Here is a 65,849-nt window from a genome sequence, read left to right on the forward strand (position 1 = left end):
GGGTTAATGGGCTTCCTTGCGCTCGTGGCAAAGAATGAGCCTGCAGTGCAGGAGACGCGGGAGACTGGGGTTTGATCCCTGGGTCGGGAAGATCCACTGGAGAAGGAAATGGCGATCTGTTCTGGCAGTCTTGCCTGGAAAATCCCAGGGACAGAGGAACCTGGTGGGCAATGTCCATGGGGTCACAGAGAGTCGGACACGACTGAGTGACTCAGCAGCAGAGCAGCTTATAAAATCAGGAGTGCTGATAAAAGAAGGAAAGCCTGGGGCTTCCCTGCTGGTCCAGTGGTTAAGAGTCTGCCTTCCAACACAGGGGAAGGATTGTTCCATAGCTCATGCTGCAGAGCAAAGCTCTGGAACCACAGCTAGAAAAGCCCGAGGGAACCGCACAACAGAGCCCGCGAGAGCCTGAGCTTAGCAGCAGCCCGTGCGCTGCGCTGCGCGAAGGTCAAGTGCAGCCGAAGAAAGAGAAAGAGGGAAAAAAGTGAAATAAAGGCTTGAGAGCTTCCAGGCCTGCGTCTGCTCACGGTCATCACTAACCAGCTTCACTTAAGTGGGACGTCAGTCTGGCTGGGTTGTGGGAACGCGGGACGTGGTGTTGACTCACAGCACTGCTGCTGCCCTAGGGCGCGATTAAATGCACCTGTGACTCACACACACACACACACACACACACAGACACACAGACACACAGACACACACACAGACACACACACACAGACACACACACACACAGACACACACACACACAGACACACACACACACAGACACACACACAGACACACACACAGACACACACACACAGACACAGACACACACACAGACACACACACAGACACACACACACACAGACACACACACACAGACACACACACACAGACACACACACACACAGACACACACACACAGACACACACACACACAGACACACACACACACAGACACACACACAGACACACACACAGACACACACACAGACACACACACACAGACACAGACACACACACAGACACACACACACACAGACACACACACACACAGACACACACACAGACACACACACAGACACACACACAGACACACACACACACAGACACAGACACACACACACAGACACACACACACAGACACACACACACACACACACAAAGATGCCGCCGGGACTGGACCCCTGAGTCGGGTGCATCAGAGTCTGTGGTCAGGACAGAGGAATGCTGGAGTGCCGCCTCTGGCCTCCAGTGGGAGAGAGGTCCTGTCCATCCAGGGGGAGGAGGGGGAGCCTCCAGCTGCACCACCAGGCCTTGGGGCTCAACCGGAGCCCAACCTGGTTCCCCATGTGGAGGGAACTGATTCCCCTCCTCCCTGACTCCAACCCAGGGGCTCTAGCAAGGGCTGTCAATCACACATACAGCCCCTCCTTGGCCTTGGTCCATTGGCTGAGAGGGAGTCACGTGACTCAAGCAGGACCCCGCCCCCCTCAGGGTTTTCCTGGAGGATTTTGACCAAATCAGTCACCGGGGTGAACCGATCTCTGAAAGTTGAGTCTCTTGCAGACACTTCCGTCAGGAGGACGCTGACAGGCAGGTGGAGCTTTTGTGCTGTGTCCAGACTCCTGGCCTGCAGCCAGTCAAGGGCCTGCCTCCAGACCAGGCCTGGGGAGCTGGGGCTGGCCCCTGGGACTCTGTCCTCGACCTGGGGGAGCCCGAGGGCCCTCGCCAGCACGGCTGCAGACCCCCACGGTGCCATCTTGCTTGCCCTCACGCTGATTTCCGTCACACACCATGTCCAGATGGTTCTTCTGCCCGCCGCCCCCGCAAGATCCTCCTGTCCCTGTCCTCACTGACTTTCCAAACCCTAACTTTCTGGCAAGTCCGTCTTCCCAACAGGTGTCCCAGGTGGCGCAGCGGTAAAGAATCTGCCTGCCAATGCAGGACACACAAAAGATGCAGGTTTGATCCCTCCGGGAAGATCCCCTGGAGGAGGAAATGGCAACCCGCTCCAGCATGCTTGCTGGAAAATTCCATGGACAGAGGAGCCTGGTGGGCTATGTCCATGGAATTGCAGAGTCAGACACGACTGAGCGACTGAGCGTGCAGGGCACGCATCTTCCCAACATTGCAATGTCCCCGCAGGCCCCACTGTAGGGGGACTTTCGTATTTATTCACCCACAGACATCTGCTGGGCTCCCGGGGCCCGGCAGGCACTGCTCTACGGTACTGGAGTCCAGCAGCGGGAAAGTGAGATTCCTGACCTAGCACACGGCAAGCAGATAAGGATCTCAGACCGTTTCCCGCAGTGTCCCATGCTCCGAGGAGAAGGAGAGAGGAGGGGAGGACAGAGCTCGATGGGGCCGTGGGGGGGTTTCCGCACCCCTGCGACGTCTTCGACGTGCTCCCCTTCAGAGGGTGCCCAGTCTCTCTCTTTGTATGTGGTGGGACTGGCAGACTGCTTCCGAGAGGGGTGTGGCAGAGGGACACGTGTGGCTCTCAAGGCGAGGTCCGAGGAACAGCTGTGCTCCGGTGCCATCCTTCCGGGGTCACCTGCTCCGAGGGAGGCCCGTGTGGACAGGCGCCCCTGCCAGTGTCCCCCTGCCAGTGGCCAGCACCAACTCGCCAGCTGCGGGCGTGAACCCCTTTGGACACTCCAGGCGCCCTCCGGACTCACCCGGCCTTCGAGTGTGGCCCACGTCTTGGGTGTCACCTCGTGAGGGACCTGGGGCCGGAGCCATTCTGCACACTACTGCAGAATTCCTGACGGAAACTGTGAGACATAATGCGTGTTTATTGTTAATGGATGGTTAAATAATCAATGCAGGTTGATTTTTTTCTGAATGAAATGAGAGAGCAAGCCGTGCAAATATCTGAGGAAAGAGTGTTCCAGGGACGGGGATGCCAGAGCTTGGAGCAGGGGAGGCAGGAAAGAGGCCGTGGAGGTGGGGAGCCCTCATGGGGCCCGGGTTAATTCTATGTGAGATCGGAAGAATTAGACCAGGAGAGGGACATGGTTCAGTTTAACTTTTAGAGAGAACCATCCAGCTGCTATGTGGATAATGAGAGCAGAAGGGGGTGGCCACCCAGGAAGTTACCGGGGTAATTCGTATTCCAGTGTAGAGATTCAGATGCGGCAAGATAGGGGACTAGAAGGTCAGGAGCCAAGAATAACTCCGGAGTTTCTGTCCTGAGCAGCTGAGAGAATGGTGGTACCGCCGTGAGGAAGAGACAGATGCAGGTCTAGGAGGTGTTTTGAAGCAAGAATCAGGACTTTTTATTTTCCTGTAAAGCTCCCACTAGGCCACAAATCCTGCATGCTTTGACAGGCTGTGTGTTTTGTTTTCATTAAGTTGCACAGTTTTCCTAATTTCTCCTGTGATTTCTGCTTTGATTTATGGGTTATTTAGAAGTCTGTTGTTTAATTTTCAAATATTTGGAAATTCTCTGAATGTATTTCTGCTACTGATCACATATGTTACAGAGCACATATGTTGTATGATCTTAAATATATTGAGACTTATTTTATGGTTCATAAGGTGGTTTTTCTTGGTGAATATTCTGTGAACCTAGAGGGAATTGTACATTTCGCTGCTGTTGGGTGCAGTGTTTTGATAAATGCGAATGTTCCTCAGGGTGGCTTTATTGAGCATTTTCCTTAATGACTGACTATGTTCAGCATCTTTTCTTGTGCTTATTGGCCTTTTGTATATTTTCTTTGGAGAAATGTTTATTCGAATATGTCGCCCATATTAACTGTGTTAATTTTCTTCTTCGTATTGAGTTGTACGTGTCTTATGTTCTAGATAAAGCTCTTTTATCGGATATTATGTTTTTTAATATTTTCTCCATGTCTGTGACTTGTGTTTTCATTTTCTTAATGTGGTCTTTAACGTGCAGGACTTTTAAATGTTGATGAAGTCCAGTTACCAAACTTTTTGGTAGTTGATTGTGCTCTGGTATATCTGAAATATCTTTGCCCAATCCAAAGCCACAAAGATTTTATTTTACGTTTCCATCCAAGAGCTGTGTAGTTTGGGCTCTCACACTTAGGTCTCTGACCCACTTTGAGCTCTTTCCCTTATGTGGCATAAGTCCAGGGGCAAATTCATTCATTTTATGTAGGTATCTGATTGACCCAGCACCATTTGTTGAAAAAAGCTATCCTTTAATCACTGAGCTTTCTTACTGTCTTTGTCAGACGTCGGTTGACCATGAATGTAAGAGTCTACTTCTAAAATCTCGGTTCTGCTCCATTGACCTACATGCCTTGACATGCCAGGACCGCGCCGTCTTGATAATTGCAACTCTGCACAGCTAGTGTCAGTTCTCCAGCTTCATTCTTTTTCAGGGTTGTTTCGGCTAGTCTGGGTCCTTTGTAATCACAAATATAATTTAGGATCATCTTGTCAATTTCTGCTAAGATTTGATAGAGACTGCAGTACATTTATATGTTAATTAAGACAATTGCAGTCTTAAAAAATGGGGTCTTTCAATCCCTTATTAATATTTAAAACATCTTTATTTTCAGCAGTGTTTTGTAGACTTTTATGTACAAAAACTTGCAGTTATTTCATTAAATTTATTCCTGTTTTTTTTTTTTGCTGCAATTTTGAATGAAATAATTTCTTTATTTTTAGCCTGTCATCAGTAATGTGCATGTGGAAATAAAACTGACTTTCGAGCATCGATCTTGTGTCTGTGCGCTTTCTGAACCTGTTTATTAGTTCTAGTAGGGTTTTTGGTTGTTCTCAACTCCTGAGCATTTTGTAGGAATCACGCTGTCTGTGTGTTAATAGGCGGTTTCCTTTCTTCCTTCCCGGTCTGGAAGCTGTTTGTGTCTTTCTTGGGAGAATGAACTAGACAGAAACTCTCGTTCCAAGACTGAAACAGTGAGAGCAGACATCTGTGCCTCAATTCTGATCCCAGAGGGAAAGCATTTGATTTTTCACTATCAAGTACAATAATAGCTATTGGGTCTTGCAGGCAATTGTACCAGGTTAGGAAGTCCTCTTCTTTCCCTAGTTTGTTGAGAGCATTTATTGTGGATAGGCACTGGATTTTTCAAATGCTTATCTTCTGCATTTATTGAAACAATCCTGTCACTTTGGTGCTTTCTTGGCATGGTATATGACAGCAATTTATGGATGTTAAACCGAGCTTACATCCCTGGGAAAAATGGTCAAAATGTACAGTGTTTCCTGAATATTGCTGAATTCTTTTAGCTAGCATTTTGTAGAGAATTTTTGCATTTATCTTAATGGGAGATATTGGTCTGTAGTTTTCTAGTGATTCCTCGTTCCAGTTTGGTATTAAGTTAATATTGGCCTCATAGAATGAGCTGGAAAGTGTTTGCGCCTCTTCTCTTTCCCGGAAGAGTTTGTGAATGTTGATGCTAATTCTCCTTTGAGTGTTTGGTAGACTTCCCCAGCAGCGCTGCCGGGGCTTGGGCTTCCTCTTGGAGGGAGGCTGCATCACTGGCCCAATTCTCTTAGACATGTATTCATGTTTTCTATTTCTTCTTGCATCAGTTTCGGTCATTTGTATCTTTTTAGGAATTTTTCCATTTTATCCAAACCCTTGCACGGCACTGTGTTTGAAGGGGCTGCTCCTCCCTCCCTGGCAGCTGAGCCTGGGGTCACAGCTGGGCGCCCCTTCCCTGCCCGGCTGAGGCCCACAGCAGGTCCAGAGCTGGCTCTCTGGGAAGCTTGGCCTGCACGCCTGGCAGAGTTCTCTCGAGTTCCGTCCAAAGCCTCAGCCCCCAGAAAACAGTGGGACCCGTGGAGGGCGCCCCCCGCCGCCCCAAGCCTACAGGGAGCTTCTGACAACAGTGCCCGCGCTCCTTAGCCCCCCCAGGGAGGAGTGGGCACAGCCCCTCACTGCACACCCTCAGCCTGGTCAAGATAGGGAGAAGCCGGCTGCCTCTGGTCTCTTTCTACAGGCTTGGCTGCTTGAGCCCTGCCCGCTTCCCGCCTGGAGAGCAGCGCAGGGCGCCTGTCCCCTCCTCCTGTGAAGAGTGTCCTAAGTGCGGCCTGCAGCCCCTCCCTGCTCCTCCAGCCCACGTGCGGCTGACTCCCCCAGGAAGGGTGCTGTCCCGGGGGCTTCAGTGGCAGTGAGCCTCCCAGGGGCTTGGAGTGGCCCAGTGGCTTGCCCACGCCTCCCGCCCCAGGTGTGACGGCGGGGTCAGGGCCAGGCCCAGGGCCCGGAGGACAGCTGTGCCTCCATCCAGGCTTTGCTGTCAGTCCTAACCTGTGCCTTACTTGCCTTCTCCCAGCTGCTCCACAGGCGAGCAGAGGGCCTGGGGCAGAGGAGGGTCACCAAGGAGGAGGCCGAGGTTGAGGGTCCCGCCCGGCCCAGGGGCTCCTCACTGCCAAGTCGAGTTTGTTGGGTAAACTATTAAAACAGCTTGCTTTCACAAAACCTTTTTATTTTCAAATAATTACACCTTCGCATGAGGTTTTGCTCAGCGCAGAGAGGCCCCGGGTGCACCTCGCCATCTCCTGCAATGTCTGTCCTGCGATGCGAGGACGCGTGACCAGGAGACCCCGGTCATGCTGAGTCCTCTCCCGGGTGAGGCTCCCTGTGGGTCGGGGGTCCCATGGCTACAAGCACCTCCCTCCTGCTTCCTTAGGAGCCACGTGCCCCCATCATCTCTCACTCAGACAGCTGCTAATTGAAGCAACTGAGTTTTGGAAGATGGACAAACTCAGTTTTCCCAGAATGCAGGGATTTCCAGTCAACACAAGGTGCTGCGATCCAGCCCGGCCTGGCGAGCGCGCTGTCTCACCAGCGAGTGTGGCAGGAGCAGCTCGGGGTGTCCCAGGTCTGCGTCTGTCCAGGGGCTGCAGCCTGCTGGCCCTGCAGAAACGAGAGCCCGCAGGCTGAGCTGAACCCAATCTGGGCTGCCCAGGAACCTCCCTGTGCTCCATCCAGCTCTTTCCCAGGGTTGCAGGGAGCCTGGGAAGACCCAGTGGATCGGGCACCTTGGGGGCTGGTCCAGAAGCTGTCCCTTCAACCAGCTCTCTTGGTGGGGAGGGTGAGAAACCATGACAAACCCTCCTCCAGATGCCACCGTTTCCCTGGTGGCTGGTTGTGCCGGGAGGAGTCCTGAGGGCATGTCTGGAACTGCCAGCAGAGTCCGTGTGGGAGACCTGCAGCGGCCCCAGAGATGGCCCCTAGAGAGGAGGAGGCGCAGGGAGGGCGGTCTCTGGGTCAGGGGCAGACAGGCCCAGGTGCTGGGCAGTAGGGGTCTGTGCTGGGGAGCCCTCCTGGGGAAGGTCATAGCTGGGATGGCAGGAAGCCGTGGGTTCCCCCATGGGGAATGGGCATTGGGAAAGTCCTAGGGAGGGGCTGCAGAGAACACTGGGCGGGGCCCCAAATCGCGCGGCCCTCTGCAGCCCAGGCCTCCCTGGCCCTGTGTGTTGAGGGGAAGAAGCTCACAGCAGCGCCGTGTTCTGAAGACGACGGAGTCTGCTGGCCGAGAATAAGCACTCGGTTATTCCACCAGCGAAAGTGGACGTTGGAACATCGCAGGAACTGCAATTTGGGACACGCAGGCTATAGCAAGGAGAAGGCAATGGCACCCCACTCCAGTACTCTTGCCTGGAAAATCTCATGGACGCAGGAGCCTGGTGGGCTGCAGTCCATGGGGTCTCGAAGTTGGACACGACTGAGTGACTTCACTTTCATTCTTCACTTTCATGCACTGGAGAAGGAAATGGCAACCCACTCCCCCAGGGACGGGGGAGCCTGGTGGGCTGCCGTCTGTGGGGTCGCACAGAGTCGGACACGACTGAAGCGACTTAGCAGCAGCAGGCTATAGCAAAAGCCATATGTAAGTCCAACAAACAGGAGAGGAATGGTTACTTTATAGAGAAAAGTGAGGAGGGTGAGAGGTTTGGGTGTTTTTGCTGTTATTGTTTTTAATGGACTCTCCCTGGGAAAGACTGCGACTTCGGGCGAGGATGGTTTCTCGGCTCCGTCACTGAGGTAGGTGGCTTCCTCTAGGAGAAGCTTTGCGCTTGCCCGCGGGGGCCCGTCGCTGATGGTTCTTTCCTGTTAGCCTTCTTCCACTGTGCTTGCTAACTGGCTGTTGACCTGGAACGAGAAAACAGCCGGTTATTTCACCAGCAACGTGGGTTTATTGTGGAACAGTTAAGAACCGGAATCCAAGACAAACAAAGGTGACCTTCCAGCAAGTGCTGAGAACAAAAGGAGCCCTTTCATAGCCGAGAGGGGGGCTTTCTAAACAAGGGTCCATGGGAGAAAACCGGGAGCCGGAAGTGCGGCGGCTTTTTATTTGCTGCCCTGCCTCTCATTGGCTGAACGGTTGCCGAGAGGGGAGAAAACCTCCCCCGGCCTGGGGCGTCGGTCAGCACCTTCCTGTGGGGTCTGCTATTGAGGCTGCCCCCTAGGGCGAGAGAGCTGCCGCTCCTGGTCTCCTGACTGCACCTCCCTGAGGGTTTCCTTGACTAATTTTCGTTCACTGAGGGTTCCCTTTACTAAGTTTAATAAGTTCAATGGACTTCGCCTGTGGCTCAGCTGGTAAAGAATCCGCCTGCAACGCGGGAGACCCGGATTCGATTCCCGGGTCGGGAAGATACCCTGGAGAAGGGAACGCTACCCACCCCAGTATCCTGGCCTGTAGAATCCCACAGACTATACCGACTCTGGGTCGCAAAGAGTCGGGCACGACTGAGCGACTTTCAGACGTATAGGTCCAGTGGCTTTCCTGGTGACGGCAGAGACTCTGCCTGCAACGCAGGAGACCTGCAACGCAGGAGACCTGGGTTGGATCGCTGAATCAGGAAGACCCCCTGGAGAAGGGAGTGGAACCCACTCCAGCATTCTTGCCTGGAAAATTCCAGGGACAGAGGAGCCCACAGCCTGGTGGGCTACAGTCATGGGGTCGCAGAGTTGGATGCGACTAAGTGGCGCGCGCGCGCGCACACACACACTCGATGAAGACCCCGAGGGCCCCCCTGCCTGGCTCTGCAGCCCTCTGCCCGCCCTGAGCCCGGTCGGCCAGGCCCCAGCCCCACGCCACGGCTCCGGGAAGACAGCCGGGTCAAGTCCGCCCCGAGACTCGGGGCGCCCCGCGCGCGCGGCGGAGCCGCCCGGGAAGGCTCGGCCGGTCCCCCAGGCCTTCGCGGGGGAGCCGGGCGGGGACGCAGCTCCGCGAGCGCCGGGCCAGAGCCGCTCCTCGGCCGCCGCGCAGAGCCGGGTAACGGTCGGCGGGCTTCTGCGCGCGCGGCGTACCGGCAGCAGCACCGCCGCCGGCCCTTGAGGCGCCAGCGCCGCGCCGCCGGCATGCACCCGCGGCCCGCACCGCCCGGCGGCGCCCTGGCGCTGAGCCCCGGCTGGAGGCCGGACGGCGGCGGAGCGCGGGGCCCCTGCTGGCCGTGGCGGGTGAGCGTCCGCCGGCGCCGGCCCAAGCCTGCGGGGCCGGGAGGGCGCGGAGCGCGGCGGGAGACAGGCTCCGCGGGCGGGACAGCTGCGACCCGGCCCCGGCAGCCGCGCCCGCACACGCCCGCCGGCTGCGGGGCCGCGGGGCCGCCGCGGAGGCCCGGAAAGAGGCTCGGCCGGCCCTCCGCGCAAGACCCCGCCAGAGCCCGACCGGGCGCCGCCCCGAGCCGGTGCCCCGCGGGGCCTGCGGCAGGGCCCGCTGTGTTGCCCCGCGTCTCTGGTGGGTCTGGCACGAGGGCCTTGGATGGGGGCCCTGGACTCGGTAGCTTGGCCCGTCTGAGACCCCTTGCGCCTCTGAGAAGTAAGCCACCCTTGACTCTTTAAGGTCACGCAGCACTGACGCCTGGCGCTTCACCGACACCCCAGCACTGAGTGTGTGAGCGCTCCCGGGGAGGAGGAGCCGAGAGCGGGTCTGTCTGTCTGTCTGAGGCGGCGGCACTCCTCTGGCCCCTGGCTTCTGCTTGCTGGCACTCGGAGAGTCCGTCTGTCTCGCGCCTCCAGGGTCACCTGCCACCCCTTTCTCAAGCTGGCCTCGGGAGCTAGGACATTCAGGAACCCATTTGCTTTGGATAAACTTTGCCTCATCCTTACTTAAAACTTTATGACGACTTCTTCCGCTGACTCAGGCCCACGTCCCCAGAGGTGCTTTTCTTTTACTTCTGCCACGAATCAGGAGGTTTCAGTCCAGCTGCCCTCACCTGATTTCTGTTATTTCTGACTTTCACGGCCTCATGAAGATGAAAGAAAAACAGTACTCATGTCTCACTGCAGACAGACCTTGTGGTTTTTAAGTCCTTCCCATCACTGATCCAGAACCTAAGTTGTGAACCTGATGTCGCTTCAGTAAAGCCTGCCTGCTGGGGTCCCTGTCCTATTACGAGGCCTGACGGGTCAGGAGTCTCTAGGAGCCAGCACCAGCGTCCCTTTGTCCTCTTTAGTTTGTTGTGGACCTGCCTCTCAGGAGGTGTTTTTCTTTTGGTTGAGTCAGGCAGCACCCAGCTTAGTTCCCCAACCAGAGATCAAACTGGGCCCCGTGCAGCGGAAGCTCGGATCTTAACCACTGGACTGCCAAGGATTTCCAAGTTGGACCTTTAAGAATTGGTTTTTGCAGGAGGCTTTAATGCCAAGCAAGGAACTTGTAGCTATGTAGAGGCGGGGGCCTGAGCCCAGCTAGTGGGCTGCAGGGCCAAGGTAAGGCGGGAGGAGGCTGCAGCCAGCACACCCAGCTGCCAGTCATTTTCCACACCCACACCAGGGCCAGAAAAGGTCTCCCCATGGGTTTCATTCTAAGTGGATCGGTACAGGGTGTCGGCTGCAGTACCGCTCCAGCCTGCGGCCCCCACTTGGAGGAAACGTCCCCGGTTCAGAAGCAGCAGAGCCCCATGCTGCCTCGGGAATTGCTCCTCATCCGCCCGGAGTCTGACACGGCAGGAGAGATTGCTCGCTGTGCTCCTTTCAGTAAAATGGTCGTTGTCTGTCCCTCAGAAATGGAAGCAGCTATCAAGGTTACAGCGGATGGTGGTCCTCTTCCTGCTGGTGGTCCTGATGCTCTTCGGCCTCCGGTCCTATGTCCACGTGGCTGACGAGTGGGCAGGTACCAGCTGCATGATCCTCGGGCGTCCTGAGGGCTGTCTAAGGGGCGGCACAGCAATCTGGCAGCGGCAGGAGGCCTAGACTTCAGCGCGTTGGCAGGAAGTGAGATGAGGAGGAGCCTAGAATGTCCCCAGCCCCCCGCTAGAAGGTGGCTGTTAATCTGCGGCGTGTGACTGTTGCCCAGACGTCTGCTGTGAGAAGCGGCCTGCCGTCTGGCCGTCTCACATGAGATCCAGGTCCGAGGGTGCACGCGGAGTGTGCACGCACTGTGTTGCAGGCGCTTCCTGGCACGCACTGCAGTGCTGGGAAGGAAGCGCAGGTGCCGGGAGGAGGGCAGCTCCCTCCTGGGTTCTGCTCGCGGCTCCTTGGAGGAGGAAAGCTGCAGAGCCCCCGCGGGTCACTCCCGTGAATGGCCCGTGGGCCACCGTGGGCCCTCCTTGAAGTGGAAAAGATAAAGGCCAAGTGTTTGGGTTGTGGGTGGGGATAAAGACAGAAGCTGCCAGGAGCTAAGGGCAAGGTTTGCGTCCCTGTGGCACTCTGGAATCCCTTGACCTGCCCTTTTTGGAGGTCGCGGCCTGTCCCATTCTTTCCAGGAGGGCTGGCTGTGTAGGTGCTGTTTCCAGCGCCCTTTGACTCTCCTCTGGGCCTTGAGGCGTATTTGAGATAAAATAGACTCTCCTGTTTAGCTGTGGACAGCAGGTCGGCGGCAGCATGGCAGATGAGACCAGCAAATCCTCCCGTCTTGCCAGCTCCTCAGAAAGCAGCTGAGAACCCAGAGGCCGTGGCGGGGCTGTCGCCTCAGGTACTTGGAGTAAGCTGAAGGTGGAGGCATGAGTGGGGTCCAGGCCAGAAGCGCTTCAGCACAGCAGGGGCTGTTTGAGAGGGACTGGGATGACTTCTGCTTCCTGCCGTGCGTCTGAGGTTTTAGCCTGAGCCGCCTTGCTCTGGGCTGGTGGGACGGAGGAGACGAGGAGGGAGGAGGAGGGCCATTCTGTCCTCCGTCCTCTTCGCCTGTCTGGTGCTCCGGGTCCTTGGGAGGTGAGAGAGACCGTCCCTTTTCTCTGGGAGCTACTGGCCGGGAGCAGTCAGGCGGGGGCTCCCCTCTGGACCTGCCCAGACGGAGGTGCTGGGGCCTCCGCCTGGGGTCAGCAGGGAGGAGTGGGAGTTGGCAGGTGCGTGGTGCCTGCCATCCAGAAAGGGTGGGGGCAGGGGTGAGGCCGTGTCCTGGGGGGCCCCGAGCCGTTCAGGGGGCGAGCGGGGGCGGGGGAGCATGTGGAGATGAGGGCGAGGGGTCAGCCAGAGCCAGGGCAGGTCCCACCCCAGGAGAGCGGCCGGCCTCTGAGAGCCCAGGGTGCTCTGTGCCAGGGACACGCTCCCGCGGGCTCGGGTGTCCAAGTGCCCAGGCGCCCCCAGGGAGAGGCTCTGGGACTGATGCTGGTCTCACGCCCCGCAGGCTGCCTGCTCTCACCCCGTCTCTCTGCAAGGTCTGTGTGTGAGAGAGCCGGTTTCTCCCTTTAGAGCCAAGAGCGTTCCTCCTGTCACTTCTGTGACCACTCTCGTGTGCTGACTTCACGGTCATGTGCCAGCAGAATGTGGCTGTCTCTCCCCCGAGAGACACGTTTCCACACCTCAGCATCCATGACCTGGACGCTGGTGTCCAGGAGGGGCCTGGAAATGAAGGCGTGAACATCCACGTCTCCTGTGGAGCGAGTGTTGGGGCCCCTGTGCATGCTGAGGCCGCTGGCACCTCCTCTCTGGGTCCGATGCCGACACTCGTCCCCGAGACCTGCTTCATCCATGGAGCTTTGTTTCGGCCGCAGCTACTCTCGTGATCCAGGGGCCCGGCTCTGTGGAGTTTGGATCCTGGAAGGGGGTGACTTCACGGATCCTCCGCCAGGGTGTCCATGGGTGCTGCAGCCAGAGGCTTTTCCAGTCACGAGTCTGTGTCCTTGGGAGCTGGAGGAGTTGCTATCACAGCCGCTGTTGGGGCTGGAGCCAGGACGAGTGCGGCCTCGCACAGCGCTTTGTCACTGACCGGCCGCCTCTGCCGCAGCCTTCCGAGGCTGAGGTGGGAGTCCCGGGCGCAGGCCTGGGCAGTGTTCTCTGTGGCTCCATCGACGGGGATGGGGTGGTTGAACCCTGGCCTGCTACCCTTAGGGTCTGATTCCCAGACAAGCTCTGGCCAGGGGCTTAACTGACCTCCAGGGCTATACTCGCCCATAGGTGGAGCCTCCATCGGAGTCAGAGCCAGGAGCTGCTGAGAAAGGGGCTCCTCCCGAAGCTGCGCATCGTATGAAAAGCGGAAATCATTTCCTCTAGGAAACTGCAACTGCTCAGCCAGCCCACAGCGCTCCCTGTGTGGCTCCGGGTCTGACTGGGGACGGGGTGCGTCCTAGAAGCGGGATGGAATCATTGTACGAGTGACTCTTGTCTCTGTCCAGAAGCCCCAAAGGCATTTCCGACGAGGACCCCCCAACCTGCAGATTAGAGCGCCCGAAGGAGACTCCCAGGAGAGGAGGCAGGACCAGGCCCAGAAGAGGGCAGAGGTGGTGGGAGAGGCTGGCTGGGGAGCAGAGGCGCAGAGAGACGGCCTCAGGTACCGGGAGTGTCAGAGACGGTCTGAACGTGGGAAACCCAGAGGCCTCTTTTGGTGTTTTATCCCCTGAAAAATAAAGAGAACCAGTCTGACACATAAGGATAGCTTTCCTTTGTCACAGACTGTGCCCGTGGGGAGCAGGGTCGGGGACTGCTCACTTGAGGTCCCCCGTGTAGAGTGGGAGGCTGAGCAATCCGCCTCTACTCTGAGTTTGATTCTCTTCCTCCAGGTGGAGGGGAGCAGGGACCAAGCCGGAACAGGGCCCCAGACACCCTCTCAAGAACGCAGAGTTCTCCAGCTGGCCTTTTCAGCAGCAGGCCCTGAGGATTCGGGCCCATCGAGGTAAGGGCTGCCTGTGCCCTCTGGGCCTCAGCTGGCATTCATTCTGACGGGCGCCACGTTGGGCATACTGGAGAGTTGGGGTAGCCGTGCAGCTCCTGCCTTCCCTTGGAGCATGGGCACCGGGGGTCTTTGGGGTCAGGCACTCTTCAGAGCCTTGGTGACGACGTCCGGCCCCTCCGCGGCTGACCCCCCATGTCCAGTGCAGCTGCAGGGGGCTGGCCTCTCGCCCGTGTCCCGGTGACAGGCCTGGGTGGAGCTGTGCACCTCTGTCCTTCGGGGACCCCCCCGGCCGATGGCTCTGGGCAGACGTGCTGGGCCCTCAGGCTCCGGCGTGAGAGCTGAAGGGCCTGTGGGCGGCGGGGCTCACTGAGCCCCATGCAGCCTGCACACTGTGGTCCTCACCTCCCCGTTGAGGTGGCGGTCTGTCCTGTGCCCATGCCATGGACTGGAGAACTGCGTCTGCGCCCTGGCTGGGACGCTCTGCTTCCAGCTCTGGAGGCCCCGAGGAGAACCAGGGAGCCAGGAAGGGGTCCTGTGGCCACGGCCCTGAGGGACACAGGCCGGGTTAGCGATGGACGACGCGACGTGGTGTGGACCGCGGCCGGCCTCACCCACACGGAGCCCGTGCGCAGTGCAGCGTGGACGCTGCTGGCTCTTTGTGCAGTGGCCCACCTCTGATGTGCTCCGAGCCCCGGGAGGCGTCTGATCAGCCTCGAGGTGTCAGCTCCGTTTGCTCCTCCTCGGAAGCTCCCTCCACTGACGGTAGACGCAGGCCCCAGCCGACGAGACCATCTCGTCAGGGTCACCACGTTTGATGTCCGCATGCCAGGCGGCACACCCAGGTGTCCTGGGTCCCCTGCGTTCGCTCCTTCCTGGAGGCTGGTCCCTGCTGGGACCTGGTGGAGGCTGAGCAGCCTGGGCCAGGTGGCAGTTGCAGCTTGGGCCTTCACTGCAGCCTAAGGTGCCCCCAGGGCAGGCTCACTGGCTGTGGGGCCACAGGGCAGGTCTGTCTGGGTGCCCACGCCCTGCTTTCCTCCTCCCAGCCTCCCAGAACGCGCGCCAGAAGGCTGTGGTGGACGCCTTCCTCCACGCATGGGCTGGATACCGCAAGTTCGCCTGGGGCCACGACGAGCTGAAGCCCCTGACCAGGTCCTTCAGCGAGTGGTTCGGCCTCGGCCTCACGCTGATCGACGCCCTGGACACCATGTGGATTCTGGGGCTAAAGAAAGGTACCTGCTGTCCCTGCGGTGGGCTTGAGTTCGCCGCGCGTGACCCTCGGGCCCGAGTGAGCCGGGTCTGGGAGGCGACCACATGCCGCGTCCTGCCGGGCTGTGCTTCCCCCTGTCCTGGCTGCCAGAGTGGCTGTGCTGGCTGCAGGCGATTCTCTGTCCCCACACGTCCGTGCGCCCTGCGCCTCCTGCAGAGCGCCGAGTGTGCTGGAGGGTGGCGTCCAGGGGTGTTTGCAGCTGCGTTTCCAATGCGGTCAGGAGGGCCCTGTGGTGGGAGGCAACATGGGACCCGACGCGGTGGCCGGCCGCGCCCTGAGTCACCCTCGGTCCTTGTCGGTGCAGACAGGGTGAGGCGGGTGGCGTGTCCCCAGGTGTCTGACCTGGCGCACTCACGGCCCTGTTCCGTCTAATACTTGCACCGCAGGCCTCCAGCCACTCACTCCTTCGTGCTTCTCTGTAGCGTGGCCTTGACGTCGAGCACTTGTGCTCACGCTGCACGGCCTTCCCCCAGCTGCACGCTGGCCCTGGGTATTCTGTGCGGTTGGAGGACTCGTGGGCCCCCCCTCTTGCATGAGGAGGTGATGTCGGAACCCTGCAGGGATTTGCACAGCCCCGAGGGCGCGGCCAGGGGAAGGCTGGCCTGTTAACTTATCCCTGTGCCCCTGCTGTTCCACGTGGCAGAATTTCAAGAAGCCAGGAATTGGGTGTCCAAGAAGTTACGGTTTCGGAAAGATGTGGACGTCAACCTGTTTGAGAGCACCATCCGGATCCTGGGGGGACTTCTGAGCGCCTTCCACCTGTCTGGGGACGTCCTCTTCCTGAATAAGGCCGTGAGTGTCCCGGCACCGGGTCTGTTCGCGTCCTGGGGGGACTGGGGTCTCAAGTGCTCAGCAGTCAGTGCTTTTCTCGCGGGACTGGGCTGTGTCGGGCGTTTGTTTCCAGTTCTGTCTCCTCCCGCTCTTGAGTCTGTTTCTGAGCACGTGGGTGGCTGAAGCAGCATTGGGCCAGCCTGCTGCCTGCCTGTGAGGTCATTCTGAACTGAGTCCAGCTCGGTTTTGTAGCTGGCCAGGGTTGGGTCACGTGAAGCCAGCCTACTCAGGTCTGTCCACTGAATTTGATGAAAACGGGTGTTGGGCTTACCATCGTGTCATGGAGACAAGGCCGCCGAGCAACAGGAATCGTTGACTCATCGCTGTGTTGTGTATCAGGAGGATTTTGGAAATCGGTTGATGCCTGCCTTCCGAACACCCTCTAAGATTCCATACTCCATTGTAAACATTGGCACTGGAGCTGCTCACCCACCCCAGTGGACCTCTGATAGCACGGTGTCTGAGGTGACAAGCATTCAGCTGGAGTTCCGAGAGCTCTCTCGTCTCACGGGGGATAAGACGTTTCAGGTATGGCGGGGCTCTGCCCCCGGCTGAGGACTGGGGTTCCTGCGGGGCCGTCTCTGGCTCCTGGAGGCGACTGCAGGTCTGCGTGGTTGTGGGTCCTGGGCCACCAGAGTCGCGTCGGTGTTGGTTCCTGTCCCACGTTCTCCTGCAGAATCGCATTTTCTGGTGATGCCGGAGGCGCAGATGGGAGAGGCCTTGACTGGAGGCTGAGTCCTCTGCCTGACCTGCCCCGCGGGTCCCGACAGCTGGCGGCTTGTCCTGCTGCGCTCGGCGTGGCCTGGTGTCCACTTGCCGCCATCCTGGGCCCTCCTGCAGTGCTGAGGGCCGCCTGCTGTGTTGTGGCTGAGTGCCACGGGGTGTGTTGGAGCTCTGGGTTTTGTAGTCAGGTCAGCGTAGGTGACGTTGTCGTCCCATCTTGGCATCCAGACTGGGCCCCGCACACAAGTGTCCCGGCTGGGCAGCTGGCGAGGTGTGCCGGCGTGGCTCCTCCATGGGGGGGCAGGGCAGTGCTGACCCCTGAGTCTTCCTCCCAGGGAAAAAGTCCTAATTTGAGGACCTGGACTGGAAAAAGGCCTTAAGCGTGTCAGGGATTGCTATAGTCACAGCAGTCTGCAAGGCTGTGAGCTTCTATTCACTACAGGCTTCCTTGGTGCCCAGATGCCTCCCTCAAATGATCCGGGGACCCTGGCATCTGAGCCCAGAGGACAGACAGCACCTGAGTGGGTGCTGAGGGCCCACCCACCCTCGTCCTCTGCACCTTCATTTCCCACACTGCTCTGCCTTCCAGAGCGGCTTGGCAGAGCGAGAGGCTTCCGCTTATGTAGTTCCTGCTGCAATCGCCGTAGCCCTTCCCAGTTCAAACTGGAGAAACCGAGGCAGGAAGGGTGCTGGTCACTTATACAAGATCAGAGGCAGCGGGAGATGGGGAATTCAGACCCACAGCCTCTGCCCTTGAGTCTTTCCTCTTCTATTTTCTACCCGTCTCAATCTGTATTATTAAAATGAGTGGAAAGTGAATATCGAATCTGCAAGCCCTCTGCCTGTCATCGCCTCCTTTAAAAACACGCTCAGCAGAGACTGCAGCACGGTGACTGCCCTCTGCGCAGGCCGCGGCGTCGAGCACGTTCAGACCGTTGTGTGGCCATCATCGCCATCACCTCCCCAGTCCGACCCCCTGCCCTCAGCTAGAGAGCAACTCCCTATTCTCCCAGGTCTGGACACAACCATCTACTTTCTGTCCCCATGAAAAATACTTTCATGCTTTAAAATTTTGCCTCTTTCTTTTCTTATTGTGGTGAGAAAATCACGTAACGTAAAATTCGCCATCATAAAGCCATCTTGAAGCATCCAGTCCATAAGTGTTCAATCTGTCCACACAGCTGTGAAGCAGATCTCCAGAACTCTCCCATCTGATGAGCTGGAGCTCTGCACGCATTATGTGGCGACTCACTTCCTTCCATTCTGTCTCCATGAAGTGTCCTGTTCAAGGTCTGTCACCAGGTGGAGTCATACGGCGTCTCTCCTTGTGAGTCTGGCCCATTTCATGCAGCGCAGTGTCTGCGGGGTTCATCCGCAGAGCAGCATCACAATCTCCTTCCTTTTGGAGACTGAATAATACTCCACTGCACGGATGGACCGCACTTTGCCCTTCCATCCATCCATCAGCGGGCACTGGTTTGCTTCCGCACTGTGGTCACGGGGAATGGTGCAGTTCCGAACACAGCTGTGATAGCATCTGGGGATATAATCCTTAGAACTGAAGCTATGAGGGCATAAGGTCACTCCGTGTTCAGTGCTTTTGAGGAAACGCCACACCACTGTCCCAAGCGGTTGTCCCATTCTGGATTTCCGCCAGCAGTGCACAAGTGTTTCAGCTTCTCACATCCTTGCAACACTTGTTTACTGGGGTTTTTTGTTTGTTTGGTTTGGTTTTGGTAGTAGCCACTGAGGTAAGCGTGAGGTGACATCTGATTCTTGTGGTATCTATTTCCATTTCATTAGTGATCAATGATGTTAAACATTTTTTCCTATGCTTATTTGTATGTCTTCTTTGACAAAATGTCTATGAAAAGCCTTTGCCCTCATGTGAATCAGCTTGCTTGGGTGTTTTGTTGCTGAGTTGTAGGGATTCTCTATGCATTCTGGACAGTCATCCTGAAGCAGATATGTGGCACGTCCATATTTCTCTCTCATCTGTACTCTGCATGTTTCCAATGTGGATGGGGTCCTTAGATGTACAGGAGGTTTTCATTTTCAAGGAGTTGGTCTCTCGTTTCTGCTGCCTGTGGATTAGGTGTTGTGTTCCAATCCCTGGATGAAGTGTGGCCTGTCAGGTGCCACCCTAGGTCAGGTAACCTCTGCTGATGATGGAGAACACACACCGTTCACGTGAGGTTCCCACACACCCAAGGGCAGTTCCGCGTGAAACGAGCCACTTGCTCATAAGGGTCACTTGCAGACACACAGATTGCCATGTGTTGGTGGTTTCGAGATCGCAGAGGAGTAAAGCAGCTCACTCCGGGGAAGTGTGCGCACTGATGGGTGTGTAACCGCTGGGTCCGGATGACTATGAGGAAGCGTGCACAGAGCCTTGGGGGCAGACACACGCGCTGCCCCAGCTAGACAGGAGCCCAGGGCAGGATGGGTCTTGAAGGGGGAATAGATGTTCCCCGGTGGCTCGGGACTTTGGGGCCGTTGTCATCATGAGAAGCAACCTTGGGCTGGGAAAAAGACGTGCCTGCCAGCCCTGCAGGGAGTGGGAGCACTCAGCCATCCTCAGGAGGGGGTGCCAGCCCCACAGCTGCGGCCGCTGTCCCGGGTGGAGGCTGGGAAGGGTCTTGGGGATGAATTCAGACCCGCGGTCGGCTGTCCAGGTGCTGAGTCAGAGGGCAGCCCCTCTGCCCAGCCCACTCGCTCACCGCCCCCGCCGTCTGCCCCAGGAGGCCGCAGAGGAGGTGACGAGGCGCGTGCATGGCCTGCACGGAAAGCTGGACGGGCTGGTGCCCATGTTCATCGACACCAACAGCGGCAGCTTCACCCAGCTGGGCGAGTTCACCCTGGGCGCCGGGGCCGACAGCTACTACGAGTACCTGCTGAAGCAGTGGATCCAGGGCGGGAAGAAGGAGAGGCAGTGAGGCCTGTTTCTCTGCTTTCGGGGCGGCCCCCTGGGCTCGGGGTGGCGGGGCCCTCTGTGGGGAAGGGTGTTTCTGTCCATCCTATATGCAGAGCAAGGGCCGGCCACCGGCGTGGGCAGACGGGGCTCTTCCCTGGGGCTGTGGCTGCTTGGTCATCGGCTCCAGTGGGAGGCAGCCAGGGCCGTGTGGGACTCCTGGTGCTTAGCGCTTTGACACTGAAAACTCACACATTCCCAGGGAGCAGCCTGGTCGCTCCCTGTCCAGTTATAAAATAGAGATGAACCCCAGTGGGGCGCTGGGGTCTTCTCAAGCCTCAAGCCTGGGGGTGGCTGTGTCCCAGGAAGTGTCACTGACTGGGGAGCCCTCAGGCTGGTTCAGGATGAATCAGGCTGGCCGAGGCTGGTCTCCATTGGCCCCTTGGGGCTGGTTGGGAGGCACTGGCCTCACTGGGGTGGGGGCAGCCCAGAGGCCCGAGAGGCTGACCCCCATGGGGCTGGCAGGGCCGGGCCTCATCGATCCCAGGGGACGGGAGCTCGGGGCCACGCCCTGTCTGTGGACCTGAGGGCGGTGCGCCCGCCTGGCTAGAGCACACGGGCCCCGCTGGTCTGCGCAGGCTGCTGGAAGACTACCTGGAAGCCGTGGACGGGATCAGGAAGCACCTGCTCGCTAGGTCCGAGCCCAGGAAGCTGACCTTCGTAGGGGAGCTCAACCACGGCCGCTTCAGCGCCAAGATGGTGAGTGGGAGCGGGTTTCCCTGATCTGGCCTCAAGGCAGCTGAGGACCCAGCCTCAGTGCTTGGCGTCTGGTGGCTCGGAGTGGGGACGACCGGGGGAACCTCGTGGTCCTGGCCGTGGAGCGTGGGCGGTCCCGGGTGGATGTGGGTGTCCCGTGAGAGCAGCAGGAGCTGAGGTCCGTGGGGAGCCAGGGCCCCCACCCCAGAGCCCGCGCCTCCTCCAGGCCTCTGCCCTGCGTGTCTCTCTCTCCACGCTCTCGGGGAACCCCCACTCCCAGTTGCGCCCCCTCCTGCTCTCCTGCAGCCAGGGCCCCGTCAGCCTTTGAGGTGGCCCTTCCAGAAGCTTCTCCCCTGCCTGTGTGGGGCCCCGGGCGCTTGGCCTGCAGCTCAGTCCCCTGTCTGAGGCCTGACGGCGCTGGACCCGCTGATGAGGTGACCCTGTGGTTTCAGGACCACCTGGTGTGCTTCCTGCCGGGGACACTGGCTCTGGGTGCCCACCACGGCCTGCCTGCTGAGCACATGGAGCTGGCCCAGGCGCTCATGGACACCTGCTACCAGATGTACCGTCAGATGGAGACGGGGCTGAGCCCCGAGATCGCACACTTCAACCTGCAGCGCACGAAGGCTGTGAAGGACGTTCAGGTCAAGGTGAGCTACGCCTCGCCCAGGGCTGGGCCAGATGGGCATGCCGGGGGGCACCTCCTGAGCCCACGTGCCCCCCCCAGGCGGCCGACAGACACAACCTGCTGCGGCCCGAGACCGTGGAGAGCCTGTTCTACCTGCACCGCCTCACGGGCGACCGCAAGTACCAGGACTGGGGCTGGGAGATCCTGCGCAGCTTCAACACCTACACGCGGGTGAGCCCCCGCCGGGCCCCAGGGCCTCACTCTCACCTCCCGGGGGCTGCACCGGGAGGCCCTGCCCTGCTGTGAGGGCCCGGGGGGGTCGGGGCGTCCGTCTCTCCTCTCTGGGGACACCTGTGTCGGCACACAGAGCGTGTCTCTGCTGGGCCCTCCGTGTGGCCTGGGCAGCGTGTTTGCGCCCAGCGGGTGAGTGACCTCTGGGCCGCTAGTCTCCAGGCCAGGGGCCACAACCAGCACCACCCCCTGCTCTGCCCAGGGCCCACTGCCCACCCTGGCAGGGCTGAGACTTGACCTTCGCCCTGTGGCCCCTGAGGTGGACTCTCCACCCCTCGGGTGGCCCTGGGGCCTTTGTGAGGCCTGCACAGGTTTTGGAGGTGGCACTTGGCATCTGGTCACTGAAGGGAACCATGGCTACCCTCCAGGTGGCCATTCCCCCTGTGGGCTTTGGTGTCCTCCCCGCCCCAGACCCTGCCCTAGGGGGCCGTGTGTTCTGGGGTGGGCCAGTGCCCCAGGGGGCCGCCTCTGGCTGGCAGCCCTCCAGAGGGCTGAGCCAGCATCGTGACTTGCGGTCTCGCCTCTCGAGCAGGTCCCTTCGGGCGGCTATTCTTCCATTAGCAATGTCCAGGACCCCCACCACCCCCAGCCCAGGGACAAGATGGAGAGCTTCTTTCTGGGGGAGACGCTCAAATACCTGTATCTGCTCTTCTCCGACGATCCTGACCTGCTGAGCCTGGACACCTACGTGTTCAACACAGAGGCTCACCCCCTGCCCATCTGGGCCCCCTCCTAGGGCGGGATGGCTCTCGAGTAGGCGCTGCCCAGGAGGCTGATACGTGCTGTCTGTGAGGATGCCTGTCGGCAAGGCCCGGGCCCTGGCCTTGGCTGTGCGGTGACCCCCCAGCTGGCGGCACGTCTCCGGGCCGGGCTGGTGACGGAGGCCGGCGGGCCGCAGGGCCAGGCTGTCTCGGGGCCTCGTGGCTGCCTGGGGCGGCCCCTGGGCGTCTGGTGCTCTGCCGCTGACTCTGCTCCTCGCCTGGTTCCTGCTGGATCATCGTTTGGAACACGTGGGAATAAATGGGCGGTGTGATTCTGGGGAATCTTGTCCACTCAGCGAGTTTCTTCCTTCTTCCTAGAAAATCAAATCAAATGACTACATTCCTGAAGCCTGACACTCTCCTGCTGCCCTGCAAGGGCTTCCTCGGGGTCCTGGGCAGCTGGTCACCCCAGGCCACTTTTGGCCCCGAGCCCGTGATGTGATCAGAGATGGGCTGAGGGCACAGCCCAGTGCAGCCCAGCTTCAGGGTCACAGCCTGTGAACACGCCTGACCCAGGGGCTCAGGGCGTCCTGACCTTGTGGGGCTTCGGGCTCCTGGCTGGCTGTGGTGTTTACATGTTGGACTCAGGGATCCGCCCCTGCCTTTACAGGGCTGGGCAAGGCTGGGAGGCATGTTCACCGGCTCCCAGCCCAACAGACGGACTTCAGTTGGGATGGAAGCACGTATGCTCTGTGAGGTTCCCCATGTGTTTGCACTGGTCTCTGAAATGCTGGGGGTAGATTGAGACACTCCTGGCTTTTGGGTCCCAACTCTATGTTCTGTGCACTGAAAGTCATATTCCCCCCCTTCAGAAATCCTAATCCTGTCAGGTATAATGAAAAACGTCAGCAAAAAGTTCACAAAGCCTAAGACAAGGGGAGGTTGCAGCCGCAGGGCAGAGGCGGCAACTCCCAGCTCTTGTTCCCCCAAGAGAGACATGCACACACACGAAACCAATCAGAGCCAGCTCTCAACAGCAGCAGCAGCGAGATCACAGACAAAGGTAAGGCAGGAAAGTGCTCCACCCAAGGGAACAAGACTAGTTGGTAGCAACCATCCCGGAAGAATTTCAGACCCCAGAATCATTAGAGAGCAACTTTAAGAGAATTGTTTAAAAATGCGAAAGGAGGGCTTCTCTGGTGGTTCAGTAGCTGAGAGTCCACCTGCCAATGCAGGGGACATGAGTTTGATCCCTGGTCTGGGGAGATGCCCCCTTCTGAGGGTCAACTAAGCCCGTGTGTCCTAGAGCCCATGCTCTGCAGCCACAGAAGCCACCACAGTGAGAAGCCTGTGCACTGTGGTGAAGAGTAGCCCCTGCTCCCCACAGCTAGAGAATGCCGTCACATCGCAACCAGGACCCAGTGCAGTCAGAAGTAGATGACGTTTAAAACATGCTAGAAGAGCTCAAGGAAAAATGCTCATGGAGGTAGAGGAAATCCGAAACAATGAGAAAAGTTGCTAACAGAAAGCAAAGGCTCAGAGTGAAAAGCACAATCACTGAAAGGTCCGTTAGGGTCGGCAGCAGAGTCAAGCCGGCAAGAGAGAGAGAGCTGGAGTCGGTGTGTGAGAGGCCAGCCCAGTCCAGTCCAGTCCAGTCACTCAGCCATGTCGACTCTCTGCGACCCCGTGAACCGCAGCATGCCAGTCAGCTGGAGTCGGTGTGTGAGAGGTCAGCCCAGTCCAGTCCAGTCGCTCAGTCAGCTGGAGTCGGTGTGTGAGAGTCCAGTCCAGCCCAGTCCAGTTGCTCAGCCGTGTCGACTCTCTGCGACCCCATGAACCCCAGCACGCCAGTCCTCCCTGTCCATCACCATCTCCTGGAGTTCACTCAGACTCGTGTCCATCAAGTCCATGGTGCCATCCAGCTGTCTCATCCTCTGCCGTCCCCTTCTCCTCCTGCCCCCAATCCCTCCCAGCGTCAGGGTCTTTTCCAATGAGTCAGCTCTTCACATGAGGTGGCCAGAGTACTGGAGTTTCAGCTTTAGCATCATTCCTTCCAAAGAAATCCCAGGGCTGATCTCCTTTAGGATGGACTGGTTAGATCCCCTTGCAGTCCAAGGGACTCTCAAGAGTCGTCTCCAACATCACAGTTCAAACGCATCCATTCTTCGGCGCTCAGCCTTCTTCACAGTCCCACTCTCATGAGCAGAGAAAACAACAAACACCAGTAAGCAGAGGCCAGAGAGCCCTGGAGTCCCTTCCTATGGGTCCCACGCGTGCCTTGTAGTAGTTTCAAAGGAAAGAGAAGAGGGAAAAATGAACAGTTGAAAAACTTACCAAATGTGATGGAAGATACGAGTCTACAAATCCAAGAAGTCCAGTGACTTCCAAGAATCAAGTCAAAGAGACTGACACCAAGACGCTTTAATAACCAAATTGTTGACAGAATCTTGAAAATAGCACAAGAGAAATGACTGCTATATAAAAGCCATCTTCCTATTAACAGATAATTTTTCATCAGAAAATGATAGAGATGGACTTCCCCGGTGGCCCAGTGGTTATGGATTTGACTTCCAACGCAGGGGACAGGGGTTTGTTCCCTGGTCCAGGAACTGAGATTCCATAGCTGTAGGGGATCTGTGCACACCTGCACCCTACAACCAAGACCCGCCAGAACCAGAAACAATCAACTTAAAACAGAAAACCGTAGAAACCAGGAGGCAACGGTGTATTTAAGGTGATGGATGAATAAAGTTGTCAAGCAGAGTCCTGTACCCAGCAAAATTGACCTTCAAAAATGAAGAATTCAGGGCTCCACTGGTTCAGGGACATGAGTTTGAGCAAGCTCTGGGAGGTGAGGAGAAACATGGAAGCCTGGAGTGCTTCAGTGTGTGGGGTCACAAAGAGTCGGACATGACCAAGCAACGCAACAGCAACAGCGGCGTTCCCAGACAAACAGCGGTGGAGTCTGTTGCCAGCAGACCTGCCCTGCAGGAAATCCTCACGGTGTCCCTTCAGATTGAAATGAAAGGACATGAGAGAGTACCGCCAAGCCACAGGGAGAAATAAAGATCTCAGACAAAGGCAAAACTACGGGCAAGTATCAAAGCCAGCATTATATTTTTGGTTACGACTCCACTTTGTATTTACTATAGGATCTGAAAGACGAAGGCATGAACAGCGATCACAGACCTACGTTGCTGTGCACAAACGCGTGGATGTGTGATCTGCAGCAACAGTGTGAACCAGAGAGGGTTGGAGGCGCTTTGGAGTACAGTGTGCGTGTGTGATCGAGTGACGCTGTCGTCTACTTAGGGACACTGTCATAAATTTAGGACATTAACTGCAATTGCCCTGGTAACCAAAGAAAGTATCTGTGATATACATACACAAGAGTCTCTAAGAAAGCTACTAGAGGTAATTAATTCAGGAAAGTTAGATTAACAGAAAAAAAAATCAGCTACGTTTCCATGCACCTGCAATGAACAATTCAAAAGGAAATTAAAGAAGCAATTCCACTTTAAATAGCATCTAAAAGAATAACTAAAAATAAATTTTACCAAGGGGGTGATTTAACTGTACATCGAAAACTATAAAACATTGCTAATGGAAATTAAGACTTAAACAGGTGAAACTCCAGTACTTTGGCCACCTCATGTGAAGAGTTGACTCATTGGAAAAGACTCCGATGTTTGGAGGGATTGGGGGCAGGAGGAAAAGGGGACAACAGAGGATGAGATGGCTGGACGGCATCACCGACTCGACGGACACGAGCTTCAGTGGACAGGGAGGCCTGGCGTGCTGCGATTCAGGGGTCGAAAAGAGTCGGATATGACTCAGCAACTGAACTGAACTGAACTGAGGTAGAAAGGTATCCTTTGTTCATGGGTAGAAAGCCTTTTTTTTTTTTTTATGGCTGCACCACTCAGCTTACTGGATCTTAGTTCCCCAACCAGGGATCAAACCTGGTCCCAGCAGTGAAAGTGGAGAGTCCTAACCTCTAGACCACAAGGAAGTCCTGGGAAGACTTGACTTTAAGATGCCAACACTACCTAGAGTGACCTGCAGGTTCAATGCAGTCCTGATCAAAATTCCAACTTTTTTTTTTTTTTTTTGCAGAAGTTGAAATGTCAATCCTCAAATTCATATTGGACTGCAAGGGGCCCTGAATAGCCAAAATACTCTTGAAAAAGAACAAAGAAGAAACACACTTCCCAAGTTCAAGGCTTCCTACAAAGACACAGTGTTCAAAACAGTGTGGTGTTTTCATGAGACTAGGACCGACACGGAGACCCTGGGAAACGAGAGCGAGTCTAGAAATAAGCTGATAGCTATGCTGATGTTCAGTCACCAAGTCATGTCCGGTCTTTGCAACCCCATGAAGCAACCAGGCTTCCCTGCCCGTCCCTGTCTCCTAGAGTTTGCTTAAACTGATGTCCGTTGAGTTGATGATGCCGTCCAACCATCTCCTCCTCTGTTGTCCCCTTCTCTTCCTCCTCCAATCTCTGCCAGCATCAGGGTCTTTTCCAGTGAGTCAACTCTTCACACCACGTGGCCAAAGTATTGGTGCTTTGGCTTCCGCATCAGTCCTTCCAATGAATATTCAGGGTTGCTTTCCTTTAGGATTGACTGGTTTGATTTCTTTGCTGTCAAGGGACTTTCAAGACTCTTCTCCAGCACCACAGTTTGAAAGCATCAATTCTTCGGCACTCAGCCTTCTTTATGGTCCAGCTGTCACGTCCATACGTGACTCCTGGAAAAACCGTAGCTTTGATTAGACAGACCTTTGTCAGCAAAGTGATGTCTTGGCTTTCCAACACCCCATCTAGTTTGCCGTAGCTTTCCTTCCAAGGAGCAAGCGTCTTTCAGTTTCATGGCTGCGGTCACCGCCTGCAGTGACTTTTCTCACTGTTGCGCACTCGCTCAGTCGTGTCTGACTCTTTGCAACCCCGTGGACTGCAGCAGACCAAGCTTCCCTCCCTTTCGCTCACTGTCTCCTGACGCTTGCTCAAATTCATGTCCGTTAAGTTGGTGATGCCATCCAACCATCTCATCCTCTGTCTTCCCTTCTCCTCCCACCTTCAATCTTTCTCTGCATCAGGGTCTTTTCTGGTGAGTCGGCTCTTTGCAGCAGGTGGCCAAAGTATTGGAGTTTCAGCTTCAGCATCAGTCCTTCCAATGAATATTCAGGATTGATTTCCTTTAAGATTGACTGGTTTGCTCTCCTTGCAGTCCAAGGGACTCTCAAGAGCCTTCTCCAACACCAGAGTTCTAAAACATCGATTCTTTGGCGCTCAGCCTTCCTTATGGTCTTACTCTCACATCCATACATGACTACTGGAAAAACCACAGCTTTGACAAGACCTTTGTTGGCAAAGTGATGCTTCTGCTTTTTAATGCGTCTTCTAGGTTTGTCATAGCAGTGATTCTGGATCCAAGAAGGAAAGTCTGCCACTGTTTCCATTTCCCCCCATCTGTTTGCTTGGACATAGTCGGAATAATCTCTGCACACGGAAGGACACTGTCCCAAGTGCACAGGCCCCACAGGATGGGGGAAGATAGTCTCCAACTAGAAATCCAATAAAGGTTAAATAACAAGAATATACTTTTTAAAACCTCTAAAACTCAAGAACAAAGTCTCCTGAAACACAACTAACAAAAAAACTCACCCCCCCCCAATTAAAGAACAAAAAAACACAGCAAATAAACGGTGGAAACACTTTTTAGGTTAAAAGGGCACATTATATGTATAATCTAATACATGTCCACGCATGTCCACATTGACACGGCTGCGGGTGGCGCGGAGGCCTGCCTGGGGACCCCCTGCCCCCCGCCCCTCGAGACATTCCTCCAAAGAAGACTTACACACGCTCACAAAGGGCCCAAAAAGGTAGCGTCACTAGTCGGGAAGACGCCAATCAAAATCCCAGTGAGAGACCACTCCTGCTGCTGCTGCTGCTGCTGCTGCTGCTGCTGAGTCGCTTCAGTCGTGTCCGACTCTGTGCAACCCCAAAGACGGCAGCCCACCAGGCTCCCCTGTCCCCGGGATTCTCCAGGCGAGAACACTGGAGTGGGGTGCCATTTCCCTCTCCAATGCATGATAGTGAAAAGTGAAAGTGAAGTCGCTCAGTTGTGCCCGACTCTTAGCGACCCCATGGACTGCAGCTTACCGGGCTACCTCTGAACAAAACAAGTGTTGGAGAGGATGTGGAGAAACGGAAACTTTTGCGCACTGCTGGCTGGAATGTAAACGATGCGAATTCTATGGGAAACAATGGAAACAATTCCACGCTCTTTTGTTAGCTGAGTTTCAAGAGACTTTGTTCTTGAGTTTTAGAGGTTTTAAAAAGTATATTCTTGTTATTTCACCTTTAGTGGAGCGTCCTCAGAAGTGAAACATGGAGCTACCACGTGGCCCTGCAAGCCCACTGCCAGGTGTGCCCGCCCCAGATGGAAGCGAGGTCTCGAGGAGATCATCGCACGCCTGAATTCACAGCAGCGTTTTAAACATAGGCGAGAGGTGGACACAGTCTGGTGTGAGTGGGTTTCACAGCGGGGTCTGTCCATGAATGGAATACGACTCATAATTACCCGGAAAAAAGGAAGGGAATCCTGACACAGGCTGCAACGTGGGTGAGCGTTGAAGACGTGGTGCTCAGCGAAAGCCAGAAAGAAAGATGAACTGTGTATGATTCTACTTCTATGAGGATTCTAGAATAAGCAGACTCACAGAGACAGGACAACAGAGGTCATCCCAGGAAGGGGGAGGAGTGCAGGAGACACGGGTTCCACCCCTGTGACGAACGGACTCGTCACCACGATCGCCTGGAGAAGAGAACGGCAACCCCCTCCGGTGCTCTTGCCTGGGGACCCCCATGGACAGAGGAGCCTGGTGGGCTACTGTCCATGGGGTCTCAGAGTCAGACCCGACTGATGCCTGGGCCTTCAGCAGCCTGGGGGAGGCGGCGTTCATCGAGTGAGGAGTTGCTGTTTGGGAAGACGAGACAGTCCGAGAGAGTGATGGCAGCTGCACAACAGTGCGGGTGGGCGCGCAGCTCGCAGCGCGCGCCAGACTTATAAGGCGTGCAATCCCACACACACGGAGGAACACGGCCTTAACTGCGGGCGCTGAGTGGGTCAGAGCTGAGAGCCCTGGGGCCTACTTTGGGACTCTCCGTGCATCCCAAGTGCCCACCTCTGGTTCCTGGCGGCTCTGAGGTCTGAAAGGGGCAGGGTAGGCTCTGGTAAGGGGCTGGGCCTGGCTCCCAGATCCAGGGGCTGCGGAGGGGGAATCAGGTCCCAGCTTTGTCCCCAGAGTCAGGGGCCTGGGGCAGTTGGGGAAAGGGATCTGATCCCCCGGACGTACCTGCGTGCTCAGAGCCACAAGTTGTGGCCGGAGTCTCAGAGGTTTCAGATGCTTCTCTCTGGGACTTCCCGCTGCTACCCAGGCACAGAGGAGCCACCTGGAGTGTCTGTAGCGGGAATGCAGTGGGCCTGCGGTGGGTTGGGGTCCAGCCTCTTTGCCGACAAGAGGAGAGGCTGCTGTCCACGGGAAGGGACTCCTCCATGAAGAGGCGGGCCTCTCAGCACAGGACAGGCGCCCCTAGATGCAGGGCCGGGAGCACAGGTACAGGCCCAGGGGGACCCGGGAACAGGACCACTTTGGCACACAGAGACAAGAGGATGGGGACACGGGGAAGCAGGGACGGGGACACAGGGGCAGGGGCACGCAGGGGCTGGGGCACAGGGGGGTGGGCACGCAGGGGCGGGAGCACAGGGGCAGGGGCGCGCAGGGACGGGAGCACAGGGGCACGGGCACGCAGGGGTAGGAGCACAGGGGCGTGGGCACGCAGGGGCGGGAGCACAGGGGCGTGGGCACGCAGGGGCTGGTGCACAGGGGCATGGGGACACAGGGGCGGGAGCACAGGGGCATGGGGACGGGGGTGGGGGCACAGGGGCACGAGGGAGCCAAGGGTGTGTAGGGATGGGGCCGCGGGGAAGGGACTGGGGGTGACTGTGCTGTGGCCCTGGGTGACATCAGGGAGGCCACACCCACAGGGCAGTGTCACATGGTGGGCGGTCATTGTCACCACACTGAGAGCCACAGCTCACGGCTGTGAGGGGAGCCAGGGGCCGGGGGGCGGGGCACACGGCTCCCTCCCCGCCCAGCCCCAGGCCCTCTGCTTTCTGCAGGCCCATCACCCAACAGGCGAGGCCTGGGCAGAGACCAGGGTCCTGCGGGCCAGGGACCGTCCTGGGAGTGGGGAAGGGCAGCCCCCACCCCTCTGCCGTCCATGCGGGGCAACCCCCGCCCCTGCACCCGCTCTGGGCCCGGCTCACGGGCCGCACCCCAAGCAGGACTGCAGTCAGCCGCCCGCTCGGCCTGGCTGGCCCCTCCAGGCCCTGGACTGGCCCCAGGGCAGTGCGGCCCTTCTGTCCTCTGGGTACCAGGGCATCAGAGAGGGGGTGGCCTAAGGAGTTGGGGAGAGGGTCCTGGATCCCAGCTCGGTGTCCGAGAGCGGCCCCAGCTCCTGCGCGGGCGGGCTCTGAGGCCCAGCTCACCCTCCTCTGCCCGCCATGTGGCCCTCGAGGTTTCTCAGGCACTGGGCTCCTTTCCAGGGCCGCCGACCCCACCCCTCACCCCAGGGCTCGAGAGCTGTCCTCCCACCGATCTCTGTCTTCCGAACTCTCCCTTCCTCCCCTTCAAGGGCAGGCCTTCTGGAGACGGCCGGGCTGGGAGGGGGCCGGGCGGTGGCCGGGCGGCGGGGAGGTCACCTCCCACCCACACACGCGTGGCATCGCGTCTGAGCTGACAGTGGCCGCGGAGGATGGGAGGCTGGGCAGCCATACCCCTGCCCCAGCATGGACCCTCACGCCCTCAGCCCACTTCCGTGCCCCCACGGTGACTGTCTCCATGGTGACGCAGACAGAAGGGCCAGGAAGCTGGCACTGGGCGAGTAGGGAAGTGCTGCTCACAGCCCCGCCCAAGCCGTCACATGAGGGGTTCCGCTGGTCATGTGACCCCAATCACCTGACCTGAAGCTGCCCGGCAAAGTGAACATGAGACCCCATCCCTGGCCGACCCTGCCCTGGGCCCTGGTCCTGCTGCTGGGGCTGCAACCACGAGGCCTGGAGGCCAGAGGTGAGTGTGGCCCAAGGCCCCCACCCCCGCCCTGGGCCCCACTCCCCATCCCCCACGACCCTTGCGGGGGCCCCAATCCCCGCGCCCCCCCACCTGGCTCCCTCCCATCCCGCTGCGACCCCTGCTGGACCCCCAATCCCTGGGCCTCCTGCCTAGCTCCCTTCCATACCCCCAGGACCCCCGCCCGGCTCCCTCCCTTCCACCTCGCCTGCCCCGGCCTGGCCCCCTCCCATCCACCTCACCTGCCCCGGCCGGACCCCCCCCAAACCCCGTCCCTCGTGGCCCCGATGGCTCCCCCCACCCCTGCTGAGTGTGGCGCCCTCCAGCCCACAGACCCAAGGACCCTGAGTTTCAGGAGGCCTACTTCGAGCAGCTTCTGGACCATTTCAACTTTGAGAGGTTTGGGAACAAGACCTTTCTCCAGCGGTTCCTGCTGACAGGTGAGCTGCCCCGGGGACAGTGCTCGCTGCTGGCAAGGGGAGCACCCTGCCCCACTCCTCACCCACCTCCACCCGACAGAGAAGTTCTGGAAGAGGGGCGAGGGGCCCATATTCTTCTACACCGGCAACGAGGGGGACGTGTGGTCCTTCGCCAACAACTCAGGGTTCATCCTGGAGCTGGCAGCACAGCAGGGGGCCCTGGTCGTCTTTGCCGAGCACGTGGGTACCGGCCGGGGCCGGGGCGGGGGGTGGGGGTGTGGGGGTGTTGCCCTAGGGGCTCAGAGTCAGCCCCCTCCATCCCTGCCGCCCACCTGCCTGCAGCGTTACTACGGAAAGTCGCTGCCTTTTGGTGAGCGGTCCACGTGGCGTGGGTACACGGAGCTGCTGACGGTGGAGCAGGCCCTGGCTGACTTCGCAGGGCTGCTCCGGGCGCTCCGGCGGGAGCTCGAGGCCCCCGATGCCCCGGCCATTGCCTTCGGCGGCAGGTGTGTCTCCCTTCTCTCCCCAGCAAGCGAGCTTGGCCCCGTCCAGAACTTCTGTGGGTCTCGGACGCGTGGGGTCCTAGCGGGTATGGGGCGGGAGGCCCTGAGAAGGCAGAGGACGTGGGTGTCCGCAATGTGGCCTGCAGGCTGAGAGGCTGCCGAGTCTCCCTTGCAGGCGGCGGGGCGCTGGGGGTGCCCCAGGCTAACTCTGCAACCGTGTCAGCTACGGGGGGATGCTCAGCGCCTACCTGAGGATCAAGTACCCGCACCTTGTGGCGGGAGCGCTGGCGGCCAGCGCCCCTGTGGTCTCGGCGGCAGGCCTCGGCGACCCCTACCAGTTCTTTCAGGATGTCTCGGCGGTAAGCCAAGGCCCTGGCCCCTCCCTCCCCTGGGCAGCCCCGCTGGTGGGTGCAGCCACACCCTTCCTCCCTCCAGGACTTCCAAGGCCAGAGCCCTGAGTGTGCCCGGGCCGTGCAGGACGCGTTCCGGCAGATCAGGGACTTGTTCCAGCAGGGAGGTGAGGCGGCTGCCCCCCTCCAACCGCCACCATCCCGCCTCCCCACGTGGGCCCACAGCCCCCTCAGGCCCGTGTCCCCCCACCGCAGCCCCCTCAGGCCCGTGTCCCCCCCCCGCAGCCTCCTCAGGCCCACGTCCCCCTCCCACAGCCCCCACAGGCCCGCGTCCCCGCACCCCTGCAGCCACCTCAGGCCCGCGTCCCCCGCCCCGCAGCCCCCTCAGGCCCGCGTCCTCTTCCCACAGTCCCCACAGGCCCGCGTCCCACCCTGCAGCCCCCACAGGCCCATGTCACCCCCCTGCAGCTCCGCACGTCATCAGCCAGGAGTTCGGTACCTGCCAGCCCCTCTCCGGACCAAAGGACCTCAACCAGCTCTTTGGCTTCGCCCGGAACGCCTTCACCGTGCTGGCCATGATGGACTACCCGTACGCCACTGACTTTGTGGGCCACCTTCCTGCCCACCCTGTCCAGGCACGGCGCCTGCCCCTGCCGCCCAGAATCCGGGGAGGGGCCTGGCCACCCTGGGGTGCTCAGAGCAGCCCGCCCCAGGGCCTTGCGCCCGCTCAGCCCTGGGACCAGGGAGGGATGGGGGGGTGCAGCTGCTGAGGTACTCCGTGCTCTCCCAGGTTGGCTGCAGCCGGCTGCTGAGCGAGAGCTCAAGGATCACGGGGCTTCGTTCACTGGCCGGTGCGTCTGCCCCTCTGCCCAGGCCAGTGCTGAGTGTGGGGGCCCTGAGTTGGTGGGCGGCAGCCAGGCCCCAGGAGGGCGGTGTGGGGTGGGGAGCCCCTGGGAGGAAGTGGCCACCCCTGTGGGCCCCCGCTTCCTTCAGGAAGGCCCGTAGTGCACGGGGCGACACACCCCGCCCCAGCCCACCCTGCTGGGAGAGAGCACGTCACGTGGGCTGTCCCGCCCCCCGGGACCAACACCCCAGTCCTCTCTGGACCCACTGGACCCGAGAGCCCCGACCCCTGCAGGACCCCTCTGAGCGGACAGGGCAGGTGTCCAGGCCCCTGGCCTCAGCAGCCCTCTCCCCCAGGGCTGGTGTACAACTCCTCGGGCACAGAGCCGTGCTACGACATCTACTTGCAGTACCAGGCCTGTGCCGACCCCACGGGCTGTGGCTTGGGCAGTGATGCCAAGGCCTGGGACTACCAGGTACGGGAGCCTGGGGGCCTGGGACTGCCAGGTACGGGGGGCTGGGGGCCTGGGGCTGCCAGGTATGGGGGGCTGGGGGCCTGGGACTGCCAGGTATGGGGGGCTGGGGGGCCTGGACTGCCAGGTATGGGGGGCTGGGGGCCTGGGACTGCCAGGTACGGGGGGTTGGGGGCCCGGGGCGGCCGGGTAGAGGGGTTGGGCAGCCCGGGGCGGCCGGGCGCCGGGTTGTGGGGGCGGGGGCAGCGCTGGGGGCCTGGGGCTGCATGGGCCGGCCTGATCAGTGTAGCGTCCCGCAGGCCTGCACTGAGATCAACCTGACGTTCTCCAGCAACAACGTGTCAGACCTCTTCCCTGAGCTGCCCTTCACTGAAGCCCAGCGCCAGCAGTACTGCCTGGACACGTGGGGCGTGTGGCCACGGCAGGACTGGCTGCAGACCAGCTTCGGGGGGGGCGGTGAGGCCCAAGGCGGGGGTAGGGGCGCGGTTCCTCCCGCCGCACTGAGCGGGCTGTTTCCCAGGCTCCAGGACCTGGCCTCTGGGTCAGGGTGAGGGGGCTCCCCCGTCCCACCACGCTCCCTCCATCCATTTCAGACATTACAGCTGCCAGCAACATCATCTTCTCCAATGGAGACCTGGACCCCTGGGCGCGGGGCGGGGTGAGTCACGCGGGAGCCCTTCCTCCTTCAGTGGCCTGGCATCTGCTTGTTCACGGCCACTTTCCTTTCTAACGAGGCCACCCTCCTCGAGCCCCTGAGGGAGCTGCATCCTACCTTCTGGGACGAGCAGGCGGTGGGCGGGGGCTCAGCCCAGAGCATGCGCCCCTGACACGGGCTCCTCCGACAGATCCAGAGCAACCTGAGCACGTCGGTGCTGGCCATCACCATCCATGGGGGGGCGCACCACCTGGACCTCAGGTGGGCCTGCCTGGGGAGGGAGCGTGGTGCCTGGTCGGGCGGGCGAGGGTGGCTGGGCTCGGGGCCAGCCAGCTAAGTGCCTCCCTGCCCACCCCCAGAGCCTCCCACCCAGACGACCCTGCATCTGTGGTGGAGGCCCGAAGGCTGGAGGCCGCCCTCATCGGCAAGTGGGTGGAGGCAGCGAGGCCCACAGGGCTCCGGGGCTGAAGGCTGCCTGCCACAGGGCCAGAGACGGCCGGCTCCTGCAGCCAGACCCATGCCAGGGTGGGCAGGGCCTTGCCCAAGGAGGTGCTGGACAAACACTGCTGGCCTGTCAGGCGTGTCTGGTCCTATCCCTGTCCCGTCTGAGACCCTGGACGCTGGCATGCTCACACCACCCCCTCAACGTGGCTGCTGAATAAAGCAGAGTCCTCGGCTCCGCATGCTATCCTGTGGGTAGGGCGCGCAGGCCTTTACCGTGGCAGGAAAACCAGAGATCCCACAACCGACGGCCGCCCCAGCGACCCTCCACCCTTCTCAGCCGTCCTCTCCGTCCCCAACTACTGCAGTGACCCCTGTGGCCCCCAAGTCCACCCGCCTGGGGCCAGGGTGGCACAGGGTGGGGGGCAACCTGCTTCACTGGGCCGACTGTGCCCCACCGGGCTGCGGAACGTCAAGGAGGAAGGCTGCGGTCTGGGGTCTGGACAGACCATCGCCGAAGCGGCTCCTGAGCTGCAGGGTGGAGGCGGGGCACACCGTGGGCCCACCGGCTGGGTCTCTGTGCACAGGCAAAAACCAAGAGGCAGGCCCCGCACACGTTTGGGTAGAAGCCCCACTGGGCCCGTGGGCAAGAGGGGGACGGAAGCCTCACAGGATGGACACAGGAGGGCCATCGGGACCAACTGCGGCTGAGTCAGGGTGGTGGGGAGGCCCTGCAGAGTCTGCTGGCAACAGCAACGTGTCTCCTCACACACCCAGGGAAAGAGTCAGCCCGGCGCATGAGGGTGCTGGGCTGGGACTGGGCCCAGCCCGGGGATCTGGCTTCTTGCTGGAAAGCCACACCCTGGTCACTTCAGTTCAGTCGCTCAGCAGTGTCTCTTTGCGACCCCATGGACTGCAGCACACCAGGCCTCCCTGTCCATCGCCAACTCCCGGAGTTTACTCAAACTCATGTCCACTGAGTCAGTCATGCCATCCAACCATCTCATTCTCTGTCGTCCCCTTCTTCCGCCTTCAATCTTTTCCAGCATCAGGGTCTTTTCAAATGAGTCAGCTCTTCGCATCAACTGGCCAAAGTATAGGGGTTTCAGCTTCAGCATTGATCCTTCCAACGAATATTCAGGACTGATTTCCTTTAGGACTGACTGGTTTCATCTCCTTGCAGAACCAAGGGACTCTCTCAAGAGTCTTCTGCAACACCACAGTTTGAAAGCATCAATTCTTTGGCGTTTAGCCTTCTTTGTGGTCCAACGATCACATCCATACACGACCACTGGAAAAAACACAGCTTTGACTAGACAGACCTTTGTTGGCAAAGTAACGTCTCTGCTTTTCAATAAGCCATCTAGGTTGGTCATAGCTTCCCTTCCAAGGAAGAGGCATCTTTTAATTCCACTTTCACGCCCTGGTCAGCGATAAGGACTGGGTGCTGCCATTGAAGAGAAGGGACGTGACAGGCCAGCCAGGCACCTTGAAAGGAGCAGCAGGCGCTGATGCCCCGCGCCCAGGGCAGCGGGCACAGCGAGGGCCCACTGAGGCCCACCGCCAGCACCTCACACCTCACCCTGGGGCCGCTGCGCCCAGCACTCGTGCTGTGCAGAGACGTTCCGAAAGTTCCTGGACCAGAGCCAAAGCAGACGTCTGGACATGGGAGACCAGACCCGCAGCTGCCCCTTGCCCTGACCTCACGCTGGAAATCAGAAAATAAAGACGAACCAGATGCCATTCAGAAAAAGTGTACTTTTATCATGGATTAGAAGTCCATCTGTTGGGCTGGGAGCCGGTGAACATGCCTCCCAGCCTTGCCCAGCCCTGTAAAGGCAGGGGCGGATCCCTGAGTCCAACATGTAAACACCACAGCCAGCCAGGAGCCCGAAGCCCCACGAGGTCAGGACGCCCTGAGCCCCTGGGTCAGGCGTGTTCACAGGCTGTGACCCTGAAGCTGGGCTGCACTGGGCTGTGCCCTCAGCCCATCTCTGATCACATCACGGGCTCTGGGCCAAAGTGGCCTGGGGTGACCAGCTGCCCAGGACCCCGAGGAAGCCCTTGCAGGGCAGCAGGAGAGTGTTCAGGCTTCAGGAATGTAGTCATTTGATTTGATTTTCTAGGAAGAAGGAAGAAACTCGCTGAGTGGACAAGATTCCCCAGAATCACACCGCCCATTTATTCCCACGTGTTCCAAACGATGATCCAGCAGGAACCAGGCGAGGAGCAGAGTCAGCGGCAGAGCACCAGACGCCCAGGGGCCGCCCCAGGCAGCCACGAGGCCCCGAGACAGCCTGGCCCTGCGGCCCGCCGGCCTCCGTCACCAGCCCGGCCCGGAGACGTGCCGCCAGCTGGGGGGTCACCGCACAGCCAAGGCCAGGGCCCGGGCCTTGCCGACAGGCATCCTCACAGACAGCACGTATCAGCCTCCTGGGCAGCGCCTACTCGAGAGCCATCCCGCCCTAGGAGGGGGCCCAGATGGGCAGGGGGTGAGCCTCTGTGTTGAACACGTAGGCGTCCAGGCTCAGCAGGTCAGGATCGTCGGAGAAGAGCAGATACAGGTATTTGAGCGTCTCCCCCAGAAAGAAGCTCTCCATCTTGTCCCTGGGCTGGGGGTGGCGGGGGTCCTGGACATTGCTGATGGAAGAATAGCCGCCCGAAGGGACCTGCTCGAGAGGCGAGACCGCAAGTCACGATGCTGGCTCAGCCCTCTGGAGGGCTGCCAGCCAGAGGCGGCCCCCCGGGGCACTGGCCCACCCCAGAACACACGGCCCCCTAGGGCAGGGTCTGGGGCGGGGAGGACACCAAAGCCCACAGGGGGAATGGCCACCTGGAGGGTAGCCATGGTTCCCTTCAGTGACCAGATGCCAAGTGCCACCTCCAAAACCTGTGCAGGCCTCACAAAGGCCCCAGGGCCACCCGAGGGGTGGAGAGTCCACCTCAGGGGCCACAGGGCGAAGGTCAAGTCTCAGCCCTGCCAGGGTGGGCAGTGGGCCCTGGGCAGAGCAGGGGATGGTGCTGGTTGTGGCCCCTGGCCTGGAGACTAGCGGCCCAGAGGTCACTCGCCCGCTGGGCGCAAACACGCTGCCCAGGCCACACGGAGGGCCCAGCAGAGACACGCTCTGTGTGCCGACACAGGTGTCCCCAGAGAGGAGAGACGGACGCCCCGACCCCCCGGGCCCTCACAGCAGGGCAGGGCCTCCCGGTGCAGCCCCCGGGAGGTGAGAGTGAGGCCCTGGGGCCCGGCGGGGGCTCACCCGCGTGTAGGTGTTGAAGCTGCGCAGGATCTCCCAGCCCCAGTCCTGGTACTTGCGGTCGCCCGTGAGGCGGTGCAGGTAGAACAGGCTCTCCACGGTCTCGGGCCGCAGCAGGTTGTGTCTGTCGGCCGCCTGGGGGGGGCACGTGGGCTCAGGAGGTGCCCCCCGGCATGCCCATCTGGCCCAGCCCTGGGCGAGGCGTAGCTCACCTTGACCTGAACGTCCTTCACAGCCTTCGTGCGCTGCAGGTTGAAGTGTGCGATCTCGGGGCTCAGCCCCGTCTCCATCTGACGGTACATCTGGTAGCAGGTGTCCATGAGCGCCTGGGCCAACTCCATGTGCTCAGCAGGCAGGCCGTGGTGGGCACCCAGAGCCAGTGTCCCCGGCAGGAAGCACACCAGGTGGTCCTGAAACCACAGGGTCACCTCATCAGCGGGTCCAGCGCCGTCAGGCCTCAGACAGGGGACTGAGCTGCAGGCCAAGCGCCCGGGGCCCCACACAGGCAGGGGAGAAGCTTCTGGAAGGGCCACCTCAAAGGCTGACGGGGCCCTGGCTGCAGGAGAGCAGGAGGGGGCGCAACTGGGAGTGGGGGTTCCCCGAGAGCGTGGAGAGAGAGACACGCAGGGCAGAGGCCTGGAGGAGGCGCGGGCTCTGGGGTGGGGGCCCTGGCTCCCCACGGACCTCAGCTCCTGCTGCTCTCACGGGACACCCACATCCACCCGGGACCGCCCACGCTCCACGGCCAGGACCACGAGGTCCCCCCGGTCGTCCCCACTCCGAGCCACCAGACGCCAAGCACTGAGGCTGGGTCCTCAGCTGCCTTGAGGCCAGATCAGGGAAACCCGCTCCCACTCACCATCTTGGCGCTGAAGCGGCCGTGGTTGAGCTCCCCCACGAAGGTCAGCTTCCTGGGCTCGGATCTAGCGAGCAGGTGCTTCCTGACCCCGTCCACGGCTTCCAGGTAGTCTTCCAGCAGCCTGCGCAGACCAGCGGGGCCCGTGTGCTCTAGCCAGGCGGGCGCACCGCCCTCAGGTCCACAGCAGGGCGCGGCCCCGAGCTCCCGTCCCCTGGGATCTATGAGGCCCGGCCCTGCCAGCCCCATGGGGGTCAGCCTCTCGGGCCTCTGGGCTGCCCCCACCCCAGTGAGGCCACTGCCTCCCAACCAGCCCCAAGGGGCCAATGGAGACCAGCCTCGGCCAGCCTGATTCATCCTGAACCAGCCTGAGGGCTCCCCAGTCAGTGACACTTCCTGGGACACAGCCACCCCCAGGCTTGAGGCTTGAGAGGACCCCAGCGCCCCACTGGGGTTCATCTCTATTTTATAACTGGACAAGGAGCGACCAGGCTGCTCCCTGGGAACGTGTGAGTTTTCAGTGTCAAAGCGCTAAGCACCAGGAGTCCCACACGGCCCTGGCTGCCTCCCACTGGAGCCGATGACCAAGCAGCCACAGCCCCAGGGAAGAGCCCCGTCTGCCCACGCCGGTGGCCGGCCCTTGCTCTGCATATAGGATGGACAGAAACACCCTTCCCCACAGAGGGCCCCGCCACCCCGAGCCCAGGGGGCCGCCCTGAAAGCAGAGAAACAGGCCTCACTGCCTCTCCTTCTTCCCGCCCTGGATCCACTGCTTCAGCAGGTACTCGTAGTAGCTGTCGGCCCTGGCGCCCAGGGTGAACACGCCCAGGTGGGTGAAGCTGCCGCTGTTGGTGTTGATGAACATGGGCACCAGCCCGTCCAGCTTTCCGTGCAGGCCATGCACGCGCCTCGTCACCTCCTCTGCGGCCTCCTGGGGCAGACGGCGGGGGCGGTGAGCGAGTGGGCTGGGCAGAGGGGCTGCCCTCTGACTCAGCACCTGGACAGCCGACTGCGGGTCTGAAGCTGTCCGCGAGACACTTCCTAGCCCCAAGCCGGGAGGACAGGTTAGGAGCAAGTGGCTTGCATGGTGAGACGGTGTCCCAGTCTCAGGACAGCACAGGACCCCATGTCAGGGCCTGGCCAGGGACCTGCTGGCGCCCTCCTACATAAAAGACACGTCATGTGGACACACACACGGGAACACACCACTAATCAAAAACTCAACCGCAACCGGAGACACTGCCAGACACCCGTGAGGAGGGAGAAGTGACAGCTGGATGGCGCACAAAGGCGCGTCTGGACAGGCTGACCCAGCCCGGAGCCCTCCTGCCGACGTCCCCAGCAGCTCACCGGCTGCAGCTTGGCGGTGATCAGCCGAGAAAAGAGTGCGCCCCGCCAGGAGTGCTCTCAGCTGAGAAAGGCAGGCTCCTGACCGGTCAAGCCACCCTGGGACAGCAGGCTCACTGACCACCCAGACTGCAGCCATGGCAGAAGACGTGCCCACTGAGCGTGGGGAAGGTTCTGGACAGCAGCCCCTGCCTGGCTGCCCAGGGCTCTGGAGCCATGAGCGGGAAGGCGGTGAACAGTGCTGGGGTCACTTGGGTGGAGGGGACAGTTCTAGAGGGTGACGACGGCCAGACACGTGAGCACAGACAGCTACAGTTACGGGAGAGGGCAGGGCCTCTTGACACAAACATTTCAACAAAAAACAAGATGGGGGTGAGCGGAGAGAACAGGGAAACCTGAGCGGATGCCGACACGCAGACAGACGCGCCATAGCATGGGCCCTGAGAAAGCAGAGGGCAGACGCTGCTGAAGACAGAGACAGCCAGAGCCAGGCACAGAAACAGGACCACCATCGGTCCACACATATGCCAGCGCCGCCGAGCAGGAGCCACGCCGGCACACCGCGCCAGCTGCCCAGCCGGGACAGTGTGCGGGGCCCAGGCAGGGTGCCACGACAACAACGTCACCTACGCTGACCTCACTACAAAACCCAGAGCTCCAACACACCCCGTGGCACTCAGCCACAACACAGCAGGCGGCCCTCAGCACTGCAGGAGGGCCCAGGATGGCGGCAAGTGGACACCAGGCCACGCCAAGCGCGGCAGGACAAGCCGCCAGCTGTCGGGACCCGCGGGGCAGGCCAGGCAGAGGACTCAGCCTCCAGTCAAGGCCTCTCCCACCTGCGCCTCCGGCATCACCAGAAAATGCGATTCTGCAGGAGAACGTGGGACAGGAACCAACACCGACGCGACTCTGGTGGCCCAGGACCCACAACCACGCAGACCTGCAGTCGCCTCCAGGAGCCAGAGACGGCCCCGCAGGAACCCCACAGTCCTCAGCCGGGGGCAGAGCCCCGCCATACCTGAAACTTCTTATCCCCCGTGAGACGAGAGAGTTCTCGGAACTCCAGCTGAATGCTTGTCACCTCAGCCACCGTGCTATCAGAGGTCCATCGGGGTGGGTGAGCAACTCCAGTGCCAATGTTTACATCGGAGTATGGAATCTTAGAGGGTGTTCGGAAGGCAGGCATTAGCCGATTTCCAAAATCCTCCTGATACACAACACAGCGATGAGTCAACGATTCCTGTTGCTCAGCGGCCTTGTCTCCATGACACGATGGTAAGCCCAACACCCGTTTTCATCAAATTCAGTGGACAGACCTGAGTAGGCTGGCTTCACGTGACCCAACCCTGGCCAGCTACAAAACCGAGCTGGACTCAGTTAGTTCAGAATGACCTCACAGGCAGGCAGCAGGCTGGCCCAATGCTGCTTCAGCCACCCACGTACTCAGAAACAGACTCAAGAGCGGGAGGAGACGGAACTGGAAACAAACGCCCGACACAGCCCAGTCCCAAGAGAAAAGCACTGACTGCTGAGCACTTGAGACCCCAGTCCCCCCAGGACGCGAACAGACCCGGTGCCAGGACACTCACAGCCTTCTTCAGGAAGAGGACGTCCCCAGACAGGTGGAAGGCGCTCAGAAGCCCCCCCAGGATCCGGATGGTGCTCTCAAACAGGTTGACGTCCACATCTTTCTGAAACAATAACCTCTTGGACACCCAATTCCTGGCTTCTTGAAATTCTGCCACGTGGAACAGCAGAGACACAGGGGAAAATTAACAGGCCAGCCTTTCCCTGGCCGCGCCCTCGGGGCTGTGCAAATCCCTGCAGGGTTCCGACATCACCTCCTCATGCAAGAGGGGGGCCCACGAGTCCTCCAACCGCACAGAATACCCAGGGCCAGCGTGCAGCTAGGGGAAGGCCGTGCAGCGTGAGCACAAGTGCTCGACGTCAAGGCCACGCTACAGAGAAGCACGAAGGAGTGAGTGGCTGGAGGGCTGCGGTGCAAGTATTAGACGGAACAGGGCCATGAGTGCGCCAGGTCAGACACCTGGGGACACGCCACCCGCCTCACCCTGTCTGCACCGACAAGGACCGAGGGCGACTCAGGGCGCGGCCGGCCACCGCGTTGGGTCCCATGTTGCCTCCCACCACAGGGCCCTCCTGACCGCAGCGGAAACGCGGCTGCAAACACCCCTGGACGCCACCCTCCAGCACACTCGGCGCTCTTCAGGAGGCGTAGGGCGCACGGACGTGTGGGGACAGAGAACCGCCTGCGGCCAGCACAGCTACTCTGGCAGCCAGGACAGGGGGAAGCACAGCCCGGCAGGACGCGGCATGTGGTCGCCTCCCAGACCCGGCTCACTCGGGCCCGAGGGTCACGCGCGGCGAGCTCGAGCCCACCGCAGGGACAGCAGGTACCTTTCTTTAGCCCCAGAATCCACATGGTGTCCAGGGCGTCGATCAGCGTGAGGCCGAGGCCGAACCACTCGCTGAAGGACCTGGTCAGGGGCTTCAGCTCGTCGTGGCCCCAGGCGAACTTGCGGTATCCAGCCCATGCGTGGAGGAAGGCGTCCACCACAGCCTTCTGGCGCGCGTTCTGGGAGGCTGGGAGGAGGAAAGCAGGGCGTGGGCACCCAGACAGACCTGCCCTGTGGCCCCACAGCCAGTGAGCCTGCCCTTGGGGGCACCTTAGGCTACAGTGAAGGCCCAAGCTGCAACTGCCACCTGGCCCAGGCTGCTCAGCCTCCACCAGGTCCCAGCAGGGACCAGCCTCCAGGAAGGAGCGAACGCAGGGGACCCAGGACGCCTGGGTGTGCCACCTGGCGTGCGGACATCAAACGTGATGACCCTGACGAGACAGTCTCGTCGGAAAATATGGAAGTTCCTTGAAAAGCCAATAATAGAGCTACCATATGACCCCGTGACCTACTCCTGGCTATAGATCCGGAGAAAAACACGACTGAAAGGATTCAGGCACCCCAATGTCACTGCAATGTGTTTACAAAAGCAAGACAGAGGCGACCTGAGTGTCCATCAACAGAGAAATGAAGAAAGAAAACGTGTTACACGTAAACCACAGGATGTTACTCAGCCACTCAGGACAACGAAGTGACGGCGTCTGCAGCAACGGGGACGGGGCCAGAGACTGTCATAACCAATGAAGCAGCCCAGACAAAAGAGAAGTATGCGTCGGCATCTCTTACACATAGAAGCGAAGAAAAAACGATGCAAGTAAACTTAGCGGCAGAACAGAGAAGGACCCACAGACTTAGAGAAGGAGCTTACGGCTGCCAGGCAAGCGAAGCGGGGAGGAGACAGCCAGGGAGTCTGGGACAGACTCATCTCTACTGCTCTGTCCTAAAGGGGTAAACACAGGGGTCTACGCCACAGCACACGGAACCCTGCTCGGCGTTACAGGCACTCTGCCCGGGAGGAAAGGGCGCAGCAGAGTGGAGACACGCATGCGCACGGCTGAGTCCCTCCCCTGCTCAGCTGAGACCGTGACCGCACTGTCAGGCGTCTCTACTAGAATTCAGAATAACAGTCACGATGGCTGCACCAGCGGATACTGAAAGACACCTCTCTAGGAGCCAGACGTCGTCACCAAAGATACCGAGAGTGCCTGACCCACAGGAGCCTGGTCCACCTGGGTGTCCAAGGCTGAGCAGAGCTTTTGAGGGACGGCAAGAGCTGCACGGCCAGCCCTCCTCTCCAGCGTGTCCTTCGCTGCGACCCTCAGGACGAACGGCAGCTGAGGCCAGGGTGGGGGCAGGCGGGCCTTACCTGGATTAGGCTGAATCCTCGCTGCCTTTGGGGAAGGCCTCGGGGGGAACTCTGCCTTCTTGCCAAGAGGTTCAGTGCCCTGCTGTGGCTTGGTCCCTGCTCCCCTCCAGCTGCAGGGAGAGAAACATGAATGCTCAGAGTAGGGACAGAGGTGTAGATGCCCCAAGGCTGCCACCAAGCTCAAGCTCAAACTCGCAGGCTACCCAGGGGACCGAGAATGGACAAGCCAATAAACACCCTGTTCCACAAGGGTGCGCCTTTTGAAACACAGGAAAACACTTATTAGCACTTTGTGTTAAAAAAATCAGAAAACAATGGTTCCCACGTTCAGACCGTCTCTGACACTCCTGGTACCTGAGGCCGTCTCTCTGCGCCTCTGCTCCCCAGCCAGCCTCTCCCACCACCTCTGCCCTCTTCTGGGCCTGGTCCTGCCTCCTCTCCTGGGGGTCTCCTTCAGGCGCTCTAATCTGCAGGTTGGGGGGTCCTCGTCGGAAATGCCTTTGGGGCTTCTGGACAGAGACAAGAGTCACTCGTACAATGATTCCATCCCGCTTCTAGGACACACCCCGTCCCCAGTCAGACCCGGAGCCACACAGGGAGCGCTGTGGGCTGGCTGAGCAGTTGCAGTTTCCTAGAGGAAATGATTTCCGCTTTTCATACAATGCACAGCTTCGAGAGGAGCCCCTTTCTCAGCAGCTCCTGGCTCTGACTCCGATGGAGGCTCCACCTATGGGCGAGTATAGCCCTGGAGGTCAGTTAAGCCCCTGGCCAGAGCTTGTCTGGGAATCAGACCCTAAGGGTAGCAGGCCAGGGTTCAACCACCCCATCCCCGTCGATGGAGCCACAGAGAACACTGCCCAGGCCTGCGCCCGGGACTCCCACCTCAGCCTCGGAAGGCTGCGGCAGAGGCGGCCGGTCAGTGACAAAGCGCTGTGCGAGGCCGCACTCGTCCTGGCTCCAGCCCCAACAGCGGCTGTGACAGCAACTCCTCCAGCTCCCAAGAACACAGACTCGTGACTGGAAAAGCCTCTGGCTGCAGCACCCATGGACACCCTGGTGGAGGATCCGTGAAGTCACCCCCTTCCAAGATCCAAACCCCACAGAGCCGGGCCCCTGGATCACGAGAGTAGCTGCGGCCGAAACAAAGCTCCATGGATGAAGCAGGTCTCGGGGACGAGTGTCGGCATCGGACCCAGAGAGGAGGTGCCAGCGGCCTCAGCATGCACAGGGGCCCCAACACTCGCTCCGCAGGAGATGTGGATGTTCACGCCTTCATTTCCAGGCCCCTCCTGGACACCAGCGTCCAGGTCATGGATGCTGAGGTGTGGAAACGTGTCTCTCGGGGGAGAGACAGCCACATTCTGCTGGCACATGACCGTGAAGTCAGCACACGAGAGTGGTCACAGAAGTGACAGGAGGAACACTCTTGGCTCTAAAGGGAGAAACCGGCTCTCTCACACACAGACCTTGCAGAGAGACGGGGTGAGAGCAGGCAGCCTGCGGGGCGTGAGACCAGCATCAGTCCCAGAGCCTCTCCCTGGGGGCGCCTGGGCACTTGGACACCCGAGCCCGCGGGAGCGTGTCCCTGGCACAGAGCACCCTGGGCTCTCAGAGGCCGGCCGCTCTCCTGGGGTGGGACCTGCCCTGGCTCTGGCTGACCCCTCGCCCTCGTCTCCACGTGCTCCCCCGCCCCCGCTCGCTCCCTGAACGGCTCGGGGCCCCCCAGGACACGGCCTCACCCCTGCCCCCACCCTTTCTGGATGGCAGGCACCACGCACCTGCCAACTCCCACTCCTCCCTGCTGACCCCAGGCGGAGGCCCCAGCACCTCCGTCTGGGCAGGTCCAGAGGGGAGCCCCCGCCTGACTGCTCCCGGCCAGTAGCTCCCAGAGAAAAGGGACGGTCTCTCTCACCTCCCAAGGACCCGGAGCACCAGACAGGCGAAGAGGACGGAGGACAGAATGGCCCTCCTCCTCCCTCCTCGTCTCCTCCGTCCCACCAGCCCAGAGCAAGGCGGCTCAGGTTAGAACCTCAGACGCACGGCAGGAAGCAGAAGTCATCCCAGTCCCTCTCAAGCAGCCCCTGCTGTGCTGAAGCGCTTCTGGCCTGGACCCCACTTATGCCTCCACCTTCAGCTTACTCCAAGTACCTGAGGCGACAGCCCCGCCACGGCCTCTGGGTTCTCAGCTGCTTTCTGAGGAGCTGGCAAGACGGGAGGATTTGCTGGTCTCATCTGCCATGCTGCCGCCGACCTGCTGTCCACAGCTAAACAGGAGAGTCTATTTTATCTCAAATATGCCTCAAGGCCCAGAGGAGAGTCAAAGGGCGCTGGAAACAGCACCTACACAGCCAGCCCTCCTGGAAAGAATGGGACAGGCCGGGACCTCCAAAAAGGGCAGGTCAAGGGATTCCAGAGTGCCACAGGGACGCAAACCTTGCCCTTAGCTCCTGGCAGCTTCTGTCTTTATCCCCACCCACAACCCAAACACTTGGCCTTTATCTTTTCCACTTCAAGGAGGGCCCACGGTGGCCCACGGGCCATTCACGGGAGTGACCCGCGGGGGCTCTGCAGCTTTCCTCCTCCAAGGAGCCGCGAGCAGAACCCAGGAGGGAGCTGCCCTCCTCCCGGCACCTGCGCTTCCTTCCCAGCACTGCAGTGCGTGCCAGGAAGCGCCTGCAACACAGTGCGTGCACACTCCGCGTGCACCCTCGGACCTGGATCTCATGTGAGACGGCCGGACGGCAGGCCGCTTCTCACAGCAGACGTCTGGGCAACAGTCACACGCCGCAGATTAACAGCCACCTTCTAGCGGGGGGGCTGGGGACATTCTAGGCTCCTCCTCATCTCACTTCCTGCCAACTCGCTGAAGTCTAGGCCTCCTGCCGCTGCCAGATTGCTGTGCCGCCCCTTAGACAGCCCTCAGGACGCCCGAGGATCATGCAGCTGGTACCTGCCCACTCGTCAGCCACGTGGACATAGGACAAGAGGCCGACGAGCATCAGGACCACCAGCAGGAAGAGGACCACCGTCCGCTGTAACCTTGACAGCTGCTTCCATTTCTGAGGGACAGACAAGGACCATTTTACTGAAAGGAGCACAGCGAGCAATCTCTCCTGCCGTGTCAGACTCCGGAAGGATGAGGAGCAATTCCCGAGGCCCAGCTGCTTCTGAACCGGGGACGCTTCCTCCAAGCGGGGGCCGCAGGCTGGAGCGGTACTGCAGCCGACACCCCGCACCGGCTTCGTGGGTGCTAGTGGCTCGTAGCGTCCCACTCCGTTGGAACCCCATGGACTGTAGCCCGCCAGGCGCCTGTGTCCATGCGATTTCCCGGCGAGCACACTGGAGTGGGGAGACACCTCCTCCCCCAGGGGGGTCTCCCCGACCTAGGGATCGAACCCGCGTCCCCTCTCGACAGGCGGGTTCTTTACCGCCGAGCCACCTGTGAAGCCCCAGCGGTCGGGGCTGGAGAAAGGAAACCGACGCAGAGCCCGTCTGCGCCCACGGTGCACGGCCGAGGGCGACCCGCAGCCCTCCTCGCCTGGGCCCCGCGAGGCCGGCCGCAGTCGCGCGCGGCCCCCAGACCCCAGCCCGGGGAAGCGCCGACCCGGCCGCCCGGCCCGCCCCTCACCCGCCAGCAGGAGCGACGCCTCAGGCCCCGGCCGCCATCGTAGCTCCGGCCGGGGCTCAGCGTCACCGAGATGAAGTCCCGACGCGCCGGCGCCGGCGGCGGGTACATGACGGCCGCGGGGGCCCGAAGGGCCGCGCCTTCCGGCGGCGTCAGGAAGCCCAGCTGCGAGCCGGGCTGAGAGACCGGCGGGTCGGAGTCGGGAGTCCGGCCATAGCAGCGCCGTCAACTCCCCGCCCATCGCGCCGCGCCGCCAATGCGCGTCCGCCGCGCCTCCGGAGCCCCACTGCGCCTGCGTGCGCCGCCGCGGCCCCGGTGGGGGCGGGCTCGGGTCCCACGCCCCTGCGTCTGCTCGTGCGCGGTGACGTCACGCCCACACGGCGGCGCCTGCGCGCAGCTCCCCGCCGAGGCTGCGCGGCGCTGGGGCAGGCTTTCCGAGGGCCTCAGGGCCGCTGCGCCGTCGCGCGGCTGCCCCGGGGCCCTGTGGGCATCGAGGATCAGTCAGGGCTTCTCACGCCAGTGCTGACCGCGGGCAGGTGTCCCCTGCTCCACCGCGTCAGCCGGGAGCCCCTGAGCTGCGGACCCCAGGGCTGGACCATGCCTCACCCCCACCGGGTGGATTTGACCCAGTTGGTGCCTGGCCCGGCTGGGTGGGCGGGATGACGCGGGGCCCGCTACGGAGTTAGAAGCCCGGGGGTTTTCATCCATCGGACCTGTCAACCATAAAAGTAGCCAGCTGTTTGGTCAGCAAAATGAGTTTGTTCGGGCATGGCAAAGGGTTTGCAGTTAAGGTGCAACTGTAGCAAATAATAGCCATAGCGAGACCAAGGAGAGGAATATTACTTTTGTTTGTGTTTTCCAGGATCTGGCGGCCTAAGTATCAATGCTGAGTTTGATCAGAGGCTGTTTTTTCATGGAGACTTTATGTCCCTGTAAAACCGAACAGTTTGAACAGATTGGTGATGGCTTCCTGTGAAGAGGCCTGGAAAGAGCAGAATAGTAAGTCGTCCCAACGCTGTAATAGCGTGGAGCCTGCAGGAAGCTTTGTATCGTCCAAATCAGCCTTTAAGTCTGGTGAAAGGAAGGAATTTCAGTGAAACCTCGGGGCATTCGTGTGCAGGTGCGTTTTTGTCCTTCCCAGGTGAAATCTGAGAGGTCTTGGCTAGCCTTATCAGCTGGAAGGCAGGCACGCCTCGTTTTAGCATACTTGCCCTTATTACACTTTCTGCATACTGTGTCTTTCAAATTGAAGGTTTGTGGCAACCCTGCACTGAGCAAGTTTATGGGCACCGTTTCTCCGACAGCATCTGCTCACTTCCTGTCTCTGTCACGAGTGGCAATTCTTGCAACTTGTCAGACATTTTTGTCACTATTATATGTTAGGGTGGTCTGTGGTCAGTGATTTCTGATGTTGCTTTTAAAATGTTATAACTTGTTAACGGTGAGCAGTTTTTTGCAATAAATATTTTTTAATGAAGCACATACGTTGCTTTTTAGACACAGTGCTTTTGCACGCTTAATAAACTGCAGAAGAGTATAAAGAACTTTCATGCACACTGGTACCAAAAGGTTCATGTGACTTGCTCTGTTGTGAGATTCCTTGTTTTGCAGTGGTCCTGAATGAGACCCACAGTGTTCCTGAAGGCGTACCTGTGCTAAAGAATGCACAGCGTAACTACAGTGGAGATTGTTGCTTTCAGCAGGAGTGCTTGTAGAGGGTGGGGGTTAAGAGCAAGAGGGTGCTGAGGGGCAGCAGCATTGATTATGGCCTGCAGGTCCTGGACAGACCTCCAGCCTCAGCCCCTGGGCTTTCTCACAGGTTCCGTTTAGCAGTGTGCACAGGGTGGGGAGGCCCTGAGCCCTGGAACCCTGTCACAGGCTTTAAACCTGGAGGGGCTTCTCTGCTTAAGGGTGTTGGTTCGTTCTGGGGAGAGGATTCGAGGGACTTAAGTTTGAGTCTTGACAGGAAGAGCACTGTGGCTTTTGTCAATATCAGCCGGAGATGTTGCCCATAAGGAGGGTGGTGAAGTGAAGTCGCTCAGTCGTGTCCGACTCTTTGCGACCCCATGGACTGTAGCCTACCAGGCTCCTCCGTCCCTGGGATTCTCCAGGCAGGAATACTGGAGTGGGTTGCCATTTCCTTCTCCAGGATATCTTCCCAACCCTGGGATCGAACCTGGGTCTCCCGTATTGCAGGCAGACGCTTTACCATCTGAGCCACCAGGGAAGGAGGGTGGCAGCCGATTCAATAGAACAAATAGGTCAGTGTCTCCAGAAACAGCTCCAGGACTGTGAGACAAAACAAAGGAAAAGCAGTGAACAGTCAATTCACTTTGTTGGCTATTTTGATTGTTACTGTGAGTTCTTAGCATTCTTTCCCCTTTTGGGAGAAATTCCAGTGTGGCATTTTCTAGGATGTCTTGGCCTGATGAATGGAGGTAGAAGAATTGAGGAGAGGGAGTGGTGGGTATCTCGGGGGGCTTAAACAAAAAGCAACAGGTTCAGAGACACGTTGAGGTTCATCAGGGACCACCACCATTTGGACCACTTTAGTTTTCTGACGGGCTACTTTACCACAGTTGAGCTGAGTGTGGTAAGAGATTCATTCCCAAACTGGAAACTTGTTTCTCTGAGTTGATGATGAACAGAGTTTGGAAAGAGCCTCGTCACTGGGGGGTAGAAGGGCGCTGGAAAGGCTGATTAGAGCCTGAAGTCACTTGAAGTACTTAAGCTTGCCACAATCTCTTTCCAGGGTCCTGGCTTTTTGCAACACTAGCAGAAACTAAAAGGGTTTTGTTTAGGGACCATTATTCGCTAGAGTTGAGGTTAAGGATTTGAGAGGTCTCTCTTGGTCGAAGGCTAAATTAGCTAAATCTGGAGTAGACACGGTTTCCTGTTTGATCCCAGTCCTTTGAACTAAAAGGGAAGGATCTCTGTTCAGCCAATTAATGAACACAGAACCAAAGGCTACCTCAGTGAATCTGTTATGAAACCAAACTCAGGTCCACTTGCCCACACACTATAAAGTCAGTCTCCTGATACCAGGCTCAGCCTGCGGGCTCTTGTTTCCGCAGGGCCAGCAGGCTGCAGCCCCTGGACAGACGCAGACCTGGGACACCCCGAGCTGCTCCTGCCACACTCGCTGGTGAGACAGCGCGCTCGCCAGGCCAGGCTGGATCGCAGCACCTTGTGTTGACTGGAAATCCCTGCATTCTGGGAAAACTGAGTTTGTCCATCTTCTAAAACTCAGTTGCTTCAATTAGCAGCTGTCTGAGTGAGAGATGATGGGGGCACGTGGCTCCTAAGGAAGCAGGAGGGAGGTGTTTGTAGCCATGGGACCCCCGACCCACAGGGAGCCTCACCCGGGAGAGGACTCAGCATGACCGGGGTCTCCTGGTCACCTCGCATCGCAGGACAGACATTGCAGGAGATGGCGAGGTGCACCCGGGGCCTCTCTGCGCTGAGCAAAACCTCACGCGAAGGTGTAATTATTTGAAAATAAAAAGGTTTTGTGAAAGCAAGCTGTTTTAATAGTTTACCCAACAAACTCGACTTGGCAGTGAGGAGCCCCTGGGCCGGGCGGGACCCTCAACCTCGGCCTCCTCCTTGGTGACCCTCCTCTGCCCCAGGCCCTCTGCTCGCCTGTGGAGCAGCTGGGAGAAGGCAAGTAAGGCACAGGTTAGGACTGACGGCAAAGCCTGGATGGAGGCACAGCCGTCCTCCGGGCCCTGGGCCTGGCCCTGACCCTGCCGTCACACCCGGGGCGGGAGGCGTGGGCGAGCCACTGGGCCACTCCAAGCCCCTGGGAGGCTCACTGCCACTGAAGCCCCCGGGACCGCACCCTTCCTGGGGGAGTCAGCCGCACGTGGGCTGGAGGAGCAGGGAGGGGCTGCAGGCCGCACCTAGGACACTCTTCACAGGAGGAGGGGACAGGCGCCCTGCACTGCTCTCCAGGCAGGAAGTGGGCAGGGCCCAAGCAGCCAAGCCCGTGGAAAGAGACCAGAGGTAGCCGGCTTCTCCCCATCTTGACCAGGCTGAGGGTGTGCAGTGAGGGACTGTGCCCACCCCTCCCTGGGGGCGGCAGTAAGGAGCACAGGCATTGTTGTCAGAAGCTCCCCGTAGGCTTGGGGCAGTGGGGTGGGGCACCCTCCACGGGTCCCACTGTTTTCTGGGGGCTGAGGCTTTGGACGGAACTCGAGAGAACTCTGCCAGGCGTGCAGGCCAAGCTTCCCAGAGAGCCAGCTCTGGACCTGCTGTGGGCCTCAGCCGGGCAGGGAAGGGGCGCCGGACTGTGACCCCCAGGCTCAGCTGTCCCTCCCAACACGGAGCCTGCAGGTGCTGCCGTCGCCTCGTCTCTGCAGAAAAGCACAGCATGGCTGCTGCTGCTCCCGCCAGGCGGGTCTGCGGGCGCACAGGAGCCCCCTCAGCTCACACAGGCCGGTGCGCCTCTCAGCACCTGCTGCACCCGCCTGGGCCCCACCCCAGTCCACTGGGTCCCTCTGCCTGCAGCCTGGACACCACTGCAGGAGTGAAGCCAGAGCGCCCCCGGGGGCCCTGCAGGCCTGGGGTCACCCGGCTCCCGGGGCCCTGGTGGTGGGAGGCCTCCCACCCCTGAGGAGAAAGCCCGCTCTGTTCTGTGCTCCCCGGTTTGCAGCCAGAATTGCAGAGCAGCTCCCCTGCCCGGAGCCCAGGTGGGGCTGTGTCCTGAGTCTTGGGCCCCGGGGTTGGCAGGGGTCAGGGCCGCAGCTCCTTGGCAGTGGCCTCATCCAGGATGAGTGGGGGCCGGAACTCGCGGCCTCGCAGGAATTCCTCCAGTCCCTGGAGACAAGCAGGTCGTGATGACTAGATCCCACCTCCCGGTCCACTGGGTGAGGCCCCAGGTCAGCCCGGAGCCAGTGAGAGGCAGGGCCAGAGAGGTTTCTAGGAGTGAGGGCTGGATGCCACCTCGAGCCCCTGGGCCTGCACAACCCTCCCATAGGGCCGGCCAGAACTGCCAACGGGAGGCAGAGCGGGCTGACCTCTCACTGAGAGGCTCCCACTGGCCCAAACCCCAGGCTCAGACGGACCTGCTTTGCCTTGCCCAACCCCTCCAGGCTTCTGACAGCTCGCTGCACCCCAGGTCTCGGGCAGTCCTCTGCCACTGAGGACCGTGGCAGAGCTGTGCCTTCCCAGCCAAGCATCCAGCTCAGCCTGCCCCGTCCGACCCCGCCAGCCCAACCCCAGGGGAGCCTCCGCCGGCCGGTCGGCTCTCACCTCTCCAGCATATGACACCAAGGGTGAGATCTCGCAGATGGCCGGAGGCTCTGTGCTGCCAGGCAGGCTGGGGGTGTACTCATCAGGATCAGCTCAGGGGGCTGTCCCAGTGCCCTCCCTGGCCCCACCCACCAGGGAGCCGGCCAGTCCCGGCCCACCTGGCGGACCATCCCCCACACCCGCAGCCCTCCTCTAGGCAACCTCCTCTTCCTCTAAACACCAGGCCCCGGGCACCACCCCAGAATGACAGGCCCTGACTTGATCTGGAAAACGCTCCTTGTCCTCTGCAGGCATCTCACAGCCTGGATAGCCAGATTCAGGAGGTGGCTGTGGGCACTGGGGTGGAACTTAAGTTCGTATTCTTTCCCCACCCTGGATGGTGGCCTGCCTGCTGCTTTCTGGGCTCCCCGCCTGGGAAGGTGCAGCCCTCACGCACCCGGGGGCCTGAGCAGACCTTGAGGACCAGGGACACGGCCACCTGCATTCAGCGTGGTGCCAGGGCAGAAGCCCCCACCCCTGCTCAGCAGCCATGCCAACAAGGCCCTGGGGTGGGGCTTGGGCTGTGACACCCTGACACCACTGTCCTTTGGGCAACACCCCACAGCCCACATTCACCTGGGCTGCTCGAGGAGCCGGGTCCCGTGTGCGTCCAGGAAGCGGGCGCCTGCCCGCAGGGCCCACCGGCAGTGCTGGGCGAGCAGGGCCCGCCGGGACGTGGAGGGGCTGTCCCTGTCGGCTGAGTCGGCGTTCTTGAGTGGGGAGAACTCCTCCTCCCGCAGCACTTGGAAGGCCACGAAGTTCCTGGGGGGCGGGGGAGACAGCTGCAGACCCGATGTGCTGGCCAAGATGCCCTGGGCCCTGGCAGCTGAAAACCAGGCCGGAGCGACATAGACTACGTGGGGGTCTGTTCTCTGGGCCCCCGAGCACGCGTGAGTCTTTGTTCCAAGACCCCGGAGCTATCTTTGGTCCTCTCTTCCCTCCCCTTCCCACCAGCCTGACCCCCAGAACCTGGGACTCCAGGTGGGGGCCACCTACCCTGGCAGCTCCAGCTACTTCCCCTGGAAAAAGCTTCAGGGCCCCGGGCCAGGGCAGAGGGGGCTCAAGAGGAAGCACAGGTGTCCCCCCATGTCCACCGCCCCGAAGGCTCCAACCGCCCCAGACGCGCCCCATGCTCCCGCCCCAGGGACTGCTTCCTCTGGGCTTCTCGCGCCAAAACCTGCCTGCAGCCCCCCAGACCCCTCTGCAAAGGCGCACGGCCTCCATTTCCCTGCCTGCTGGGCCTCAGAACTACCACAAAACGGGGGAAGGGGGCAGGAACAAACACGGCTTCTGCACTGACTTGGCAAACGGGAGCACGTCAAACACGAACTTCTCCATCTTGATCCCGTTCGGCTGGAGCGGCTTTACCGGGTGTCCGTGCTCGTCCACACAGGGGACCTTCTTCACAGCCACATGTGGCTGCAGCAGGGGCTCGAGCTCCCTGGGGACGCGAGGCCAACAGGAGGTAAGACACAGTTCAGATGGACACCTCGGGGGCCCCAGCCTGCCTCCCGCACGCCTGGCCGGGTGGGGCAACTGGACAGATGGACACAACGGACACAGGGCGGTAAGAGCCCAGCTGAGCCCTGTCTCTGCAGAGCCAGAGAGCCAGCCACCATCAGCCTCACCCCTGACCAAGCACAGTGGCAGCGGAAAGCCCCGGGGTGGGTGGCGCCCGCCGGCACAGCCTCTCTACCGGAGGGCCCACTCGGCCGCACCAGCTGCTGAGCTCTCTGGTGCCTCCAGCTTGTTTAAACTCAAGAGCCATTCTGCACTGCAACCCACAGGAGGTCAGGTCTGCCCCCAGGCCCTGCAGCCAGGCTGGCGGGGAAGCCGCCTGCTACGCACACCTGGTGACGGTCCGGAGGAAGTCTCGGGTGAAGAAGTGGTTGCAGATGTTGCCTGCGTTGTACAGCAGGCCCCCACCTGGCGCGCGCAGGTGCGCCACCTCGGGGCTGATCTCGCTGTACTCCACCACCTGGGGGACGCCGTCCACCTGGCACACCACGCCCACTGGCTCCTCAGGGTACGCCTTCTCCACCACCTGCAGCCGCGACAGGATGGATAGATGCCTGGCTGGGCGGATAAACTGACTGGGGCGGGACCGGGCAGGCGGGGCCGCGGGGCGGGGAGGGGCGGGGCTTGGAGGAGGAGGCGGGGCCAGGGGCGGCAGGAGGGCGGAGCGGGGTCAGGGGCGGGATGGGGCGGAGCTGGAGGAGGCGGGGTCAGGGCGGGGCGGGGCGCGCGCCTGCTCACCTTGGCTCCACAGTCGGCGCCCCGCAGCACGCAGAAGCCTATGAAGACCGGGTCGGCCAGCCGCACCAGGATGTTGTCCACGCAGTACACGTGCACGAACTCCACTCCTCGCCGCTCCATGTCCTCTAGGATCTGGTGGTCCTCCAGCGCGCTGTACAGGCCCCCATTGCCATCTGCCAACGGAGGAGAAAGGGCCTTGCAAGGGCTCCAGCCGGCCTCTAGTTGATGGTGTGCTGGAGACAGGGGAGGCCCCTCGGGGCTGGACCTTGCGCCTAAGGGCGCGCTCTAACGCTATCCAAGTAGCCCTGTGGCTGTTCCACGTGACAGATGGGAATCAAGGCCCAGAGAAGGGAGGCCACTTGCTCAGGACTACACAGCTTCGGGGCAGCATATTTTGGCCTCTGTCCCGGGCCTCTTGACCCCGAGCTAGCTCCACATTCTCGCCCTTCCTCCACATTCAGACCCTTCCTGCCTCAGAGACGGGGCGTACCTGGTGCCATGGCGACCTTGTCTTTCCTCTCCAGGATGGCCCTGCCATCGAAGGACACAGCAGGCAGCATGCGCTGTTCAAACATGATCACGTTGTTGGGATCCAAGTGGAAAAAGTCATGCTCCTTGAAGAACTTGGCTGTGGGCCCCAGCGTGAACTCACTGGTCATGATGTACCTGCAAGGGAGGCAAGGCTGAGCCAGCCTTGCAAAGAGCCTGGTCCCCTGGCAGATGGGACTGGCAGGCCTCCCTCTGGGTGGGGGCTGGGCTCTGTCTGGGGCTGTGCTGGGGTTCAAGCCCTAGTGCGGAGCAGGACTGGGGCTACACAGGTTGGGGGAGGGGAATCACTCTGGGGCCAAGGGAATGCGGGCGGGCACACCAGGGCACCGTGCAGTGGGTCCCGTAGCGCTCGCCGGCCAGCTGCTCCACCCGCCGAATCCGTTCTGCCTGCAGCTGGTACAGGGTCTTCTGGCTGGGCAGCCCGACCTGATACATGCCCTTGGGGTAGGTCACCCCCAGGCGGGTGCCCTGCCCACCAGCCAGCAGCAGCACGGCCACCTTGTTCAGGGCGATCTGACGGAAACCTGGAGGCAGGGGGCACCATGAGGGGATTCCCACCACACAACCACCCCTTCATTTTAGCGCAAACCAAACTTGAGCCTGGGGCTGCGAGCCACAGCGCAGAACTTTCCAGATGACAGTCTGACCTGGGCTGGGGCCTCACCCACCCCTAACCTTACCCCGACCCTGCCGAGGTTCTGACCACGCCCTCCTGGGTCCTTCAGAGCAAACACCCCACGGGCCTGTTCGGAGCCGCCGGCGGGAACCCGGGGCAGACGCCCCTCCAAGAGCAATAGCCTCAGCTACGGGCCGAGAGGCAAGGAGCACAGCCCGCCAGCGCTGCTGTGAAACGGAGCCTGTGCGGGTGTCCAGGGGTCCCCTGCGGTCAGTAAGTGGCAGCTGGCCATCCAGGGGCGCCCAGCACGAAGCGCACCCCCAGGGAATTCGGCCTGGGGGCGGCGGCCCCAGAACCAACCCGCGCCGGTACGTGTGAGAGGGCAGGCGATTTCACGAAGAAGGCAAACTGAGCTCCAAGCTCCGCTTCCCCGCGGGCCCCGCTCGGCCCGCTCCGTGGGCGTGGCCCCTTCTGGCCGCCCGCGGCGCCCGCCGCCCGGACCCCCGCCGCCTACCTTCCTCCTCCCAGAGCCGCCGGGTCTGGGGGTCACCCTCGGTCGCGCTGCCCACGCGCTCAGGAGGCAGGGGCTGCAGGCGCGCAGCCAGGTCGGACGGCGGGCCTGGGGGGCGCGCGCAGGCGGCAGCCGCGCGCTGGCAGTGCTGGCGCAGCGCCTCGGGCTCCAGGGCCTCGAGTTGGGCCAGCAGCGCGGCGCGGGGCTCCGGCGCCAGCTCGGCGCAGAAGCGCAGGAGGTGCTCCTGGCTGGCGCGCTGCAGCCGGGCGCGCAAGTCCGCCTCCGAGGCCATGTTGCCGCCGCTGGCCGCGCTGGCGCTTGTGACCCGCGCTCTCCGGCCAGTGTCACGGGACCCGGCAGGCGGCCGGGACTCCAGGCGGGCGGGCCCCGGGCGCCCCGCCTTGACCCCGCCCCGCCCGGGCCCGGCTGGGTCGCAGACCCCTGCCCGCTCCGCCTCTCTTCCGCCCCCGCCCCGCCCCTCCACTACTCAGCCCCCGAGGCCGCTCCGAGCCCCGCCCCTGCCCGCCCTGGCGCTGGAGCGCGGGCTTCACTTTTAGTTCACCTCGTCGCCCACAGTCCCCAGCGGAGGCTAAGGTCCGACTCTGCCAGTGGACGTGTCTGCATCTACCAGGACCCCTGGCGCCAGGGACCACAGTCCGGGGGCTCAGGGCTCAGGGCCAGCAGACTGAGGGCTGGGCGGGGGCGGCCTGAGCCGGATCTCCCGCAGGGCCCCCAGAAGGGCAACCTTCCTGCCTGTGGGCCCCCTCCTTCTCATTCCTCCTTCCCATTGCCGTGTGACCGGAAGCACGCAGGGGCTGCCCCGGCCCTGCCTTTTTACTTTAACCATCAGATTTTAAACCTCTTGCTGCTTACAGCCTCCTTGGTGAAAAATATGAAAGAGTAGCTTCAGGCACTAGAGGACGAAATTTTCTTTTAGAAACTAGTTTCACTAAGTCTAAAAGCCATACGTACCCATGGTTAAAACAAGTTAAAGGGTGCTTTAGGACCGGAAATGAAAAGATCTCTGGGACTTCCCTGGTGGTCCAGAGACTAAAACTCTTATCTCCTGATGCAGGGAGGCTAAATTCAATCCCTGGGCGGGGAACTAAGATCCCACAGGCTCCAGTTAAAGATCCCAGATTGTTGTTCAGTCATCAGCCGTGGCTGTCAGTGACCCTGTCCTGACTGCAGGCTCCTCTGTCCTCCACTATCTCCTGGAGTTTGCTCAATTCACGTCCATTGAGTCCATGACACTATCCAACCATCTCATCCTCCGCCACCATATTCTCCTCCCGCCCTCCATCTTTCCCAGCATCAGGGTCTTTTCCAATGAGTTGGCCAAAGTATTGGAGATTCAGCTTCAGTGTCAGTCCTTCCCGTGAATATTCAGGGTTGATTTCCTTTAGGATGGACTGGTTTGATCTCCTTGCAGTCGAAGGGACTCTCAACGGTCTTCTCCAACACCACAGTTCGAAAGCATCATTTTTTTCTGCTCTCAACCTTCTTTATGGTCCAACTCTCACATCCATACGTGACTCTTATAGCTTTGACTATATGGACCTTTGTCAGCAAAGTGATGTCTCTGCTTTTTAATATGCTGTCTAGGTTTGTCATAGCTTTCCTTCCAAGGAGCAAGCATCTTTTAATTTCATGGCTGCAGTCACTGTCCCCAGTGATTCTGGAGCCAAGAAAAAATCCGTCACTGCTTCCACGTTTCCCCTTCTGTTTGCCGTGAAGTGATGGGACCGGATGCCGTGACCTTGGCTGTTGTTGCTGTTTTTTAATGTGGAGTTTCATGCCAGCTTTCTCACTCTCTTCTTTCACCTTCATCCATAGGCTCTTTAGTTTCTCTTCACTTTCTGCCGTTAGCATGGTATCATCCACATATCTGAGGTTGTTGATTTCTCCTGGCAACCTTGATTCCAGCTTGTGATTCATCCAGTCCAGCACTTCCCATGATGTACTCTGCATTTAAGTTAAATAAGCAGGGTGACAATGTATATATAGCCTTGCCGTATTCCTTTCCCAATTTTGAATCAGTCAGTTGTTCCACGTCCGGTCCTAGCTGTTGCTTCTTCTTCCTTTATTTTAAGTACTTTATTTACTCACTTTCGGGTTTGCTGGGTCTTTATTGCTGCACGGGCTTTGCTCTAGTTTCAGAGAGCGGGGTCCACCTTCCACTTGCAATGCATGAGCTTCTCATTGCGGTGGCTTTTCTTGCAGAGCACAGGCTTTAGGGCGCTTGAGCTTCGGCAGTTGCAGCTTCCAGGCTCTGGGGCTCAGGCTCAGTGGTTGCGGTGCACAAGCTCAGTGGCTCTGCAGCATGTGGGATCTTCACAGAGCAGGGGTGGAACCAGAGTCTCCTGTATTGGCAGCCTGATTTTTTACCACTGGGCCATCAAGGAAGCCTAACTGTTGCTTCTTGAGCTGCATACAGGTTTCTGAGGATACAAGTAAGGTGTTCTGGTATGCCCATCTCTTTAAGAATGTTCCACAATTTGTTGTGATCCACACAAAGGCTTTAGCATAGTCAATGAAATACAAGTAGATGTTTTTCTGGAATTTCCTTGCTTTCTCCATGATCAAATGAATGCTGGTAATTTGATCTCTGGTTCCTCTGCCTCTTCGAAATCCAGCTTGTACATCTGGAAGTTCTCGGTTCACATACTGCTGAAATCTAGTTTGAAGGATTTTACCTGGCTAGCATGTGAGATGAGTGCAATTATGTGGTAGTTTGAACATTCTTTGGCATTGCCCTTCTTTGAGACTGGAACAAACACTTAGGTTTTCCTGTCCTGTGGCCACCGCTGAGTTTTCCAAATTTGCTGACATATTGAGTGCAGCACGCTAACAGCATCATCTTGTAGGACTTGAAATATCTCAGCTGGAATTCCATCACCTCCACTAGTGTTAGTGATGGTAATGCTTCTGAAGGCTCATTTGTCTTCACGCTCCAGGGTGTCTGGCTCTAGGGAAGTGGCCACGCCATTGCGGTTTCCCAGCTTCCAGCTCTTCAGTGCGTTCTCGCCACTTCTTAACATTTCCTGCTTCCTTTACTGTGCTCATCCTTGCGTGAAATGTTTCCCTGCTGTCTCCAGTTTTTTTGAAGAGCTCTTTAGTCCTTCCCAATTTGTCGTTTTCCTCTGTTTCTTTGCATTGTTCGTTTAAGAAGGCCTTCTTATCTCTCCTTGCTATTCTCTGGAACTCTGCATTCAGTTGGGTATATTTTTCCCTTTCTCCCTTGCCTTTCACTTCTCTTCTTTCCTCAGCTATTTGTAAAGCCTCCTCAGAAGACTTTGCCTTCTTGCATTTCTTTTTCTTTGGGGATGGTTTTGGCCACTGCCTCCTGTACCATCCCACATGCCAGAACTAAGACCCGGTGCAGAGGAAGGGAGACAAAGAAAGAAAGAAAGAAAAGAAAAGAAAAGCCTCCTCCAGCCTGCCCTGCGAACGCCTGTTGAGGCGCGAGCCCCACCCCTTCCAAGTACCCTTCCTGGGTTAGGAGGCAGAGCTTAACAGCCTCTTGGGGGTCCCCTGCACTCGCTAGGGACTGAAAGAAGTGGGCCTGCCTCTGGGCCTTTGCACCTGAATGGGTTGTTTTCAGAAAGTCAGAGGACTTCCTGCTCCACTTTGCTAGATCTCTGCTCACAAGTCACACTTGGGGGGACCCTTCTATCCTTTTCTGTTCCTCCTTGCCTTTCTGCACCCTGCCCTGCCCGGCTTCCCGTGATCCATGTGCCGTCCCGTGTGCCATCGCGTGATCCATGACCAGCACACAGTGGACACTCAGCCAACGCCTGTTAACAGAACGATCGTGTTGGGCCCCAGGTCTAGCACAGTGACTGGGCCAGACGGCTGTGTGGGTGCGCACGCTGCATGGGGGCTGGTCCACTCCATCAGTCTGTGGCCCTGAAGGGAGGTCTGCGGCAGGCGCTCCAAGTGGACAGTGTGTGTGGGAAGTTGGGATTCAGCTGAGGTCAGGAGGATTCGGACAACTGAGACCATGTAGCCGGAGGCACCTGAAGGGCCAAGAGTAGGGGGGCCGGCCCACCTGGGCAGAGGGGGCACTGACAAACGGGGGTACCTAGGAGGCACAGGAGGGTGCCTGCTTCTTGGGCCACCTGCCGAGGGCGGCAGAGGACGGCGTGGCCAGTGCCCCTGCCCACTCCAAAGAGCTCCTGGCTGCCACAGAGAAAATTACAACTAGGGTGTGTACCTCTAAAGCTTAAAGGCCGCAGAGGATCTGCCTGGCCTGGGCCTCTGGGAAGCCTCCCCCATCCCCCACCAGGGTGACAGCCAACCTGGTGGGAAGGTGTTGGGCAAGTTGGAAAGCGATGCGGAAGGAGGAAGCGATCAGAGTTCAGGATCAGAACGACATGGGGACCACGCCTTAGTCCCACGTCCAGAGCTGGCACTGACTCCAGCTTCTCCTTGCCTTTCTCCAGTGCCTAGTGAGGGGCCGTCGGAACACCCATGGACCAGGGGCCGGCAGGGCCCACCTTCCCCATGGCTCTAGAAGCCCTGAGGGGCCTTTGCTTCCTTGGCACAGTGGGCTCAGGCTCACAAGGGCCGTGGCCTAGCCTGGGTCCCGCTGGGCATGCCGTCTGAGAGGCAGCAGCTTTGCCCGCTGCCAGCCGCCGGCCTCCACGCCCACACTAACCCCACAGAGCTGCCCCCAGGCCGCCTCCTCCCACGGGCCTCGCCTTGGTTCAGCGTCCCACCCAAAGATGCTCTTTCCGCTGTGACCTCCAGGAAGGTTTCCACTGAGCACCACTGTGGACCAGAAGGGCACAGGGCTCAGCCAGGAGCACCGAGGAAGGGTGTTCTTGGCAGGAGAGCCCCCAAGTGCAAAGACGCAGAGGTGAAGGAATGCCTGAGCACAGGGGACTGGGGTGGGGGATGGGTGCTGGAAGCAGAGAAGGAAGGGAGATGGGCTGCAGGACAAAAGACCTGAATGCCTCTGGGGACTCTGGCTGGTCCTGCCACTAGAGGGGAAGGCAGGGACAGACCAGTCTCCATGGGGTGACTCTAGGCTCACAGCTTTCTAGGTACCCCCCAAATTCCTCACCATAAAAGAGTCCTCACTTTGAGGGATAACCCCAGGGGAGAAGAGGACCCAGGACACTCCCTGGCCAGGGCAGCTGCCCTTACAACAGCTTGAGACTCAGACCAGTGCCTGAGGCCCAGGGACAGGGGCACAGGTACGCAGGCAAGCCAGAGCGTGGGGCCCATAGCCAAGAGCCTGTCTGCAGGAGGTGGTCGTCAACTCTCTGTTCTTCTACCCCCCAAGGTGGACAGTCTTCTTCTAAAGCAGCAGATAACTCATGTGCCCTGCTCAGTGGCAAAGTGGGGTGTCAGTTACGTGGAGAAGACCATCAGTGGAGAAAAGGGATCAGGACAGGACCTCAGGGCAGGCTATGGGGAAGGCAGGGTCCCAAGCAGACAGCATCTCTGGTCCTTCCCTGATTTGGGGAAGGTCCCATCAGTGGGCCTGAGGTGAGGCCCTCCCAGACTGACCAGACAGAGTGACCAGGGAATGAAGCAGGGGCAGTGGGCAGGGGTGGGAGGGGGGTGCACAGGCCTTCCTAGCTGGCTTCAGGAGGCCATGTGTGCCCTGGTTGCAGCTGGAGGAGGTGTCCGGCCAGAGGAAGGGGCCGGAGCGGAAGGACCTTGTGAGCACACGGGAATCTGGGGACACAGAAAAGTGGCTTTGTCCTGCGGCCGGCAGGAAAGGCCAAGCTGTCCCGAGGGGCCGGCAGAGGAGCGAGCAGCGGTGGGGACAGAGAGGCTTCTGTGATGGGAAGCGCCCAGCTGGCTGGAGCCCACAATCCCCTCGGGGCCCGCCTGGCGCAAGAGAAAGGAGCCCCAGGGCTGCGCCGAGGGACACTCAGCGAAGAGCGCGCGGGGCAGATCTAGGGGAAAGGGGGGTCCCTGGAGGGTTGCTCTCCTCCTTATCCCGGGAGGCCACCTGGGGACAGGTTACCGCCAGCCCCGGGCCCGGCCTCCGGAAGGTGGGCTGGGCGGCCAGAGCCAGCGAGGTCAGGACCGCGGAGGGAGCGGCCGGAGTGGTTGGGCTGGGGAGTCTACGGGGGCGCTCGGGGGTCCCGCCCCCACCCGCAAGCCCGACAGGGAGGCGGACTTGGGGGACCCCGCCCCCTGCCCGCCGGGCGCCTCCGCGCGCCCCCGGCCCCTCTGGGCACGGCGGGAGCGCGCGAGCCACCGGCCTCTCCACCCGAAAATCAAACAGGGGCTGCCGGCTTCTCAGCCAATCAGAGAGGAGACGAGCTAGCCTCGGCCAATGGCCGCCGCGAATGCTAATGAGCGCTGACGCCACGGTGAGGCCCATTCAAAAAGTCGCCGCTATTGTCAGGGCGGGTCGCGCGCCGCCAGGCCCGACGTCGGGCCGCGCGGGGACCGAACCGGGGCGGCCTGAGGCCCGAACGCTGCGGGCGGGCGCCCATGGCCGGAGCCGCCATGGCCGAGCCGGGCGGCGGGCCGCCTCCCGCGCCCGGCACGGAGGGGCTGCCGCGCGCCTTCCTGCAGAGCCTGCGCACGCTCTTCGACATCCTGGACGACCGGCGGCGCGGCCTGGTGCACCTGCGGGAGATCGAGTCCCGCTGGCGGGGCGCCGACGCGCGCGAGCTGCCCCGCGGCGTGCTCGAGGGCCTGCGCCAGGTGGCCCCAGCCAGCGGCTACTTAACCTTCGAGCGCTTCGTGGCTGGCCTGCGCACCGCGCTGCCGAGCGCCGACGGCGACACGCGGGCCCCCGCGCGCGCCCCGGCCCGGGGAGGCTGCTCGGCGCGACCCGGGGGCCAGCCGCCGCCCCCGCGCCTGGTGTTCGCGCCGGCCGACGAGCCGCGGACAGTCCTGGAGAGGAAGCCCCTGCCCCTGGGCGCGCGCCCCCCGCCAGCTGGCCCAGGCGTCGCGAGTCGGAACCTGGAGAAGCCGTGCGGCCTGGCGGAGGCGGCGCCCGGTCCGGCGGAGCCCGAGCGGCCCCAGGGCGCGGCACTGGAGCGGAGCCCGAGCAAGGACACTGGTGAGTGGGGGCGGCCCCTGGGCCCGCCCGGAGCTCCCCGCGGGCGTGTAAACCTGGGTCACCCCGCTGCCTGGAGGAAAAGAAGTTCCTCCGCGCCTCGGGTGCTCGGGGACCCAGCCAAGGAGCTGGTGGGAGCCCCCGCAGACCCCACCAGGAGCCCACTCCAAGCTAAACCCGAGCGGGGAGCCTTTTCGGCCTGAGGGCTCTCCAGCTTAGTATTTGCCCACACCTAGGGACACCCGGGCCCTTGGGCTCGTCTGGTGACTCAGGCAGAGGCAATTCTCACTGGTGTCAAGGGAGGGTCCCCAGACTGTGAAGGGCCTTTGCTGCCTCCTTGGGTCCTTCTCGGTCTAGCAGCTCGGGGAGAGGCCTGGGCGGACCGCCCCCTTGAGACCAGGGCAGGCGGGAGCTGCCAGGCGTGGTGCAGGAGGACCTGGCCCGAGAAAGGGCAGAGAGTGGAGGGTCTCCAGCCGAGTCTTCCAGGCCTGGAGCCTTGGCGCCTCTGACACCTGGGCGGAATCAACCACAGCCCCTGGGGATGGCCCAGCTTCTGGTCCAGTTGGCAGGGACAGGACATGACTGAATGGTCCCCTGTTTATCCCCTTGTTCTGCCCTGGGAACAAGACTGGCATTATTCGGGGGTGGGGGGCGGGGGCGGGGGCGGGGGCGGGCGGGGCGGGGCCCCCTCGGCCTATTCAGCCTGTGCAGGTGCAGGCCTTCCGCTGGGCAGCTGTGGCCGTTTCTGTGCTGCCCACCGCTCTGTCAGCCTTGCTGGACCCCACGCCCAGGCTCAGACATACTCCCCAACCCAGTGACTGCCAGCTGGAGCTGCGGTGGCCCCTGCCTGCCTGTCAAGCTCATCAGACCCTCAGCTGGGGGCTCCTGCATCCAGGCTCCTCGCTGCCCAGCCTCCGCATCCCTCCGGGTGTGAGGGGAAGCGGGCTTCTGGGTGTGCGGCCCTGAGTGCGGGCCCGGTGCCGTCCGCGTGCTTGCGTGCGGTTGGAAATTAGCTGTGGGACTGGGGTTTGCAGCCTCAGGCCTGTCGTCGCACCAGGTCCATCACTGCGGTCCTCTGAGGTCCAGTTCCAGCGTCCACTGTCACCTTTGACCAGCGGAGGCCCAGACGGGGCTCGTGACATACTGTTTGGGTGCAAAACCTGGAGGTCCGAGAACACTTAGCACCCCAGGAAGAGAAAGGTGCCCCACGTTCACAGCCCCCAAGCCCTCCCCGGTGTCCAGGCCCTCCTTCCTTTCCGTGTTGGGGTTCAGCATGCATCGCAGGCTGGCTTGACCTCCGTAGGTACAGGCTGCTAGATCCCGCTTGGTCGGGGTGGGGTGGGATGGGGTCAGGGATGCCTCTGCCTGCTGGGCCTCCAGCCTGCTGTTATCTGGGGGCCCTGGGCTGCCCTGCAAACCTGGTGATGCCGGCCAGCTCGGGTGTCCCGGGGTGCCCCCAGCACCCCTCTGCTGTGTCTTTTCTGCCTGCAGCGCAGCTCGGCAGGTTGGAACATGAATTCAGCCTGCCTGGAGCCGGTCTGCCAGGGCTGGCTGGTTGGAGCTGGTCTGCCCCAGCTGGCTGGTGGCCCACATGGCCACCTGGTGCCAGCCCTCTGGGCGTGTCCCTGTCAGACATGCCTGCCCACTGCCGTGCCAGGCAGGGCATAGGGCTCGGGAGCCCAGGGAGGGCGCCCTCTTCGCCTGCACCCTCTCCCCACTCACGGGCAGCCTTGCTTGCCCTCCCCGTCCTCCAGGGAAGCTGGTGGCCCTCCAGGGGCCCGCCCAGAGAAGCACCTGGCTTTCTG

General features: G+C 60.4%; 5 protein-coding genes and 1 long non-coding RNA gene across 12 annotated transcripts in view; 4 read left to right on the plus strand and 2 right to left on the minus strand.

Annotated features, from left to right (window-relative positions):
* On the plus strand, positions 1,783–22,444 carry LOC106501835 (endoplasmic reticulum mannosyl-oligosaccharide 1,2-alpha-mannosidase-like). The gene is made up of 17 exons (XM_018054755.1): positions 1,783–1,870; positions 2,174–2,239; positions 2,598–2,764; positions 8,987–9,674; positions 10,746–11,048; positions 11,734–11,849; positions 13,489–13,697; positions 13,873–13,985; positions 14,476–14,643; positions 14,957–15,214; positions 15,896–16,044; positions 16,423–16,611; positions 19,548–19,738; positions 20,356–20,476; positions 20,926–21,123; positions 21,201–21,332; positions 21,925–22,444. The coding sequence occupies exons 1-17, from the start codon at positions 1,783–1,785 to the stop codon at positions 22,126–22,128; spliced, it is 3,360 nt and encodes a 1,119-aa protein (XP_017910244.1). The 3' UTR covers positions 22,129–22,444.
* On the plus strand, positions 30,043–35,158 carry DPP7 (dipeptidyl peptidase 7). The gene is made up of 13 exons (XM_018056263.1): positions 30,043–31,232; positions 31,559–31,672; positions 31,752–31,891; positions 31,994–32,157; positions 32,378–32,513; positions 32,590–32,671; positions 32,973–33,139; positions 33,295–33,355; positions 33,705–33,823; positions 34,120–34,276; positions 34,414–34,478; positions 34,666–34,736; positions 34,835–35,158. Exons 1-13 carry the CDS (start codon positions 31,151–31,153, stop codon positions 34,941–34,943), a joined length of 1,467 nt encoding a protein of 488 aa, XP_017911752.1. The 5' UTR covers positions 30,043–31,150; the 3' UTR covers positions 34,944–35,158.
* LOC102182048 (endoplasmic reticulum mannosyl-oligosaccharide 1,2-alpha-mannosidase) lies at positions 36,655–48,038 on the minus strand. Of its 3 annotated transcripts, none has more exons than XM_018056265.1 (13): positions 47,791–48,038; positions 47,113–47,221; positions 46,311–46,426; positions 44,517–44,671; positions 44,163–44,272; positions 42,798–42,983; positions 41,969–42,117; positions 41,398–41,586; positions 39,773–39,960; positions 39,033–39,153; positions 38,386–38,583; positions 38,177–38,308; positions 36,655–37,585 (listed from the first exon to the last, which is right to left on the minus strand). In XM_018056265.1, exons 1-13 carry the CDS (start codon positions 47,896–47,898, stop codon positions 37,382–37,384), a joined length of 1,965 nt encoding a protein of 654 aa, XP_017911754.1. In that variant the 5' UTR covers positions 47,899–48,038; the 3' UTR covers positions 36,655–37,381. The 3 variants fall into 3 exon arrangements, with proteins under 3 accessions (XP_017911754.1, XP_017911753.1, XP_017911755.1); XM_018056264.1 differs by having other exon boundaries at positions 39,770–39,960; XM_018056266.1 differs by lacking the exon at positions 41,398–41,586 and having other exon boundaries at positions 39,770–39,960.
* LOC102178635 lies at positions 48,155–51,196 on the plus strand. 2 transcript variants are annotated; one of them, XR_310424.3, is made up of 3 exons: positions 48,155–48,530; positions 48,650–48,907; positions 50,862–51,196. It is a non-coding gene; the product is annotated as an uncharacterized LOC102178635 (long non-coding RNA). The 2 variants fall into 2 exon arrangements; XR_310423.3 differs by having other exon boundaries at positions 48,157–48,416.
* Positions 51,299–57,400, minus strand: UAP1L1 (UDP-N-acetylglucosamine pyrophosphorylase 1 like 1). 2 transcript variants are annotated; one of them, XM_018056268.1, is made up of 9 exons: positions 57,015–57,400; positions 56,204–56,408; positions 55,826–56,001; positions 55,336–55,508; positions 54,930–55,123; positions 54,380–54,520; positions 53,656–53,841; positions 53,041–53,107; positions 51,299–52,605 (listed from the first exon to the last, which is right to left on the minus strand). In XM_018056268.1, the coding sequence occupies exons 1-9, from the start codon at positions 57,301–57,303 to the stop codon at positions 52,522–52,524; spliced, it is 1,515 nt and encodes a 504-aa protein (XP_017911757.1). In that variant the 5' UTR covers positions 57,304–57,400; the 3' UTR covers positions 51,299–52,521. The 2 variants fall into 2 exon arrangements, with proteins under 2 accessions (XP_017911757.1, XP_017911756.1); XM_018056267.1 differs by lacking the exon at positions 53,041–53,107.
* The window catches only part of SAPCD2 (suppressor APC domain containing 2), a 7,641-nt gene continuing 5,208 nt past the window's right edge, over positions 63,417–65,849 (plus strand). For 2 of the 3 annotated variants that reach the window (XR_001918907.1, XR_001918906.1), the window contains exon 1: positions 63,471–64,047. Coding sequence is in view for 1 of the 3 variants with exons in the window: in XM_018056269.1 (XP_017911758.1) it covers positions 63,471–64,047 (577 nt within the window). In the remaining 2 variants the exon portion in view is untranslated. Of the gene's footprint in view, positions 64,048–65,849 lie in introns of all 3 variants that reach the window. The other variant, XM_018056269.1, reaches the window with a different exon arrangement.

Source organism: Capra hircus, chromosome 11, assembly GCF_001704415.2.
Source record: "Capra hircus breed San Clemente chromosome 11, ASM170441v1, whole genome shotgun sequence".
Taxonomy (NCBI): Eukaryota; Metazoa; Chordata; class Mammalia; order Artiodactyla; family Bovidae; genus Capra; species Capra hircus.

Bases quoted from the DNA above. Each gene is read 5' to 3' on its own strand.
- LOC106501835 (XM_018054755.1), top strand. From the start codon at position 1,783: ATGTCCAGATGGTTCTTCTGCCCGCCGCCCCCGCAAGATCCTCCTGTC. The intron at 1,871-2,173 runs GTCCGTCTTCCC...ATTCACCCACAG, and splicing joins AAACCCTAACTTTCTGGCAA to ACATCTGCTGGGCTCCCGGG. The intron at 21,333-21,924 runs GTGAGCCCCCGC...CCTCTCGAGCAG, and splicing joins GCTTCAACACCTACACGCGG to GTCCCTTCGGGCGGCTATTC.
- DPP7 (XM_018056263.1), top strand. From the start codon at position 31,151: ATGAGACCCCATCCCTGGCCGACCCTGCCCTGGGCCCTGGTCCTGCTG. The intron at 32,158-32,377 runs GTGTGTCTCCCT...CAACCGTGTCAG, and splicing joins GCCATTGCCTTCGGCGGCAG to CTACGGGGGGATGCTCAGCG. The intron at 34,277-34,413 runs GTGAGGCCCAAG...CATCCATTTCAG, and splicing joins GACCAGCTTCGGGGGGGGCG to ACATTACAGCTGCCAGCAAC.
- LOC102182048 (XM_018056264.1), bottom strand. From the start codon at position 47,898: ATGTACCCGCCGCCGGCGCCGGCGCGTCGGGACTTCATCTCGGTGACG. The intron at 46,427-47,112 runs GTACCAGCTGCA...TCTCCTGTTTAG, and splicing joins CGTGGCTGACGAGTGGGCAG to CTGTGGACAGCAGGTCGGCG. The intron at 41,587-41,968 runs GTGAGTGTCCTG...GTTGTGTATCAG, and splicing joins TCCTCTTCCTGAAGAAGGCT to GAGGATTTTGGAAATCGGCT.
- UAP1L1 (XM_018056267.1), bottom strand. From the start codon at position 57,303: ATGGCCTCGGAGGCGGACTTGCGCGCCCGGCTGCAGCGCGCCAGCCAG. The intron at 55,509-55,825 runs GTACGCCCCGTC...CTCCGTTGGCAG, and splicing joins CAAGGTCGCCATGGCACCAG to ATGGCAATGGGGGCCTGTAC. The intron at 55,124-55,335 runs GTGAGCAGGCGC...TCGCGGCTGCAG, and splicing joins GCGCCGACTGTGGAGCCAAG to GTGGTGGAGAAGGCGTACCC.